Source organism: Falco rusticolus, chromosome 6 (genome assembly GCF_015220075.1).
Source record: "Falco rusticolus isolate bFalRus1 chromosome 6, bFalRus1.pri, whole genome shotgun sequence".
Lineage (NCBI taxonomy): Eukaryota > Metazoa > Chordata > Aves > Falconiformes > Falconidae > Falco > Falco rusticolus.
The window spans coordinates 10,942,022-11,002,969 of record NC_051192.1 but is presented as its reverse complement, the minus strand read 5'-3'; the positions used below and the strand labels follow the sequence as shown (position 1 = coordinate 11,002,969).

General features: G+C 43.9%; 2 protein-coding genes across 2 annotated transcripts; one reads left to right on the top strand and one right to left on the bottom strand.

Moving 5' to 3' along the window:
- Nucleotides 1-10,227: 10,227 nt before the first annotated feature.
- On the top strand, nucleotides 10,228-28,459 carry LOC119149810 (centriole, cilia and spindle associated protein). Its single transcript, XM_037391543.1, has 3 exons — nucleotides 10,228-10,646; nucleotides 19,114-19,397; nucleotides 21,260-28,459. Exons 1-3 carry the CDS (start codon nucleotides 10,346-10,348, stop codon nucleotides 21,431-21,433), a joined length of 759 nt encoding a protein of 252 aa, XP_037247440.1. The 5' UTR covers nucleotides 10,228-10,345; the 3' UTR covers nucleotides 21,434-28,459.
- A 447-nt stretch (nucleotides 28,460-28,906) lies between these two features.
- RAB4A (RAB4A, member RAS oncogene family) lies at nucleotides 28,907-46,697 on the bottom strand. Its single transcript, XM_037391544.1, has 8 exons — nucleotides 46,545-46,697; nucleotides 38,388-38,468; nucleotides 37,116-37,230; nucleotides 35,551-35,613; nucleotides 34,187-34,341; nucleotides 33,163-33,258; nucleotides 31,029-31,189; nucleotides 28,907-29,702 (listed from the first exon to the last, which is right to left on the bottom strand). The coding sequence occupies exons 1-7, from the start codon at nucleotides 46,573-46,575 to the stop codon at nucleotides 31,074-31,076; spliced, it is 657 nt and encodes a 218-aa protein (XP_037247441.1). The 5' UTR covers nucleotides 46,576-46,697; the 3' UTR covers nucleotides 28,907-29,702; nucleotides 31,029-31,073.
- Nucleotides 46,698-60,948: the final 14,251 nt, after the last annotated feature.

Genomic DNA, 60,948 nt, shown 5'->3' with positions numbered 1-60,948 from the left:
CAGGGCACCACGGTGGGCTGTGCAGGGAGAGGTCTGGTTCACTGGCGGCTCAGGCTGGATTCACACGAGCAAGCTGGGGAGATGAAAGTCACCTAACACCGCTCTCCAGAGCCAGCAGGTTTCCTGTGCCGAGTAGATAATTCATTATAAACAATATACACAGATGTCAGCACTCTCTAGGGAAGCTGTCACAAGTGGTGCACAGGTTTTTTTCAAGGGTATCCATTTGTCAAAACCATTCTCGTGATAAATTCTGGTGCCTGGGGGAGATGCAGTGTTTCAAGTTGGGGCTTCTTCTGCTGGGCATGGGTTGCGCTTTGCTCCCTGTCCTCTGAGAACCAAAATCCCAGGGCCAAGCCATGTGACGGCAGATTTGAGGTATCCTTTTTCTAAGGACAGCACAAGGTCTGTAGCTGCTGTTGGAGAGCGGCTGGCCATTTTGGTGACTGTCCTTGTGAGGAGGCTTGCTTTGCTGGGGTATTTTAGGATGGAGAGCACTAGAGCAGACAAAGAGGTGCCTGGAGACAAATGTATTAAAATTTTAATCCGGAGAGACCTGGGGAAATGGCCGCAGTGTTTGCTGTTCTGCACTGTAAATCAGTACTGTGTTTTGATGAACAGCTAGCTTTTCTCCCAGGAAGCAACGAGGAAGCCCTTAAGACATGATGGGAGATTCTACAAAGTGCTGGACAGCATGAGGGGCTGCGGAAACCCCCTACCCCACCACCAAGGTAGGCTGGTGGTTTAATTACAGAAACGGAGGAGGCCTGGGTTGGCAGGTGCATGTTGCCTGCCGCCCATGCAGAAGGGGCGGTGGGGCGCAGGGCAATGGCAGATCACAGTCCAGGATGGCTGGTGTCCAGCCCGCCAGCTTCGCAGTGGTGCTGGCAGATGGGCTGAGCCTCTGCCACAGTGCTGTCCTGCTGGTCACGGCTACCGGTGGGTCACTGGCACGTGTCTCACCCTCCCCAGGATGCCTGGCCTTGCAGCAGCACTGCTGCCACATCCCTCCCACCGGCAGAGCCTGGTGATGCCGAGGTTACAAACCCAGACCCCATGTGGCTTTTTCCAAAAAGAAAACTGCGAAGCTGGTTTCCACTTGGTTGTGCTCAGCATGTAGGCGTGTGCGCAGGCTGCTGGCTGGGGTTGCTACCGAGCCGAAGGGGCACGGTAAGACTTTAATCTTCCTCCTCACGGGGGGCTAAATGAACCCTGACTACACTGGCTTTCCCAGTCGGATAGCAGAACGGCTGAGCGCACGCCTCTCGCTAGCTGCAGAGACCCACACACATGGGCTTCGCACATCTGCAGACTTCCAAGGGGTTAAAAATAGACCTCTCTCTCCTCCCACCCCACCCCCCTGCCGCAGATGCTTTTAATGCATTTCCATCCTAGCTCTTCTGTGAGACCTGAGAGAATGCCTTCATGACAGTGACATTCTGTTCAAGGCCCTTTTCTGTGTTTGTCACAGCGGTGGCTGCCTGCGCTAGCCCCCCTCCCGGGCGCTGTTTCCACGGGGCTGCATTCAGCCCCCACCGCCCTGTTCTAAGCGGGCACCACAGCATGACTGCCCACACGTTTGTGGTGCTCTCTGAAGGAGTAGTGTTTTCCTTCTTTCTTTTTTCTTCCTTTTTTTTTTTTTTTTTTTTTTTTTTTTTTTTAATTAGCCGGGGCAGGGAAGACTTGTTAGAAGAGCACCATCCTTTCTGCCACTTGTTCATGTTGGCCATGTGGGGGGTACTGGTGCTACTTTTGGGATCGACATCCCAGCAGGTACCTAGCACATGCATTCCTCCAAGCGTCTGCCATGTGCACGCTATAGGGAAAAGCTGGGGCTGAACCTGGGTGCACCAGTCACCCCAGCTCACAGGTGATCCATCCTGGGCCTGGTGCCTTCCCCAGACTCATCAGAGCTGCCAGGGTTGGTTCCCCGGGGCTGCTACCTCCCTGCCACCGGTAAGGCAGGGGAGAAACGGTGTGTGCTGGGCACACTGCGGCACTGGCACGGGCAGGGTCCAGCCGTAGCTGGCACTGCAGGGTGGGGGTTTCCACATGCAGCTCTGGGAGCCAAGGAGGCTGTTTAGGATGCGGATGGCATGAGGTGATCGGTGTAGCAGACGAATGGGCACTTGGGCAGATATAGAAGAAGGAAAACCAAAGCAGAGCTGCTGCGGGTCCTGCCACGGAGGGGAGCAACAAGGTGGGGGCTGCTGTGGTGGCACTGGTCTGCACCCTTGGAGGTGTGTGCTGCCGCTGCAGTGGCCAGGAGCAGGGAGCAAGGCAGGGTGCCCATGGCAGGGAGGTACCCATGGCAGGGGAGTGCCAGCAGGTTTCTTCTGCAGAGTGATGCTGGCAGGAGCCACGTGCTACTTGAAAAGGGGCTTTCTCTGTTGGCATCCACCGGGTCACGCACAGCCCAGGCCACCACCTTGCACTGTGTGAAACCCAAGAAAGCTTGGATAATCTCCAAAAGGCAGACAGAATTCCCATATCAAGCAAGCCTCTCTCTAGCTCTCCTAAAGCCCGGGGAGGTTTGCCTTTGTGGGAGGACCTGGGTGCTTTTATAGGGGGCTCTATTCCTCCCCTGGGAGCCCCCAGCCAGTCAGCGCAGCTGAGACCATATTAGGGATGCTGTTCCCTGAGTCTGGACTGCATGCTCCCATCACATTCCCCATAGGAAGGCTCCCCACGAGGTCCCCCCTACCCTGACTTAAAGAGGCAGTGAAGGCTGTGGCTTCTGGGTGAGAGGCAGGGAGGATGGGGCCCGGCTGCTCATCCTCCAAGCCAGTGCTCTTCCTGGACCGGTAAAAGTGAGGACAAGCCAAGGTGCCAGCAGAGAGGGAAGCAACCGCAGCCTACTGCTGGTGGTTCCTAAGCCTGCCTTCCCCTTCCCAAACACCGTTTCCCAGTTTCTTTCTGCTGCCTGTGTGCAATTTTGGAAGCAATTTAGAAGCTCGGCTCAGCAGCTGAACCTGTCCCTGTTCAGAGCCAAGCTCCTGATGCAACTGGCTTTATTTGGGACTGAACCTTGGCAGGGCACGGCACTGCCCCGTCGAGAGGCCGGGACTCTTGCACACTGCTGGGTACCACTGAGGGCAAGGAAACCCCTCTTGGGGAGCTCCCTGCAGAGCCTTCCTCCTGCACCCCTCCCCCCCCCCATTGCATCCTCCTCCTCTACATCTCATCCTCAGCTGGAGCCGGGAAGTCCTTTGGGGATGCTTTTCTAGGTGTGCAGGGGAAGAGCTTTTAATACCCAGGCTTTTCTGAACTGGTGCTGGAGCTACTTTGGAGAAAAGGTAGATGGCTGTGGCAATCTTCAGCGGATGATCTCAAAGCACACAGCCATGCCACTGAGGTCTGTAAATGGAGCTTACATTGGGATGATGTTTATTCTGTGTTGAAGACCCCCTGTTTCTGGGGGAAGGAACAACGAGATGAGGCTACAAAGATTTCACAGACTAACAGTGAAATCAGCCAGGAGTCAACACTGAGCTGTCACTAATTTCTGGCATTTAAAATCAGCTTCAGGAATATGCATATGAGCTGCGCTTGTTCCTTAGCGCTCTCATTGCAAATTCTGTGAAGTTTTTTCAAGCATTAAATTAATTTCCCCAATGCATTTATTATTGCCCATCAGTTTACTGCTCAGGAAACTGAGACCTGCCACTGTATGGGCTGGTGTTAGATTCAGGACCAGCACTGGGCCACATGACAGGCAGGTGCCAGGTTTGTACGTGGGGGACAGTGAGGCGTGCTGAAAAAAAACAGCCCGAAGCTGTAGGAACAGATTCTGTCCCCATCATCTAGAGGTTGATGCTGCGATCGTCTGAAGCACTGATCTTTCGGAGCTCATCATTTCAGCAGCGCTCCCTTACTGCTGTGAGATGGGGAGCAGGTTACAGCACAGGCACCTCCATTTCTCAGAAAAAGAATTGTGTTCTCCCAGTGTCATACTGGCACTCGGCGGTGGCCAGCCCATGCAGGAGATTTATAACCCCGTGCCTGTGGCAAATGCTGTACCAGCCTCTTGTGGGTGCTGTGCTGTGGTCCAGGGGCAAGAAGAGAGGAAGATGTGCCTGGGATTGAAAAAGGAATATGAACAGGAACAACAGCAAAAGTAAACCTGACCAGTGGCTGGATTGCTGTCCCGGAGCTCCAGAGGGAAGGGAGTGTAAGGGGAGAACAGCTTTGTGCAGCATTATGAGCTTGAGGTAAGGTTGGAGGAAAGTATGTGGGCTCAGATGCTTCTCCACTGTCTGCCTCTCCCCAGATGGGTGCACACAGACTGCCTCCTGCCTTGGCTCATGGAGGTGGCATCCTACAGGTGGATGAGACCACAAACTTAATGTCTTGCACGTTGCAAGTGAACATGTTGGGATCTGCCACTTGGAGCATGATCCAGTTCTGCCTCGATGACTTTTTTTATCGAAGTGAGATCCCTCCGCATGCAGAACTGCCTTGATCCCTGCTTATCCTTTCTTTCAGGGGAACTTCAGAAATAACACAAGTTAGTTCTGACAGACATTCAGAGCCCAGACATTTCCAGACTGGGTTTCTTTGAACTATCCCCTTTGAGCATGGAGAAGGAGAGGTGGCTGCAGGCTCCTGCGGTGGCCCCAAGCCTTTAGAAGAGCCCTAGGTTGGAGATGGCAAGCAAATACATGTGGATTTTCAGGGAGCAGCTGAAATCTCGATTTACACCCCACTCACTGGCCACTTGGGAAGAAGGGTTGTGGTGGGGCAGTGCGGGGTGAGCACTGCTGCCAGCACACAGCCACCTCCACCAGTGCCCATGCTTTGCTGCTCATAAGGGGCCATGCTCACCTCCATCATGGAAAACGCTCAAGTGTGCAGCAGAGAGCGGAGTCCCCTGCACTGCCCATGGATTGCTGCACAGCTGAGAGCTGGTTCCTCACCTCAGCTATGGGATGGGTGGCAGCCAGGCAGCAACCCAGGCTTGTCAGCCGGCTGCTGGTCGCTAGAGCTGCTCAAGCCGGAGATAAAAAGAAAGCAGGCAGGGAATCTCTTCCAATTCTCCTGCCTCTGTCTTGGCTGGCATGTAAACTCGGATTTTTCTTAGACTGAGTAGACAGCTTGCAAATGTGCTGCAGTGAGCAATGCCTTGACAAGCACCCTGCTAGTGCTGGGTTTAAGATCTGTTCCCTTGCTTAGGACCCCCTTGACCTGTCAGCAATGCTGCGCAACCTTAAGGAGTGGAAGCCAGGAAGAAAAGAAAGGGGAGTAAAGGACAGACACCAGTAAGGACCTTGTTCTTTGCCTATGGTAACAGTTTTTAAGCTGGGAGCTGAGCTGTGTTTGCACCACGTGGTGAAGCACCAGCCTTGCTGGGTGCCCAGTGCAGGACTCAGAGCTGCAGCAGCCAGAAGGCACTCAGCAGCAGGTGTCTCTCCCTGCTCCTGGGCCCAAACCTGCAGCACACAGCCCGAGGAGCTACATCTCTCTTTCCATCTTTTAGAAAGGTGGATGGCAAGGGTGGACCTTCGATAAGGCTCAGAGGAGCTGCTGATGTTGCTGTAGACTATGCTGCGGTGGGTGCTTGGAGGCACAGCCACTCAGAGCTGTAATACTAAAAAGCTTCAAGTTGCTCCAAGAAAAATGTTTGGTTTGCACAAGTAACAGGATTTGTGCTCAGAGCTGCTCGCAGAGGGGTTACGGGGCTTCCTTGGCAGGTTACAGCCCGTGCTGGCCACAACCAAATTTCCCAGAGCTCTGGATAATAGTATCAGGCAGTTCTGGAGGACTTCTGCAGCCAAGCACACTACCGCTGGCTAACCTGCCCCACAGAGCATTTGAACTGGCTCTTCTGATCCTTCTTTCATGACAGTGTTACCCTGTGGGCAGCTGGTGCAGACCTAAAAGGGATAATAGCCCGTGAAACCAAAGAGCCCGCACCTATGGGATTAACCAGGCTTCTATTAACAGCGCGGTGGCTTGTTTTGTGAAGTGGTTGGGACAGGCACCCCTAGTATTTGGCAGAGTTTCACTGACCTAGGTGAAGGCAGAGTTCACAGATCTAGGAAGCCTGTGTTTTTTCCCTGCCTGGTAAAATATTTTTGCTGGTTTGTGTTTTATGCTGTTAAATACTTTAAAAATATGGTTCTCTATGAGAAACAGCTTATGTCTTTTCCCTCTTTTCTCTCTCCTCCAGACTTTACCCAAGCAATAGCCGAGCAGCCCAATTTCAGATCATGACAGCTCCTGCTTCAGCTGGAAGCCAGTCTGCTGATCTGAAAGATGTGTTGACATGTAATTTTTCCATGCCTGCTACTTACAAACTGTATGCTATCCCCCCTTATTGCCCAGAGCCACAGAGAAGTGCAATGGCAAAAAACTGTCAAAGCTGTGTGTAAACTATCCATGCAATTACCCTGGGTCTTTCTGTGACCACGCTCTGCAAAATAACATCTGTGCTCGTTTTTCATTACCTGCTACTTTTTGCATTAAAATCAGGTTCTCTCTCTCATGTTGACTTTGCTGTGGTTATTTCAGACAGAAATAAGACTGTTTCTCGGGCCAGGCTGCTCTCCTCCCTAGCGAGAAGCTCTGGTGCTCCCATCTGAACAGAGGTGGCAGAGGAAATCAGAACTCCTGGCATTTGGCATTGATCAGTCTTCTGGCATGGATCTGGTTTGAAACTCTCGACCTACGTGGCCACTTTGTTTGCTACCTGTAGGAAAGCAATAGTAAGGATTAAGAGGCATAAGTAAGTTCCTCAGGGGAAAAGTGCTTTAAAAGGAAAAAGCATGTTTAGAATGTCAGTGTTATGGTTTGAATGGCATCTTTGTTTTGTTTTTTTTAATAATGGAGGGAAAATCCCAGCAAAATATGCAAGGGAGGAAATTCTACTGCTAGTATCAGCCTTGTAAATATTGTAGTTCCTCATTCAGGATTTGTTTAATAACTGGCTACTCTCAGCCCGTGGAAGTCTCCACCATGAGGTATCAAAGCCAAAACTCATTAGGATTAAAAAAATAATAATATTTATACAGCTATGCTGAGAACATCCAGAGCTGCTGTGTTGAGGATAGGGAATGGTTCTTGTCTGGCACATACGGAGCTGCTTGGCTCTAGCTGGAGCGGTGCGGGAGGAGTTGTCCTTTGCCCAGAACAGTCTCAGCATCCTCCCCCAGAGCTGCCACATGTCTCTGGAGCTGGTCTGGGGTGGCAGCTGGCCCAGAGGGACACTGGGCCCTGTTGCCTGCTGGTTGCTGCACTGTAAGCCTGAAGACTGGTCGTGGCAGGCTGTGGGGAACATGCCCGACAGCCACTGCTGCTGCTTGCATCACCCTTAGGTAATGTGTGATTTTCAATATCAGCATTGCTGGGTGCCTTTGCATGCTTCTGTTACAGGTCTTTTAACATAAAGTATTATTTTACAGTTATTTTCCAAGCCTAGCTGCTGCCAGTCTGCCAGGCACTGCGGGATGTGTGTGCAAAGCGTTGGTCAGGAGGGTTGCGCTGCAAAGGACAAACTGGAGCGGGAGTGTGAAGGTGCAGCTTACTCATAGCGTGGTAAGGGCTGGATGCTCATTTTCATGCCAGCAAGGGATACATGCCCTAAAACCAGTACGGTGCAATGGAGAGGATGGGTAGAAGCAGCTACTAACAATACTATGTTATTCACAAAGCTCTGACATCTTGCAGGGACGTGAAGAGTAGATGCCTGCTCTGAGGAGTTCAGGGGAGAAAATGCAGAAAATGGGAACAGGCAGACTGTGTGCCAGGAACTGGCGTTTCTCATTCTGGCATTTCACGTGTAATGGATGAAACAGGGGTCAGTGACTGGGTGGTAGGTTTATGGGCACCCCAGGAGAAGTTTGGTCCTGCAAAAGGTGAACACCGCCTTCTCTATCAGGAAGGGAAGCCGTCAGAGAGTATCCATGTACCTCTGATATAGCTGTGTCTTGCTAAACTGAGGACAGAAGTTCTTTGGGAAGGAAAAGCCATAAACAATTGTTGCTCTAAAGATACCTGGGAACAACAGCAGCCTTTTCATAACCACAGCTGCCAAGCTAAAACTGTGCAAGTTTGCTCAAAATGAAATTTGTTCAAAATAACATTTTCTAGAAGGAAAACAAATGCTGCAAACCCTAGACCTTGACCATTTATATGAAATCCACTAATACCATCTGCTTGTATAGATTGAGCAGCGTATCAGAGTAAGAAGCCAGATTCCTGGTTAATCGGGGAGTAATCTGCTATTCTCTCTAGCTAGCACTACTACAGCCATCTTCCCTAGTGCCTGTCTTCAGTTACAGGTGGTTTTGTACCAATTGTCCCATTGTTTTCCAGGAAACACCCTCTGTTACAGCAGGTGGTGCTGAGGGCACAGCTGGACGGCACTGGGATCACAGAGGTACCGCTGAGGGCAATGGAAGAAGGCAGCAGGTACAACCCAGCTGTCACCTGAGCCCTCGGTGGGGATAATGAATGAGCAAGGCAGCTCCCCAATGTAATCTTCAGGATAGCACTGAGAGGGGGAAAACTGCTGCATCTACCTGGTTTTCCTCCAGCAAGGCACCATGCGTGGCACAGCATGGAGAGGAGGTGTGCTCAGAAGGGAGCTCCTCACTCATGTTTGAAGCTGTCGTGTGATGGTAGGCATGTCAGGCGTGCTATTTCTGTGCCTGTGTTCCCAGCAGACACACTGCTTAGGCTCCGCTCCCTTGTAGTTCCATCACCGCCTACCCCTGAGAGCAGCCAGCAGAGCTGAAGGAAGCTGGAGAAGCTCTAATTGGTTTTTAAATGGAGCTTAATAGGTTTATGAATGCAGCTGTACAATGTGCCTGCCTGCAGCACCAGGCCCTGGGTGCCAGTGCAATTGGCCTCTCCTGACTGCATTTTCCTGAATCACAGAGGGAGACCCTGGATTTGCCTGCTATCCTGCTGTCGTGGGGCTGTTTCTGTAACTCTAAGGACTGGGAGGGGTGGGGGGTGGGGGGAGGGGTGCTGTGAGGGCTGGAGGGGCATATCCCAGCACTTCTGCAAAGGTCAGGTCACACCTCTACCCCTCTCACTCACGCCGGGGCACCACAGGGTTGCAAAGCCTCAACCAGTCCACGTAAAAACTGAAAGCTACATTCTGCTCGGTCTGAGCATCGATTAAACTAAGTCAGTTTGGTTACGTTGGCCGTACCCGGCACTGCATCAATCTGCTGCACAGGCAGACACTGAACAGTCTGGGCCAGTGTTTTCCACCCTGGGTATCGATGTCAGCTTGCATGTTTTCATTTGTGCCGGTTAGGGGGGGGCACTGCGGAAAGCAAGGAAAAAGCGGGGTTTGCTTGCTTACTGGTGAAAAAAAAAAAAGTATTTCCCTAGAACTGCTTCTCAAAATCCATCAGTGCCCCCGTGCGTTGGAGCGGCAGCTGGAGAGCCGCTGTGCAGGGCCCTGTGCAGCCACCCAAAACGTGTGCACCGGGCCGGCCAGGGGCTGGGGCTGGACGGGGGGCCCTGGCCACCTCCTCACGGCGGGGCTGCCCCGTGTGCTGGGTGGCGACGGCAGTGCGGCAGCCCCCAGCCCCCCACAGCCCCAGGGCCGGGATGCGGGTGCGAGGCCTTAGGCAGCAAGTGCCAGAGGGAGGGCGATGCCCGGGCACCGCTCCCGGGCCGAGGGGCGCAGCCGTCCGGTGGGGGCCCGGGGGGTGGCCGGCTGGCGTGGCCGTGGCCCGGCGCGGGCAGGCGGGAGGCCGGGCGAGGCTGCGGAGGCCGCTGCTTTCCGCATTTACCTCCCAAGCGCTTGATTTCCCGAGTGACCGCCTAACGCGGGGCTGGATTAGGCGAATCCTGTTCCGGCGTTCACCGGAGACGGGTTTTCAAAGCAGATTAATGCAAAACAGAGAGATGTCCTTGTTGTCGCATTGTCGCAGGCACCTTTGCCTCCCTCCCGCAGGCCCCCCGCGGCTGCCCGTCCCTTGTGCCCTGCAGAAACAGCGTTTAGCTCAGGCCTGCCCGGCGCTGCGCAGCAAGGCCACAGCCGCCGCACACGCAGCCGCTCTGACGCGCCGCGGGCGGCCGCAGCCCCCAGCACCCGAGGCCGCCCCCGGGCGGGACCCCGCCTCAGGGGTTGCCGAGGTGCCCCCGCTCCGCTGCCGTCACCCCCCGCCGCTGGGCGGCGCTGTGGCCGCTGGGGGCGGCGGACCCCCCCCCCCGCTCCGGCACCCGCCGTGACGCCGGCCGGGGGGTGGCGGTTGGGGAGGGGGCGGGGCCGGGCGCCGCTGTTTGGATTTAAACGTTGCAGCGGGAGGGAGCGGGCTCGGCCGGCGGCTCCCGGCTCCCGGTTCCCGGCCGCGGCTTCACCCGGCTGCCGCCTCCCGGCCCCGCCATGGTGGTGCCGGCGCGGCGGGTGAAGACGGAGTACATGAAGCGCTTCAAGGAGCCCAAGTGGGAGTCGTGCGGCGCCTGCTACCTGGAGCTGCTCCGCTACCGCCTCAGCCGCCGCCTCCTGGAGCAGGCGCACCGGCCCTGGCTGTGGGACGGCTGGGAGCAGGACAGCGGCAGCGGCGGCGGCAGCACCGCCGGGTCCCCCTCGCCGCCGGGCGCCGGCAGCCCCGCGGCCGCGCAGGAGGAAGAGGAGGAGGCGGCGGCGACGCCAGCGCCGAGCGAGGCGGGCCGGGCGAGCCCCGGTAGGGAGCGGGGGTGGCGGCGGCGGTGTGCGGGGGGTGGCGGCGGCGGTGTGGGGGTGGATGAGCTCGGGGGCGCCGCTGCGGCGGGGGCCGTGCGGGCCCTGCCCCTCCGCTGCCGGGCTGTCAAAGATGGCTCCGCCCGGGCCCTGCGGGGTGGCGGTGCGGGGGCGCCCGGCTCGCCTGCTCTCGGGGCGCGGGGGCCCGACGCGGCCCAGCCCGGGCGGTACCTCAGGGAGCGGGTGGCGCTGAGGAAAGGGCCTCACCGAGGGCAGGGTGCCGGGCTCCCCCCGTCCCGCAGCCGCCCAGCGGGGTGTGCCGGCTCGGCGGTGACACCGCTCCCCGCTCGGCCGGCGGAGCCGCAGCTGCCGCATCGGAGGCGTCTCTTGAAGAGCCAAGTGGTGGGAACTCTCATCCTGAGTCACAGCCACTTATGTAAACTGTTGCCATGGGAGCGGAGCATCTCTGCGGTTATATAAGCAGGTTCTCCCGCAAAAGCAGTGGCAAGTTGGACGCTGTGCCAGCGACTGGCGCTTGGTGCGGTGGCTTTCCTGCATCTGCGCATGTAATCTGTCTCTGCCGAACGCTTGGTTCTTAACCCAGACCTGAGGTTTGGTCTTGGGGTTGCAGCTGAGTGCAGGCAGCTGTAGGCCTAAGGAGGTGCAGAGCTGATGGTATTTTGCTCTTTTCTAGCTTGTCTTGCCCTTTGATGTCTCAAAAATTGACTATGCAGAGCAAGTAGACCACTGTCCAGCTTCCCAAGTTAGTATCTTTTTATCCCATAGGATACAGTTTCTTACCTATAATGCAAGAAGACGTCATCTGGCAGCCATTGATAGGTGTTTTGCAAAGTATTTTGGATCAGCTGTAAATGTTGTACAGTAGCAGGGAAAATCCTCGGCAATTGTTCAGCTAAGCCTTGTGCTGCCTGTTGGGTTTTTTGTTGTGTGGTATTTTTTTCAGCTAGATGTGCCTGTTTGGAGTGGGGAGACTAATATGATTCTATGTCCCTTGGGGCCTGAGCTTACCAGAATGATCTGTATTCTGATATTCAAGGCTAAACTGCATTCACTGTCCTTAAGAATACCAGTTATACAAAAGCTTTAGCTACACTGTTATCTCAGAGCCCTGGTGTTTCAGAGCATGCTGGTGATGCAGGGCTTTGCGGTGAGCTGTAGCCCTCATGGCTGGGTGGGCCTGTGGTACCCAGCCCCCATATGGGGGGATACACAGCTGCTAGCTGCCAGGGTAATGTACTCCACTTCTCCAAAGCTGTGCAGTGATGGAAGCACTCCAGTTAGCCAGTATGTAACAAAGTATTAGTGGGTCTAATCTTGCTTTCCTCCCGCAGGCCTTGAGGAAGTTAAACTGCGGAGTATGTGTGGAAGAAGTAAGTATGTAGCATCTCAGAAGCCCTAAGGGTTTGCAAAAGAGCAGGGAATGATTGCGTGGGAAAAGGTGATTTGTTCTGATGGGCAAGTCTAAAGGCTTGGCTTCTAGTGAGGGGAGGGTGGAAGCTGTTGAAGCTGCTCTGGGGACTTTGCATTCCCACCTTTTCTGATGCAGTTTGAACACATGCCAGTCTTGGGCAGTTGCGGTAGGGACCAGAATTTCATTCTTCTGCTCATTGAGCCAGTGGATAGAGCAGGTATTCTCCTATGATCTAGATGGGACTGGCAGTTGCCAAGGCTAGAGACTGCTGGCCAGGGCACTCTGCTCGGTCCTTCACCTGCTCCCTGCTGCTCCTTCTGACTCCTTTCGGGGAAGAGATCTGGCTGGAGTTGCTTGGTAGCCTGATTCTGGTTGTGTTAGCTTTGGCAGTGGGTGAAAGCTGGGTAGCTGTGGATGTGCCGCTTATGTGGGCACTCTGTGGTCAGTGATGGTGTGTGTGACTCTGCGGTGCGTGCGTAGTTGTGTCCTCATTACTCTATCAGTGGCAAAGGGACTGTGGAGCAACAGCAGCCTGCCAAGCCATAGGGTTTTGGGCAATTGTGCCCCTGTAGCTGATGCAACTTTGCCATGGCTGCTGTAAGGGAATGCCTAATGTTCTGTTGGGTCCTTGCTATTTTACACTTAGAATGGGAAAAAAATGGTACCTAACTGTTTCTTTGCCAAGTGGCTTAGGATGAATGTTTGAAGTTCTGCAAGTGTTTAAGAGCTTTGCTAAGCCCTTAGCAAAAGGACTGAGAACAATTCTGCTTAGGCAGCTGGATTTAGTGGAGAAGTGTGTTGTATTAGTGTACATGCTAATACATAAGCAAGTGACTCATTCAGTACTGGACAATTTTGAAGATGTATTTTTCTTTTTTCTGGCTGATTAAAACATGTGGAGGAGATAACATAGAAACTGTTGCTCTGAATCTTCCATTATTTGGCTGCTTTTTTTTCCTCTGGAAGAACTTAATTACACTGAAGCGCTCTGTGGGTAGCTGTGTGTGTTCATGTTGATGATATCTTTTGTCTTCTGAATCTTGACATCCACCCACATGCTGCAGCATCCTGGTTGTTACCTGGCTACTGCTGCTTCCCTCTGTTCTGTGGGGAGCCTGTTTTCTGGCTGAGTGGTATTGACAGTGCTTGTGGCCAAGTGTGTTTGGCCAAGCACTAGTGTTGCCTAGTATCTGAGGTAAAGACCATTTGTGACTGTGTGTGTGGCCACAGTTGCTGCTTTCCCTCAGTAAGACGAGCCTCTGTGTGTTTGTAAAGCAGTTTGTAAATGCTTCTGGTGTGTGTACAGAAAGCTGATGTATGCAGCTTGACTTTAAGGCTTAGTGGTATTGATCTAAGGCACTACCGACATGAATACCTGAGAGAGCACATAGGACAAACGTGTTTTGTCACTGTATCTCATGCCCAGGCTATAGCTGAGCGATACCAAGGTGTGCTTGGTGCAACTTTGGGTTAATTCCTTCTGGCCCTTCACTTGCAGCAGCTGTTTGTGGGACTGTTCTGTAGACCATGCCCAGGCACAGATGTGCTTTAAGCATAATCCAACAACATCTTGACCTAAATCAACTGGTTGAGTTGACACATCCTCAAAACTGTCAACAGAACCCAGTGGGCTGGTAAGTGAAAGACAGGAGCTCTTGGCAGCAGCACTGCTGTCAGACCTGTTGCTTGTGAAATGATACTGCTGCACACACACGGGGAATAAAGCCATCTTTCAATCCTTACTGCCATTTTGCCTTCAGCATTTTTGTGCAGAGGTCTTAAGTGATGGCAGTGACAAGCTTCTATCAAAGCAGTTGCCACACAGTAGTTGGAAAGTGACTGATCTGGATTAGTGCAACTCAGCAGAAGATCCAATTTCAAACTTGTTCCCTGATCTTGTCAGCCATCCTGTTGCAGGCGTATTTGCTGGGAAGGAGTAGCTTGTGATGGGGGAAGGCAACAGTGTTGGTTTAGGGGGTGATGGTACTGTGATTCAAAGATAGGTCAATTACTTTTTTTTGGTTGGAAATGAGCTTTGCTATTAAGCCTGAATTTCTTTCATTCTTTCTGAACTCTGCTGCAGATGAAGCTTCTGTGAATCTAATCAACTGAGCTGCTGTGTTGCTGGTAGCTCTGATACTGCCTCATACAAGATCTGTCTCAAAGCAATGACGTTGCAGTCTATTGCAGCTATAGTAACTATTTTCTACCCAGCCGTAGCCTGTTCATACCCACAAGTGAGCATATGCTGCCTTCAAGAGGCCTTGGAGACCTGCCCTGTTTGCAGAGGTGTTTGTACTAAAGCAGGAAACTGAGTTCTGCCCGTGGCAGTTCAAGCACGAAGTGCTTCTCCTGACCCTGAGGCGATGCTGTAAGAAGCAAACATCTCTATAGAGAGAGAATGCTCGACCCCTGGTACCTGTGGGGCCTAATCAGAAGGTTTTTGGTACTTGGAGTAAGTCTTTGAAATGGGAGTCCTAGCTGCCCCATCGAGCATGAAGTCCCGTGGGAGGGTGAGAAGCTCCACTTGAGCTTTTCCTGCTTGAGCCCAGGAGGGGAGGTGTTACGCAAGCTGGGCAATGCAGCAGGGTTTAAGTGACTTGCTTCTGGGCAGGAGCTTTCAACAGCCATACTGGGTGGGCCTGGCAGCCTTGTTCTGCCTGCTAAGCACTTAATCCCCTCCTGTCCAGTGTGCTCTGCTTAGCATCCATGATGCAGTTTTAAATATTCCTAGCTTTTCCCCTCTCCTGTCTAATCCCTGTAATGCTGCGGCCAGTCAGTTCTGAGTTTCCTGTGTCCGCTGGAGCTGGAAGGTGTTGCGGGTGGTTGGGCTCCCTGAGCCCTTGGGTCTACCTCCTTCCCTGCTATCAACTGCTGCTTTTCTACCTTCCTGTGGAAAGGGATGCTTAACAAAAAGGCTTGGATATAAACTCTAGTTTTAAACAAAAGTCTTAAATAACTGCTAAAGATACCTGCTTTGTGCTTTCACCAACAGAGTTCTGTATAAATGCCTTGTAGGAGTGAATTCACTGAAATACCTGCTCTAATAGTAGGTGCTATAGTATGCTCTGGCATACAGCATTCACCGCAAGACTGTGCGCAGGACTCTGTGTGCCATTTACCCATATGCTTTTATTGCTATTTTGGGACAAGCTGGCTCAATCATTTCTACACCAGCTGGAACTAATCCTAGTGAACAGCATCCCCAGGCACGGCTGTTGCCTTGAAGTAGTATTATCTTGAAGCTAGAGTATCCATGCAATTGCAGAGTCCCTACTTTACTGTATTTTTAAGTCTCTAAATGTCTCCTCTGCTGCTCATGAACTCTGTGGTGCTCCGTTCTGTTGTAGAGAAGGAAGAGGACATTTTCCCTTGAATGGAGGATGGAACAGCTTCCTAAAATAAAAGCACTCCTGTTTCAGAACTGACAGCAGTATGTCCTACTTCAGTGTTTTATTTTCTCAAAACAGTGCATCCTTCTGATAATGGACCTAGCCCTGTCCCTTTTGAGGAGCGGGCTGTGTAGAGAGATGTGTGGATAATATTTCGTAAGAGAATAGCTCTGTGCTGCCTGTTGCAACTGTGATGAATGAGCTGCTTTGTTAGAGGTGAAGCTGTGTGTCCCAGAGCCCAGGACGCTATGCAAAGCAGGTCTTTTACCATGTTGACATCACTGCTGCTTGCTTTTTATCCAGCCTTGGCTGTAATGACTGAAACTATGTGCACCCAATATTTAGATATGTGAAATTCTTTGGGCCATTTTTTCTCACTCTGTCACTCCTTTGGCCTTGACTGCTTTTCTTGGTTGTTTTGTGGGGGCAGACACTCAGCTGAATTCTTAACAAATACAGCTTCAAATCCTTTTAACACTGCTGGCTAGTCTTAACCAAATACTCAGCTGTACTGCGTTTTCATCTGTAGATGAATGCTGCACCTGCACAGCTTGGAAGTGTGTATAGGTTAGCTTGAACCAGGGCCACTGTGCTGGTTGGCAGCAAGCAGAAGACGTGCTGGCAAGACTAATGGCTAGCAGGAGAGCGCATGAGGCTCGCCTTATGGGAATGCTGGGGCATGTGGCAAGCCTTCGTGTCTTTACAAGCACAAAGTGAGTGTAAGAGTAAATGGGTCCTTAACCAGTGTGCCAGGCAGGTAACTTCCATTTCATCAGAGCTGGATGGATGCAGAAGCGAAATTAAAGCAGTGTCAGATTGGGCATGTACTTGCTTGACTAGTTAAATCATAGCAATTAGCGAGAATGATTGCTATTTTGTCACAGGGTTTGCAAGCCCTTCTGCTTTTAATGAAGCCACTTAGGCAAAATTTGTGCTAGTTGTCTGTGGTCAACCTCTCAATATGTAAGCAAGCCTTAAACTAGGTGAACTGCACCGGCAGAGGAATTCCCTCTGTATGTGCCAGGTATGCTGGTGGTGGCTGGAAGTGCTGAGACTCGGAACAGAGGTAGCTTGCAGGTGGTCCCTACCACAATCAGAAATAGATGGTGTGGCAGAAAACTTGCAAGTTCAGTGTGTTTGTCGCAGAGTTTGAACTGTATCACTGTTTGTCTAGCAGAAAGCAGCACCTAATGTTCAAAGGTGGACACTTGAAGGGAATCGCTTATTAGTGGACTGTTACGCTGTTAGCTTAATGAAAGGCTTTAGTTGCCTTTACATAAAAGGCACGGCTGGCCTTAAAGAGGATTCGGATCATGATGTCTGCTTGTGCCCACAATGCTTGGGGGCCATGTTCAATGTCTAACCTCAACTTGTGCAGACTACTGTAGAAGATCTGAGGATGGAGAACTAAACCAGGGTTCTGAGTATTTACTTTTTCCCAAAGTAATATTTCACTAATGTACTGAAAGCAATGTATTTGATTACTGTCATAGAATCATTTAGGTTAGAAAGGACCTTTAAGATCATGAAGTCCAATCGTTAACCTAGCACTGCCAAGTCCACCACGAAACCATGACCGTAAGTACCATGTCTGTTTTTCAAATACTTTCAGGGCTGGGGACTCGACCACTTCCCTGTGCAGCCTGTTCCAATGCTTGATAACCTTCTTGGTGAAGAAATTTTTTCCAATATCCAATCTAAACCTCCCCTGGTGCAACTTGAGGCCATTTTCTCTTGTTCTATCACTTCTTGGGAGAAGAGACTGACTCCCACCTGCCTACAACCTCCTTTCACATAGTTGTAGAGAACCATAAGGTTCCCCCTGAGTCTTTTTCCTCTCCAGACTAAACACCTCCGGTTCCCTCAGTTGCTCCTCCTAGGACTTGTTCTCTAGACCCTTCCCCAGCTCTGTTGCCTGTCTCTGGACACACTCCAGTATCTCTATCCTCTTGTGGTGAGGGGTTCAAATCTGAACATGGGATTTGAGGTGCAGCCTCACCAGTGCCCAGCACAGGGGGACAATCACTGCCCTGGTCCTGCTGGCCACACTGTTTCTGATACAAGCCAGGATGCTGTTGGCCTTCTTGGCTAGCACGCTGGCTCATATTCATCTGGCTGTTGACAAACACCCCCAGGTCCTTTCCCACCGGGCAGCTTTCCAGCCACTCTTCCCCAAGCCTGTAGGGTTCTGTGGGGCTGTTGTGACCCAAGTGCAGGACCTGGCACTTCTTGTTGAACCTCATACAGTTGGCCTTGGCCCACTGCTCCAGCCTGGCCAGATCCCTCTGCAGAGCTTTCCTGCCTTCAAGCAGACCAGCTCCGCCCCCCCCCCAACTTGGTGTTGTCTGCAAACTTACTGAGGGTGCACTTGATCTCCCTGTCCAGATCATTGATAAATATATTAGTTTAGTATTAACAGTTCAAGACCTCTTGTTACCAGTTAGTAATACTTTACAGGTCTCAAGGGTGGAAAAAAAAAATCTTTGGCTGTTCTTTTCCAGTCAGTAATTGTTATCCATGGGCATTTACTTGACTATATTTAATCACAGAATCATATTTAATGATGTTATAAAACAGACTTGTTCAAAACCACTTATATCCTTATGGTAAGGCATGACTTTCTTACCAGCCTTTTAGATTAATGAAGTATTGCAGTGCTATACCAGATACTGGCTTTCCTCATCTCAAGTCTAACACCCAAATTTTTGTGTATAAGTAGCAGTATATGCTTCAGGGAACCTCAAGAACTGCTGACTGTGAGGCACCACAGAGGAAAACTAGTTTCTCCATACCTCTCTAATGCAAGAAGATTAGATCTTAAGAAACAGTTGTTTGTGTTTTTATTACTTAATGTCTCATACTGCTGATTCAGCCATCAGTGTTGATCTACATCTGCAAATTAACAATGATACAGGCTTTAAATTCTTCCTCCCAAACCTTATTTTACAAACCCAATGCCTAGGGGACAAATGCTGGACCCTTGTTATGGAAGGTTTAAAAAGCGCGTGTGGAGGAAATAAGGCTCAGAGAGCACTGCCTGTAGAGTGTGGTACTTTACAGAACAGACAGCAAGGGTGATGTCTGTCGCTTTGTATGTCTTTGCTTCATGCTCCCCGCTCCTCCATAAACAGAAAACCATAGTCGAGATGTATGTGTAATCAGGGAGCTTGAAAATGAATCACCTTTTTTTTTTTCAGTGGAAGCTTATAACATGAGTGATTTAATATTGCACATAGTCTTATCAGGCTTCATCTCTGACTGGCTGGCAGCATTTCCAAGGCATTCGGCAGTCCATCTGTTTGCTGTCTGAAAGATGGAAGGATGAAATAGTGAAGATGGAAGATCGCTGGGAACAGTCTTTAAAATGCTGCCTGAAGCCATTTGTTTTCTGTAGCCTCACTAGCAAAAGGCATGTTTAAGTATGTGAAAGCTGATGTACAGAGGGATGGGCTTGAAATATTGTAGTCACTAGAGAAAGAATGAAGGCATTTAAGCAGGGTATATATCTGTTGCTAAGGAATAATGACTTCTTCCATTTCTAAAAAAGGCACAGCTTCAGTGATGTATTAAGAGAAGCCGTGCAAATCAGATGTTAATATGTTATCATTGGGAGCTTAAAGCATAACTTGATTATTTCCTTTCTTTAGAGAAAGGAAGAGAAGATCAAGAAAAGCAGCAGAAGGAAGAGCAAGAAAAAACTGTAGAACACACTTCTGTAAAGGAAGCAGACAAAACCAGCCGTACAGGACGCCGTCCAAGCCAAAGTGCCTTGTCCAGTCGTAATGATCGAAGATCAGCCAAAAGTCCTCAAAAGACAGATGCACCAAAGCAGAATAAACATCCATTTGCCCTGTATGGGTGGGGTGAAAGACAGACAGATACTGGTAGCCAGAAAACTCACAATGTCTGTGCTTCTGCTTCAGCAAATGATGTAAGTAAAAGTTTCTGTTTTGTTAAAGGGTGGCGACTACTTAGTGCTTGGGTAAGACATATATCTCATACCTAGGTAAAACTTCTCAGAGATGCTTTTGAGTGCATGAAGATTCCAGCAATAAATTTTTTTTAAAAATAAAATATGTAGTAATAAACCTGAAGAGGTTTGATATGTCCAAATCAAATAGCTCTTAACTGTTAATTGGTTTTGAAACGTCCCATGTTTGACTAATCCTTGCAAGTTCTGATTAAAACTTGGCTATCTTGTTTCTGGCTGTTATAAATGTATTTTTGCATTCTGAACCTCACGAAAACAAGAGAAAAGCAGCAGGCAGTTAGCACCAGGCACCCCACAGCAGACATGTATATAAACACTGGGGTAGCACTTGTGCTGTGGAAGAGTGACTTTTGCTGGGGTGCTTCTGAGGAATAGGAGCCTTACTGAGAAGGTACAAATGCTCTACTGCTAGAATGTCTGTCGGGCAGCCTGTTCCAGTGGGCTGCCAGCAGGGAACTTTTTGCTGAGAGTGGAATGGGCTGTCAGATAGCTGATTGATTGCAGGGTTGATGTAAATACCAGCAAAATAGCACAAATAAAATTTATACGGTCATGGACAGCACTAGGATTCCGCTGTAGCGGGGTCTGTTTTCTGGCTTAGCAAGAAACACTAAGGTTGGAGTCTTATAGTAGATCAGTTTCTTTTTCTGTAATGCTCATGGCCTGGTAAAATGTAATCATTAATTCTATCCCTGCTAGTGTCTTGTCTTTATCTTGCTACGAATTTAGAGTCTGAATTTATGACCCAAGATACCGGAGGACTAAGGTGGGTGGTGGTCTTGATGTATAAGGTAGAGCTGACTTCCAGTGGGCTGCTTTGGAAGGAGTTTGAAGCACAGTCTTTTACTTCCTGACAGGTCAACCTTTGAGGGAAACGTGGAACTTGGGCCTTGCAGCTCTTGAAAGAAGCTGCCCTTCCTGATAGTGGACACTGTTAATGGGTTGATAAGCTTTGGTCAGCAGAGGAAATAGTTGACTGGTGCCTTATGTTGAAGCTTAACAGAGGCTGATGCCTGTCTTGAGCAGAGATATTTATGCTTTCTAAGACTTCTACGTTTCTTATTCTAGAAACAGTTACAGAACCCCTAAGATCAGGTCTTGAGCTGGAGTGAATGGCCAGGATGCTTCTGAAACCCTTCCAATTACGTGGTGGTTTGTCACCAAGGATGTCTCTTTAATTGGGAACTGACTACTTAATGCCCGGCTAGGTCACTTTTCTTAAATGTTTGAAAAGTGTTACTTTCCCCTAATTGAGATGGGAGACAGTTTTAAATCTGGAGACAGAAGCAAGCAAACATAGAAGCTGGCTCTTAAGACTAAGTTTGGGGAAAATATGATAATTTATTAACATAAAAATGCGGGTGTGCCTGCAGCATATTGTCAAGATGAAGTTCTTCAGTCTCTAGGGATTTGCCTTACTATTATGGCGCTGTTTTTTAAGGTATGCTTGGGCATACTGAGGATGTTTAAGAATTTAAAAATGGTAGAAATAAGAGAATTGAGACTTTTAGAATATGTCACAGTAGGATTGAGAAACATTCCAGATTTTTGCAGTTGTTTAATAGTGTGAAGTGGGAATGATAATGCAGAATAGAAATTGAGGCATTTTTATATATAAAAAAACCCCTGTGCTTTTCTTGTTAGTGGTACAAGTTAAAGAAGAAAATATAATCTTGCCAGCAAACCCCACTTCTTCAGGATGGGGACTGGGACAAATACAAAGTGATCCTTAGTTTTCCTGAAGGGGGGTGTGTGTGTCCCTAGGCTGTTTTGCTGCTGTAATACTAACTCTGGTCTTTTAGATTCATGAATCTGCTCTACGAGCAAAGAACAGGAGACAAGTGGAGAAAAGGAAGCTTTCTCAGAGGCGAGTACGATCAGCAGAAGCAGAGACAGCCTGGCGAATAAAGCCCTCCCCACCAGATAACCCGTGGATGACAGAATATATGAGATGCTACTCAGCGAGAGCTCTGTGAATTTGCATTCCCTTGGGCATCTTCAAAAGAAGTTACGCATATCAGGACACTGGTGCAAGGAACCAAACTACTTATGCAAGGTTTTTATAGGGAGTTTCCAGCTGTTAAAATATTTGTTACAATGTTTTTATCTTGGCTACCTACCTCACAGTGGGGTGTATCGTTGGAGCCATAACATTTGAAGAGGCTTTCAGATATAGCTACCCAAACTTTTAAAACAATTCCCCTTTTGGGAATTTTTCTAATACTTCAGTTGACTTGTTGTGGGGGTGGGAGGGGGGAGACCTTAGCATACGGGGAGTCAAAGCAAACACCTTTTAAAATCTTGGTTACAACTAATCTGTTGTCCCTTATTTTAAAAGTCCAAGTCACAGGGAGGTGGTCTTGGGGAAAGACTTTAAAGGTGTGATGGAGGTGCCTTTGCATTTATAGTACTATCTGACTTAATATACTTTTTTGGTAGAAGTATTAAGTCAGGCAGCAGGAAAGCCAGTGGCTCTGGTAAGCAGCACTAATAAATGTAGATGCTTTAGGCAGGCAAATACCAAGTATTGTCTGTATATAGAAATTTTCAAAAAACCCCCTTTGTTCAATTAGTGAATCTGCCAATGCTAACTTTTATTGTTATTTCTAAGGTCGTTAGAGTAAACTACTAATTTTCAGGGCAAGGAGCAGCTACAGGATTGTTTTGTTGTTGCTGTGCCTGTTGTACCAAATAACTGATGTAGACAATCATTAGCTGATAGCTGCTGCTCAATAAGCAGTTGCTTGTTCTACCAGTATCAAGTTGTACCACTGTATTAAGCTTGTGGTCACACTTACTCCACACTTAATCACGTAGACGCATTTATTGAAGGAGAGGGCTGGCTCCTATCTAGTGAAGCCTATTTTTAACACAAGAATTATCTGCTCTGCTCAGTGGGGGTCAGAGTGCAATAAGCATTCCATTTGGTGGTACTGTACAAGTATACTGTTAAAAGGTTTTAAACTTAAATCGCGTTGATGAAACTTGTAGAGAAGTTCTGAGAAGCTTTCTGCCTCTCAAAATTCATGCAGAACCCCTCACTATAGAGGGGTGAGGGCTAGGGGAAGGAGAGTTGTACCTTTTAGTAAATAAGAACATATAATGGAGTTTGAGCACTCTTGCTTTGTAGGTCCTACTTCTATATAGTAAGGCATTGTGATACCCTCAGTGTTTGGTTGTCTTTTTCCCTTAAGCTGCTGTAAATTTTTTTTTTTCAGTTTGATAACTAAGCTTTAGGCAGATTATTGCTGTAGTTGTGAGCTTCAAAGTTTTGTTCAGATGTTGTGTGTTAGTGACATATGTTGGTTATCTCATTTTAATTGTTTCGAAGCTTGTGTTTTACAGACTGGACACCTTCTCACAGGAAGCACACTTGCACTTCTGCAGCAGAAACCTGCACCAGTCTTAGCTTCATTCCACAATTCCAGTGTGTTAGCAGGACTCTAGAATTACTACAGCAACACAGCTATGTGCTTAGTGGAAAGTTTGGTTTGTGTTATTGAAGGAAAGTAATTGTGCATAGGGACCAAGCCCTGCTGCCTCCTAGTGTTCATTACATCGGTAAAGGTTTCATTACTCTCAGTTCTAGTCTTGCTAAGATCTCCTGGAATCTGTGAAATTATAATGTTTTTTACCTGTTGTCTTAAGCATAAGGCTATAAAAATACAGGCAACTCCTGCTGAGGCTACCTACTAGGGATCTTAGAGCTCTTAAGTCTGGGAATGCAAAATAGCATTTGTTTTATGCACAGCAAAATTAATGTAGTCCAACTTAAGACAACCCACAGGCTAGAACTTCCTAAAACTTCAGAACAGTGCCCAAAACTGAGGCAAACTATTCCAAAGGATGCCTTTAATTCCGTATGAGATTCTCTTAATTTCCTTTTGTGTTTTCCTCTTTAAATAGCTGCTGTAAATATGCTTAAGTTGCATCTGATGCTGTCTCGATTCAGAAATCTAAACTAGCTTTGAGCAACACTATCAAAGCACTAATTCAGTAGCGTTTAACAGCCTTATCCACCAAGAATTCTGCCTGTCCCTGTTGCCCACAAGCTTCGTAGGCTTCATGTAAATACAGCAGATGGACGGTGCTCTCAGTACATTTTTGTCAGTTTCCTTGATTGTATAGGGCAGGGCTCATCTTGCCATGCTTTCAAAGACAGCTCCTACAGTTCTCTTCCCACTGAGAAGGGAAAAGCCAAGATGACTATATGCCTGCCTTAAGCACCCATTTTTGGGTAAGATGGATCTCCTGTTAGATGTTGGACTTTCCAATAATTATAGAAGGCTTAAATGTCTCCTGCCTTGGATACAGGGTACCAAACTTAAAATGTCTCAAACAGGCTTGTTCAGGTGTTCTGCTGAGCAGGAGAATCTTTGACAGCATCAGGGCTGCTGTGTACTGAGGAAATGATCCAGTTCTTATCCGTGTCTGGTCAAGAGCTGTTCCCCACCAAGACAGCAGTGACACCAATCGGGTCATGTGAGTCACTGTCATGCTTTTTCAAAGAGTCTGTAGCTAAAAATAATGCTGGGTGCTATGTTGGTACCATCTTGCTTTAAGTAATATAATGCCTGAAGTGAGGGGTAAATTATTCTGTGAATCAGGTAGCCTTCCTGCATTTGGGCAATGACGAAAAATAAAAGGCTAGTAGGTTTGCTTAGACTGTGAAACAGTATAGTTCTGGTCACTGCAAGTTGTATATGCAAAATATTTGGCATCTGCAGGCTGAAGTCTGGAAAAATGTTATTTTAGTGTTTTGATGTTAACAAACAAAAAGCCAAATTACTTGGAAAGCAGAACTTTTCAAGTGTAAAAGCTTTAACTATATTTCATAGATTCTTACAGGAGGTGGCTGTTTTGCATCAAACTGGACTCACTAAAAACCAGAAAACGTAGTGAATGTCACCCTATCAATTAAGGAAGTTCTGAAATTTGTCTTGCATGGACTCTTGAATTCAGCTAAGTGATGAACACTTCTCACTCCTGTTTTAGAAGTAAAACTTTGTAAGAACACAGTAAATACTCAGTTGTCCAAAGTCTTCATTAAAATAGTTGTTTATTCCTTTTTGTTTCTCAAAGTACTTAGGTAAGTGAAACAAGACTTCTACAATGTGTAATGCTGCAATTTATAGTGTTGTGAAGACTAGTGTTTACAATGTAGAAATGCGTAAGAATGTTTCTGTAAAATACAGTAGCATGCCTGTTCAGTCACTGCTGTCAAATCTCTGCAACTATAAATTACAGAATTTTCCACTGGAAGCTGAGATAGTCAAAGCGATAGCTAAACTTAAAAGCCAAACTTAACAAAACTGAGGGGCAGACCTGAATTTTTGGTAAGAATTTTATCCAGGTAGCAAATGCACGTTTTAATAAATTTTTTTAACTTCTAGGGAAGTATATCTGATCTTTTTTTTTAATGGCTTAATGCAGTGCCACTGAACTATAAAGGCCTCTCTTATTATTGTTTTTTTTTTTTACTGTGATAGGGACCAAAAGCTAGCAACAAGGGCCTTGTGTGTGGTAACCTGGATGTTCCAGTTTATTTTCCAGCTCACTTAGTGCACTCAGCAGCAAAGCCATATGTGGAACCTGACTCAACACCTTGGCAGTAGCCCCTGTAAAATCAGGGGTACAGGTGAATGGAAAGCTGCCTCGGCTACTGTTAGCACTGAATTCACTTTAAAAACAATAGGGAAATATCATCTAAGCTTGAAGCAATATGTGTTTTTTAAAGTTTTTAAACAGCATTTGTTTTTAATGCTTCTATATTGTCTATATTTACTAGTGTAGTGTCAACTTGTATATGTGAATAAAATAAGTGACACAAAGTGCCTTGACTGCTTGTACTGGGTTTTTTCCATTACCAGATGCTTTAGTCTCTGCATGCCAACTGTGGCTTCTGCTTGTCCCATGTATTCTCTCCTGGAAAGTAAGTGACAGGCTTCTGTAATGATGGGTGTTGGCTAAAGGCTTAGATTACAGTTACAGGTCTATCTGAGAGCTGAGCTTGTCTATGTTCCTCCTGTAACTCTGCCACAGATTCTCAATACCCTTTCCTAGTCTGACTGGCTTTTTCTGTCACTGAGGGTGGGGAAAAAAACTGAATCTAAAATAGCTGCCTGAACTGCTATGCATGGTGAAGCCTTTGGGAATCTAAATTCAGAGCTTTGGAAAAAAAAAAGGTAACATGGGGAGGAGGGGAAAGGAAGCTGCATCACTTAGCAAAGGTTAAGCTATTTGTACCATTGTACTTGTTCTACTAAAGGATGGTTAAACTGAAGTGCTACAGTAAATGAGACCTGTGTTTTTACTCCTGTGGATTTACAATGTATTTCTTGAGAATTTTATAGCATTAATTGTTCAGCAAGTAATCAGTTTTTATAGTGTGTGTTTTTAAGGATTTATGGGAGCTATGTATTTTTGAGCCATAAGGTGCCTAACTGAATACAAAGACCAGATGAAATGGGTCAACTGTAAATTCAATCTGTATTGCCTAATAGTCAGGAAAATCACCTTTTTTGCTTTAGCTTTTTTAAAGCACAGACTTCTGAGGCCACATTCTCCAAGACACCTAGACGGATCCATCTCATCCCTAGTCAGCAGCACAGAAAGACACAAGGAAGCAGGTGCAGCTCTGCAGCCATAGGAGACACAGAGGGAAAGCTCCCTACCACTCCTCTTGAACAGGGGGTCACAGCAGGGCTGGGGCTGGCCCATGTCACGGGCAAAGCTGCCCCCACAGAGGGCAATGAGGGCCCTGGGCCCTGCTCCTGGGAAATACCCTGAAGCCCTCCACCTCCTTTAGCTGCTGCTTTCCCTGCCATGTACTGACTACACAATGAATTTAGAAAAAGTGTTGTTTTCAAGACCATCTAGGTTTCTTACGTTTTAGACTTCACTTTACAAGTTCTGCTTGCTGAAGTAAATAGAAAGTACCTAGAAAATCAAGAAAGATTTTTTTTTATTTGGTGCTGGATACAAGCATTAAATAGTGTAGGCCAACAGACTCATTAAAAGGCAAGACAGGCTTTAATAAGACATTTAAATCTTTCAACGGTCTGAACAGCTAAAGCTCCACATCCAATAAATCCTAGGATATAGGTACCCAGTACTGGTTCATGTAAAACTCCCAAGCCATCTTGCTTTGGTAAAGTAAGAATTTTACACTAAAATAATACATAATGTAACCTACCTATAACTTACCGATGAGGTGAGCTAGGTTTGGTTTGCTGTGTCAACTGTAATGCTAAAGGCTAAAATCTGTTCCAGGGCTATTATTGGCATGAGGTTTATTCCTAGAAATAAAAACCCTCAGAGAAGAAATAGTGAACTATAGCTTGTATGGGTAAGAGCTATTGCTTCCAACAGTATTTCCCTCCGGAGTTGCCAGTTTAGAAAGTGTTTTTTTTAAAATGTTAGCAAGATATGCAGCATAAAAGGTTGCAATACTACAAAACATGCACATTAACCTGGTTAATGTGTGTACAGAAAGAATATACATTAAAAGAATAATAAAACTGGCAAACCTCATTATAATGACACCATTCTTTCCTTCCAGGTAGGAAGGGGACAGCTTGAGACTGTTGGTTACAGAAAGGTTAAAACTGTGCTTACTGCTTATTAACTACAGACACTTGACCAAAATGATCATAAGAACTAAGTATACAAAAGAGCCCAGTCCTGTATGCAAAGGGAAAAGGACAGGAAGTAGTCTAAGAAAATCTGTGCCAACTCCCTAAAATTTCTACTGAAAAGCAGTAGAGTTAATTAACAGCACTCCCCTGCTCCTTTCAACTGCTACTGTAATGATGGAAAGGAACTTTGATCCACAGCCAAGACTACCCCTTCAACCACTGTAAGAGTGACAGGAGACCTTTAGCTTTACTGGTGCCATGTCCCAGCTGATAAGCAAGTACTCTGCTTTCACCTTTGTCAGTGTACCAAGAAACCTGATTAGATAGTGGTAAAGAGGGGAACAGACTCCCCAGTACTTTGTCTTTTTCCAGAACTGGTTTGGGGATTTGGAACCAACACCATCTCCTTCAAGAGACTTGCTTTGGGTAGTTACTTCCAGTTCTGTGTACTGGAAGCCAAAATAAACTCAGTGAGGATTAAGACAGGTAAGTTTCTTTGTAGTTCTTTGATGCTCTTGTAAATGCAGTTAAGCTGCTTCAAAAATACTTTACACTCTCACCAGGCAGAAGATACTCCTTGGAAATAACTGCTGTTAGTTAGGCAGCAAATCAAATCTTAAATATAACCTTGGAGAGATACAAACAACTTAGGCTGTTGGGTCCATAGGCTTTTCAAGTACAGACCAAACTCATCTCCTTTTAATTCAGAGATGACCTAAGGTATATAGTTTTCATATAAGCATTCATTTGAACCAAAAATACCAGGAGAAAGGGAATAGTTTTAAACACAACTCTAATTGCATAAATGATGGCATACCTCTGGGTAGCATTCTTGTTTTGCTCTCGTGCTTTAACTGCCCTCTGAATTACACTGTTAAGTTCAGTTTTCTGGTTTAGTTTTTAAACATGCACTTGACAAGTAACCCTTAAATAGAAAATACTCATATATAGAAAATAATAAAGCATGTTTGACCTTGTAATTTTAGTACTGAGTTCTGACCAAATGAATTATTTTGTGTTTTCCAAGGAGACATTCAATTAGGTGTATAACTAAGTAAAGATGTCACTAGTGATTCTCATCAGTACAAGTGAAATTGTCCCTCTGAACTGGGAGAATTCAGCTACCTCCAGAAACACGAGCTTAGTTCTGCAGCTGCTTGTCTGGCAAAGCAATAGCCCCGGGTTTCTTACCTGATCAGTTGTCACAGCACTGTGAAAACAATACACAATATTTAGACACGTTGCAAGTCTCTTCTGTCTCCAGCTGAGGAATGAAGACAAGATTCCTAGTCTCTTGCCCCATGCCTGTTCCCCACAATAAAGAGAGGGCAGGAAAGAAAGTCTGAATTGTGTTTTAGCATGGGGAGGGGCGGGGGGCAGGAATCAGTACCAAGGCTGAAATTCCCGTTGAGTTTCACAGGAAGAAAGAACTCCTTAAGTAGTATGCCTGGGTTTTCCCTTTCCCTTTCCACAAGTCTCCTGGGGGCAATATGTATAATGGACTCACATGAAGTTCAAAGGCAAAGCTCCAGCAAGACAGACTGCAAATTCCTAATTTTAAAGCCTAATTCTAAAATTAAAGTTTTTGAACTTAATGAATTTTTAAGAAATTAGTATTTTAGATTTCATACTCTCAGGCTATTTTAGAACCACCCACCGGGGTGCAGCACTACTTCACCAGGTGTGCTTCAACAGAGATCATATATATTCACAGCTGATCGTTCCGTGATGAAAGATTAGGAGAACTCCTGCTGTGGTAACTCTCCACAAGCCCATGGCCCTGCCCTAGAATTACAACACACACAGATGATGCACATTTTCTGTTCACATACACATTCCACCTTCATGATGCCAGTGCTATACAAAACATCAGGACCGAGAAAAAAAATCCAAGTCAGTCAACAGCCATTTGAGAGACTTCAAACGTATTTTTTCAAAACTTTTGAACTTTGATAAAAGAGCTTCAGAAATTATTTAAGAACTGTGATAAAACAGGATATGTGAATGTCAACAAAAATTACTTTTCCAAGTTGTCATATTAGTAAATGTAACTGTGGGTCCTAACCACATGTTGAAAATCAGTCATGCCAACATCTTGTTATAATGTGGCAAGCTAAATAAGAAAAAAATATAACCACCACCCCTCACCAACAGTGCCAGTGGTTTTATAATTCAGGTCATAAATATAAACTATTGTGCGGCAAACAAACATGGCAAAGCCTACCTCAGTTAAATTTGTTTATATGATAAAAAAATAAAATATTAAACTGCTTGTAGTGCAACACTATCAGCATACGTAAGTATACCATGCTTTGTAAATTTACTGTTACATTATTTACAGTATATAGCAATGCTTTAAACTAGAGGTGAAAGAACAAAAATAGGTAATGGAAAATGTTTACATACAGGTATGTCTTAATATTGTCCACCAAATTATCAAGTTCACTTTGCAGACTTTTGTGTCATGTGAACATTCCTGCCCCACACCACATGGAACACCTTTCTGTCAGCAGTGGTCTGTTCTGTTTGTAGATAGCGGAAAAGTGTTTTTAAGAACTGCATAGCCTTCAAGCTTTTCTGTTTCTTCAAACACCATTTGCAAGGACAGCTGTAAAACACACAAGACCACCATCAATTATCTACATCAGATCAATCTGGAAACTCAGCTCCTGAAGTAAGATCAGTAAATATTCACTCCTGTGGAGCCAGACCAAAGCTGAACTAAATTAATGTGCTTTTCCAGCAGTCTCTTAGTTGAAGGATGATATTTTATAAGAGGAAAATAAAGGAGGAAAGCAGTTTAAGGATTCCTATCCATTATTTAAAATTCTGAGCTTTAATTGGGAGCCAAGCTCCTGAAATACAGAACAAAATATGAGAATGTAGAATTGTATGCCGCCTTATTTAACATTCTGTAAAGCTTCTGCTGGTGTGCACTGCTCAAACTGATAAGAAAATTTAATACAGTAAAAATGATGCAATAACTGTGTCTGTGGTACTTGTTTAATTTGGTATCACAGTTCTTGTATTAGAGGAATAAGGATTAATTATATCAGAATAATTAACTACACAGGGAGAAAGGACTGCCCCAGGAGCCACTTACATACTGCAAGTAGTAAAATCCATGAACAGAGAAGTGTCTTAAGGACAACTGTTTATAAGAAAGACTAACCACCAAGCTGTATTTAGAAGTAGGTTACATGACTTACATCTCTTCCCCTACCACTGCTAAAGGGAAAAATCTGTTCCTCACTTTCTCTGAAGAATGTCTTTGGAAGACTTTTAGAAGACTGCACACCCTTTCCACAGGATGCAACAGCCCTAGAAGAGCTTTGTTAAGATGACAACACTGCCTAAGCAGCAAATACTACTATTCTCTTGTTCACAATTCTGCTCATAGCAGAAAGGAATCAAAACTACCTCAGACTTCTTTTAGGTAGGAAAAAAAAGTCAGTAGAGGTTTTAAATCCAGTATTATTTGTAGTTCTCAAGTCTTAGCTTTTAAACTTCGTATTTTCAGAAAAGACTATATAATAGCTTTGGACAAGACACTGCACCATACATTTTGTGAATTCTCATTTCTAGTAATATTTGTCCACGATACAACACAAATGATTCACCTTCCCTACAGTGCATTAGGGAACTATTAGGGCTATAACGCATTTCAGGAATGCAGAATTTTAAGATGTTTTCCACAGCATTACTCAGAGGAAGCAAAGATCTAGAAATACTTCATTAAGAGCAGTAGTCTTGCTTTAGTGGGCAGACGGTAGAAGAAAAAAAAGTATAAAAAACCCCATCCATTCTACTGTGCATTATTTCACTAGATTCTATGTTCCTTTACAGGCTAACTGTGAAAAAGCCAAGCTCTCAATACAGCACATTTATGAAATACAGTAATTTATCCAACACCCTGAGATTTTTGTAACCTTACCTTCCATATCTAAAGGAAGTATTTGGGCTTTTGTGTTTTGTTTCTTTAACACCCACATTCTTGAGCACTTTGTGCTTGTGCTCTACGTGGTGACCTCAGCTGTCTCAAGGCAGCATCTCCATACTGAATACCTGAGCCCATTCTTTCTGGATCCAGTTCTCCTGATGAGAAACAAAATGGTCACAAGAGGATGGATCATGTGCAAACAATACATTTTGATGTAACTGACAACATTAGATAAAAAATGCAGTTTTAAATGGAGTAAATATTCTGCTCTAGTTATGGAGAGATCTACCACAATTCTGTTTACTTTCAGGCAATTCCAAACCTGTACCATTTTATTCTGTAATTTCAACCGTGTGCCCTTAGTCATAATGACAAAGCAATTTGTCTCTGAGTTAGGCTGCAACAAGAAATGTATTTGCACTAACTACTTCTAACAAAGGAAATGTCCAAAATGTTTTCTGTGAATGCTGTTAAAATACACCTGCTTTCAGAGACTAATATGCAAAGATAGTAATATTGTAGATACTGAGCCAAACAAAAATGGATCAATCTGACAGCAGGATTCCATAAAGCACTCCCCCAGAGGAAATGATTCCCTGCTTCTGGTACCCATTTCTGCCATACCCCGTGTCTTCAGAAGTGTTCTTACGGCTGTAGGTTTTACTGGCCAAGATTAGAAACATTTAGGCTGGAAAAAAAGCCCCCACAAAAAAAACCCAAACAACCAAAACAAAGAATCCCTCTGAATAATTCAGATCACTTACTCAGGTTCACTGTGCACATGTGAGCCCTCTGTAAGTTAGCAAATGACACCATGTTAAGGGGACCAGCTGATAGGTCAAGGGTTGGGCTGCCATTAAGAAAAGGCCTTGGCTGAGCCAGAGGCCAGCAGGAATATCATGAAATTCAGCAGCTACAAATGCAGAGCTCTGCAACTGTGATGGAACAAGCCCAAGCACTGGTACAGGCTGGGGACTGACTAGGTAGATAGCAGCAACCGCTTAGTGCCGGAACATGTTGCTCAGATGGGCTGTGGAATCTCTGTTCCTCCAACATCTCAAAATGTGCCCTGATAAGACCCTGGCAACTTGCTCTCACTTTGAACCTGAACATGCTTTAAAGAGGAGGCTACACCAGAGACCTCCATAGGTTCTTTCCAGTCCCACTTTTTCCATGAGTCAATGTATGTGTGCTGGCACAAAGACAACAGGAGCAGCTCACAGAAAACAGGACTTACTTCTGTTGCGGTAATGCCTCTTTACATCAGTATCATGAAAAACGAGCTATACTTTGCTTTTTGGTTTGGTTTTTTTTGTTTGTTTGTTTAAAATGAAAGCTGCTGTTTGGCATTGATTTGGTGCATTGATCAGGAAATTCATACGAAAATACCATATTCTTATAATCGAAAAATTTGTGTTTGGCATTCAAAATAAACAATTACTCTGAGACAGACTTTCCAACATGGCCAATACTTAAAACTTTGAAGATATCAAACAGCTAGAAGCTAAGAGAGGAAAACTGGAATGCAAATTAGCTGTAATGACACCTAACGCTTAGGAGCCTGTCTCCAGTAGAAACCTGCCCACTTGTGCTGAGAAGGTTTCGTATATTTCTTGATCTGCAAAAGTCAAAATGGTTTCAACTCAGAGGTAGGAAGGTCACTTCAGAGAAACACAGTTGCTAGGAAACATCCCTGAAATTTTCAGTATTACTGTTGAAGTTCCCTTCAGTCTATTTCCTGCTATATATGAGAAGCAGAATTAAAAGTCTGCCCTGATAAGAGGTTTTTATTCCGCATTGCTAAAACTGTCTCACGTCAGGCTTGATATTTGTAGGGACATAGCAACCCACAAAATGCACAGCCTACACTCAGAACTGACTGTTAAGGTAAACACTGTAAAAATATCTGTAATTCACTCTCTCCCCTTTTTAGGTATACAGATCTGACTTAGACATCCATTCCTATTAAAACATACAGGAAGCAGCTATAAAGCAGATGGGTTATTTTACTGCAATGACATTTTGGTTCTTAGGGTTAATTCTATTCGAGAACTTTGAATGGCGATCTTTCCACATGTACTTTTAGTTTTCAGGGAAAAAAAAAAAAAGAATATAAATCTCAATTTACCTGATTCAATTTTATTGAGTATTTTTCTTGCACACTGTACAAAGGCCTCTTCAACATTTTCCCCTGTTAATGCACTTGTTTCCAAGAACATCAGCTCTGCATTTGACACCAGAAAAAACAATCTCAAAACAAGTCTGGAGTATCTGACATAGTAATTCAAAGCAAGAAAGCTAGGAACAGTCAAAATTTTCTTAAGGAGAACTATTGTCAAATAGTATGGTCCAGAAAAATCTGCTTTTGATAGCAAAACCACAAAAAACTTCCTCTGAAATTTATATATTAATCCTAGAAGGTTGGAATCCAAAGATAATAACCAGGGCTGCACTGCAAAATAGCACATGAAGACAAAGAACATCATAGTTTCCCACTAATAGAAAGTTATATGCAAAAGGACAGCCAGTAGCCACAGTTGGTAGAAAATTTTATCTGTAGTTGATTTATAAAAGTAAAAATCAGGTTTTACTGACGGCAGGACTGCAGCACAGAAGCTCAGACTGAGATTGGTTTTAGCTCCCACAGAAATGTGTCCTCAGACTGAAAATTCTGAATACTATTAATAAATAGAACAGGTAATGGTCCTCTGGACTCACGCCATGCACTGAACTCAGTTCCCCATAAGTAAAACTCATTGGTTCCAACTGCAGCACAGCCCATCCAACCTTGTCTATGATCCATAGAATCTGTAAGATGCTGAAAACTAGGAAATTGTGCTCAGCCCTTTGGAGGCAAGGCAACACCTGAAGTTGTATTAACATTTCCTAGGGAACAGATCTCCACACAGAAGGTATTCTTTCAGTAGCAGCTGCGACTGTAAGAATCACTAACAATGAGACTTAAAACAGTACATGTAGTTTTCACTGCAGGCACTATCCTCTCTCTGTGCCTCACATACTGACAGAATTCTCCTTTCTATAGATACTTGACAAAGTACTGTGGGCAAAGTACTCCCAAACTGCACAAAAATTTAAATTATTTTAAGTATTAAGCACCTTTGAATGCTACATGAGGATTTTGTACTACTTACCATTTTCTTGTGCAAACCGGGATGCTTCTAAAAAGGTAACTTCACGATCTGCATCAAGATCCTTTTTGTTTCCACACAGTATTATCACAATATTTTGACTTGCTAACATTCTTGCATCCGTCAACCAATTTGTAAGCGCATTGTAGGTTTCCCGGCTATGTAGAAAATTACATCCTTTATTAGAACACATTTGTTTCTTGTGAACAGATCACTGTACTAAAACTCAAAAGGCAAATTTGTATTTGTGGCAAACAACAAACTGCTGCTAGTCAGGCAAGTCACCTACGATCTCATTATGCCAGCTATGAACTGGGAAGAGTATCAAGTTCCTTCATGAAACTATTTAAAAACTTAAAGTTTTTAAAAAGCAAAATTAAATCAACAACGATAAATAAATACACACAATTATAACATAACCTGTTAATGTAAAAAACTAAAATTTTAAGCACTAATCTAGCTTCAGCCTTTTGTGCAGGAAATTTTGGGATAACAGAATGAGTTATTGTTTAATGTGAAATGCAACTGATACTTAAGTTTCAGGTGGGATTGTAAGAATTTACTATGCTTGTGTAGAATTGTATTTCTGAATGTTCACATTTGTGTCAAGACCAGTAATATCACAGGCAGATACCCAGCACACACCATTAGCCATTGCACTGGTGGTCACAGATAAAGCCTGCAAGCAGCAAGACTGCCAGGTGAGTCCAACTGACCTTAAGCACAAAACACAGATTTCAGAGACTGCTCAGAGGAGAACAGTCCGCTCATGAGACAAAAAGCAACAGAACTAGCAAATCACCATTGACCAACACAAAACTGATTGGCAAGTATCAGTCAATGGTGGCCAGGAAAAAAAGCAGAAATGTGTAATGGTAAGGTAGTCTATTGGCTGCCTATAATATTAAAATACTAAAAAGATGCAGAGATGAACAGAATTTTGGGCTACGGTTAAGGAATGCATAGGTAGGGCTAGCTTTTCCAGAGGATGACCTGTTATATCAGCATACTAATAAGCTGTTTCCACAAATAGGGGTGTACCACCTTCGTTAGAAGTGGCTAAAGTCTGCTCTTAGTTTCTGTTGCAAGTGGTTGTATGGAGTCCACCACGATTAGACCAGCTGCTGGTGGGCCAACTCCCATGCATTTGTCTAACCCTTTGAGACCATTTACGTTTACGACATTCACAATATCTCATATAAGCAAGTTCTACAATTTAAATATGCACTAAACCAGAAGTACTTTTTGTACTTATTTTCTTTTCTTCCTGCCCATTCTCCTTTAGAGAATTATGTACTTGGGGAGGAATCACTATGCATTAACTGTATCTGGTAGTCTATAAGCAAAAGAGTTGCTAGCTTTCTCACCTGGTTATATCGTAGACAAGCAAAGCACCTGCAGCTCCTCTATAGTAACTCCTTGTTACAGACCTGAAATGGAATTACAAATATACATTTCTATAACATTTTCATTGTTTCAAATCTGTATTAATATAATGCAATCTATATTATGAACCAGAATTATCATTTACATAATTAAAATAAAATGTGTTTTTAAGACAACATTATCAGCTGTGCAGCAGCAGATTATTTACAACTAGACTTCTGACAAAGCACTTTCACTAAATACAGCTGTACAGGGATTCTCAAAGTTCGTATCATACTGTATGGCCTGATACAGAACTGGGAGCTGATGGTGGTTTCTGTGGCATGAAACCCACATAAGTAATTTATGTTTGAAATCTCAACAGTGAGAAAAGAATGAGCAAATTAGCTGTAATGGAACAATTTAAGACTCCTTAAGTTGAAAAGGAGGCAAGCAAACCAAAGCAAAGCATCCTTCAAAAGGCAGAGGACGCAGAAAAAAAACCACCTGCTAAGTACATAGAGGTGTGATCAGCCTTGAAAAGAAAAGAATTAGGCAAATTATAAAAAGCAACAGAAAAAAAGACTTGCACATCTGTGAACAATTTGAACTTGAATGAGCAGAATTTGCACAAGCCTCTGAAAGTACACAGCCTCCAAGCTCCTCAGAACCTCAGGGTATCTGGCCAACACACTGAAGAGGTCTCATTAACGGAGACTACCGCCCAGCTTTACGTGGTCATGGATTCTCCAAAGCGCTTGCCTAATAGAAGATTTACTTGGCTTGCTGCCTATTACTCAGACTTCTACCACCATACTCACCTTTGTTAACCGCTGCCTCCCCACCCCAAACCAAAGAAACCTCCCCTCCACACCCCACCCCCTAAAAATATTTTAAAAATTATGTGCTATTTGATGGTGAATATACTCAGGAATACATTAGATATTTACTGAGTTTGATCTATGCCTCAGATGTATGACACAGTTAAAATACAGCACTAAAAATACATAGGTGGTTCTAAGCTGACAAATACATTGCTTTTTCTTTAAGAAAATCAAGAGATCTTGGTCTTTCTAGAAGTGTATTTAGCCAAGTGAACTTGACAACTGATTGTTTCCCCCCTTTAATAAAATAGTATTATACTACAAAATTGCTCTCATGCAGATTTTGAACAGTTTACATACAACCTCCTCGCATTTATTTATTCCAACCAACAGAAGGTCTTCTAAACAGCGTTAAGCACACACATTTAGTTAAAAAACTATTCTGAGTCTGGCTAGGGAACAAACTTTTAGCCATATATTCTACGCGTACACCTTAACTATCACAGAAAATACCCAATGAAAGAAAGAGCAGAATCTGCAATCCTGCAAGGCAGCGCTGCTTTACTGGAATCAGTGGATCTCTGTCACTATGTCCAAGTTGTAAGACCTGACCTAGTTAGTAATATGAAAGCAGACTAACAATTCCACTGACCAAGAAACTATGCCTACTTAAACGCAGGGATAATACCCAACACCCACAGGAACAATTTAACAACACTTAATACAAGGACTGAAAAGTGTACCTGAATCTCTCTTGTCCGGCTGTATCCCATATCTGCAATTTTACATACTTGCCACCAACATTTATGATCTTTGAACCAAATTCCACTCCTATAGTATGATTTGAGTCATCTTTGACTACAAAAAAGAAATAAAAACAAGACTTATTTGGAGACTATATAGAGTGAATAACTAGTTTTCACATAGTCCAATTTAAGTGCAATTGAAACTCCCCAGTGTTCAACTTACAAACTGTTTCCTGAATCATCATATTCAGTGCCACTCATGTCTGCTGCCACCATGCAGAAATAAATTTTTGAATTATTTATTTTGAAAACTTACAGTTTTTGAACAGCTTATTCAATTCAAAATTACTACTAGAAACACTTGCCTTAATCAACTCATTCCCCGTTCACATTAATAAATAGCAAGACAACATTTGTACACTTTTTTACCAATTGTGTGCAATTTAAAATTTAAATTCATGGAAAAGCAGAGCACAAAAAGACACGAATAAGCAAGAGCTACTTCTTTAAAGCGCAAAGTTAAGATACTTGCTCTATGTACACTGTTGATATCACAGATTATCAGCAACAGACAACTGCCCTTACTAGAAGCAAGGACACAGTTCAAGCTCAATCCTAGAAACATGCCATGTTCCTTAGTGTTTACACATAAAATTATTCCTTGAGAGATAAGGTGAATTAACATTTGGTTGAGCAAGGTAAGAAGGCTTCTAAACGCGTATTATTTTTGTTTAATCATGATGCTAAGTGCACTACCCAGCATGAAATTTTCTTTTATATCATCTGTTTATCTCTAAATTTACAATTGAGTCTCTGCCAGTACTTATCATAGAGCACAGTCCTTATCAAAGAACACTGAATGTCTATTTAGAAAGAGACTACAGGTTCTAAACAGAACCAAACAATTCAACTTCTCTTTCATCTGTTCGGTATTTTTTCTAAAAGATTCAAGTCTCTATACCTAGGAAAGCTTACAGTTGCAAGACACAACTCTCACTAAAAGTAAGTCTGTATTTTCATCAACATCCTGTTATATTTATTTAAGAATAATAAAGAATAGTGCTCAATATCAGGCTTTTGATTGGAGGGCAAACAGTGAGCAACAAAGATTTACAGTATGGTTCTGGACACATTTCTCAGTCAAAATCCCCATCTAAACAAGTAAGAGAATTAGGGGAACTTCCATACAAAGAATAAACACCCATGAAGGAGAGCCTTCATCTGTGGTACAAAGCAATGGAGACTCCTACTGTGCTCACATATACTTACATTTCTTTTCAATAAATTGGTGCAGTAAACAGGATTTTCCAGTGCCAGCATTTCCTATGACCAAGAACTTAAACAGGAAATCTGAAGATTGAAAGACAAAAAAAAGAAACTGCTGAATTTTAGTATGCACTCACATTTTTTTTCCACAAGACCAAGTACACAAGCTAGCTATTCTCTAGTAGCTGTTATTTCAAAGAGAAGGGAACAGATGACAAAATCAACAAAATAACAATAAAACTGAAGAATAAACCAGTGCATTCAATAGCGATGTTACAAAGTAAGAGCTAAGAATGCTATCTCTTTATGGAGATACAAGAATGACAAGAAGAGATGGAAATGGCTGAATCTGAATTAAGTTAAAATACGCTGAATTACAGGTAATAGCTGACTTGTATTCCAGTAACCTGTTTTAAAGGTATGTAAGGCATTAACTACAGTCAGTACAAACATCCTATATAACGATGTTGTTTCTTTAAATCTGTATGTTTTGGTACTTCTAAATATTTTTAAAAATTTTTATTCACATTGATTTGAACTTCTCTATATTAACTGCTTAAAACTCTGGTTTAATACTTGTAAAGCTAGAACACCTACAATATTTTTCTACAGAATTTACAGGCAAGAAGTAATTTTTATTCTGGAATGCCTGCTTTCACATTTCCTCCGCAGGGTAAATGAAGATACAGATACTTCTGGTACTTTACCCATTTATGAGCCATTTACATCAGCGTGCATTAGTAATACATGTATTCAAGATTTATGGTCCATTTGTATTATTTCAACCGCTACATATAATGCTTTAATACTACCTTCTCAGATCTGCTTTCAGTTTGGCTAAAGACTGAAGAAAGCTTCCTTGTCTTACCCCTCTCAAACATATACACTGATAAACTGTGATTAGAAGGTTTACAATTCCTTCCCCTAACATATAGCAAACTAGGCAACCTTTACAGTTCACCCAGGATCCACTATGTATTTTTCTACCACCAGCAGTTTTCTTTACAGTCACCTTTACAACTTTATTGCACAGTTTTTCTTATAAACATAGCAGGTCTCCAGAAGACATCAGGTAAGCATGCGATGAAAAGGATTAGGTTTGCAATATCAACAAAAATAAAAACTTAACATGAATTTCATTACCAGTGTTCAGAGCTGTCAGATGGGTTACATAGATATTGTCCCAGGGATGGCAGAAAAAAAATATAAAATAGACTATGCTAAGCAAGTCAAAGCACTGATACATCGCTATTGGAAGCTTGTTTGAGTCTAGTTTTGCAAATTGAATTAACATGCACACAAATCTACCTGCTCATATCATTTCATGCAGGAATTGTTATTTGTTACGGTACTTCATAAACACCCTCTAGCAATGGTAAAATCAATAAGCAAGTTTCTCATATGGTAACAAAACTCCCACTGACGAAATCAACGAGGAAAACAGAGGCCTATGAGCCCTGGGAATGTCCACCATCCTTTTTTGTCTTCACCTGTCTTCCAAATTTCATTCATATTTAAAGTGAGGTAGTTTTTACTAAGGATTTTTGCTTTTTTACATTTTACCTTTGCATGATTTTTCTTGTCTCAAGTGTTTTAACAGGTTTGGTATAGATTCTGTATTCTACCCTTCTCAGAAAGAGACTGCTGTTTCGTGCTCACTAATATGACCATTTAGATGCTCAAGACATTCTGTTCCAAACACATTCTTCACACCCCCACTCAGCTGCTCATGCTTTCTGGACGGAAAAAATAAGTTACAAAAAGGATTTTGCTTCAGGTTGTGAAAATTTTGTATGTTATCTTCTGTGAAGAAGGGCCCTTCATGTCATCTCAACTGCAAAAGGTGCTGAAGCTGAGAATGCTTCGTTTACCAAACCTTCACTGTTAGTATGAAATGCAGATATCACCAATAGCCCCAAAATGTTAGGTTAAGAAAGAATTCATCTCTGAAAGCAAGCCAAGTTTCTCTTTTAATGGACCCAGTATCACTAGTTAGCTGTCTTGTGTACCTTTTTGCATATTTAAACTTCTGTGGGTGGGTGTAATCTCACTGTTTTTACCACTTTCAGAGAGTTCCTCAAAAAGCAAGATGTTCTGAGACATAGTCACAATGGAAATAATCTGGTTTTGGTCTCTGCAGTTTTTCAAAAAGTAAATCTAAAATCCAGTTAAAACTGGTTCTCCTCTGTAGCCAGTGAATGCTGTTTGTTAGACTTTCTTGTTAAAAACAACTACAAAAATGACATCTACCTTCCTTTTTTCAAAGGAAGGTTATTGACCGTAGTGTAACAGCTACTTCCAAACTAAACCAGGAAAAGAAGAAAACCAAAACTGTATTCCTGTGCTAATGTGCTCTGTAACTGTGAGTGCTGGTTGTTAAACACAGTTCATGACGCTGTACTTGTGCAACCCCAAACCCATGATGAACAGCAAATCTAACACACTGCTCTGTTCTGTGCAGACAGGCTGGAGGCCAGCGAGAAACTGAGACAACGGTGTCACTGTCAGGGACAGATCCAGAACAGCTTCACAACAGCAACGTAGTTTTCCTGAGGTGTTTTAAGTGGAGTTGCTTTATATTTCGCTCTGAAAGCAAGAGTGCTATTTAGGGATTTTATATTCGTGTCTTTAAACTGAGAGCACATTCTAGCAGCACTTTATAATAGACTCTCAATTCCTATCAAGATTCTATTTGCCAGACAACTTTAAAAGGGAATCTTTCTTACAAATAAATCACTTAAATGCCCATTCAATACACTTAGTAGACAAAACCCCATTATTTCCCTCTGGCAAAATAGCAAACGGGTGTTCTAAGGTGAAACCTGAAGCTGCAGTTACAATTCACTTGTTTACTGTATGGTAGACTAAAACACATTTCTCTTACTTTCATATCAAAATCTTATCATTCAAAAATAAAAATCTTTCTGCACCAAAGGCGGCAGCAATGTTTCCAAACACAGGTAGACTAAATGACACTTTAAAAGTCACATTCACAAATGTAACAGTGCTTCCATCAGTTTACACTCCAATTTTATATTAATAGTTCAAAACAGCAAAAGGCTTCTGGACTTAAGTTAACGGTTTATCCACAAGGACTGGATAACACATTTCAGGAAATATGGAATACCTTGCACATTTAATCAACTGCAAGGAAGGACAAAAAACCAAAGGGATTTGCCAATACCAAAAGTCACAAATATCCATATTTAACAAATTTTGAAGTTCACAGCCTAGCATATTAATAAGTAAGGTAATACCAGGTAAGAACAGGGAGAACATTCTTCATTTTGTTATTCTGAAATTTCTTTCTTATAATGTCATACTGTATGATAAAGGGAAGCACATCAATTACATTTTTATAACTTTTTATTTAGGACATGAAATATCTTCTCTTTGAACTCTGCAGATGTATCTAAAAGTTTAGCACAGTTAGGTAATGCAGAAACCTGCTGAGATTGGGCAGCTTCTTTTAGCCCAGCTGTAACATCACTGTGCACTCACACTTGGGAAAAACTTTTATATATTCATTCTTTGCAATTTCACCAAATGCAACTCATATTCTAGTGCTTCACTACTGCTTAATTGCTGTAGTTTTTCTTTTTGGTGTCCTCTTCTCCTCTTCCCATAGAAGTCAAGTCACTTAATTTCATAGTTTTTTTTTTTTTTCTTTGGCCTTTTTTTGTGTGATTGACAAAGCAGCTCTGAGCTCCAACATTCCAGTTAGCTGCCAAGGCTGTCACCCTAGAGAAGTTTTTCTTTTGAATCCTGTTGATCCTTCTTCACGGAAAAGCTGAAAAGCAACATCATTCAGATGTTACAAATGCTTGCTACCACACTGGCTACTGAAAAGGTCTAGAAAAGCTCAAGTACTTTGCCTGTAAAGATGATCGTCATTATACAGGAAAGACCTGGGATGAAAACTGAACTCTGTGCCAAAAGGAAAAAGGGTTACAAGACATGTCCTAGAGAAAGCATAGAGAGATGAAAAATAGGATAGCATGGCTGTTTAAGCAAATAAGACAATGTAAATAATCAACTTACTCCCCTCTGTGAGCTACATGCATCACCTGATCCCAAACTGGGTAGGGGGTACAGGGAACAAAACTCGTTTTCTAGCATAGGTGAAAAGGAGTAAAACTGTGGCTCCATCCCAAAGATGCATCAGCTGCTAAACCACACGTGGGTGGGATGGGGTGGGGAGCCGAGGGGAAAGGAGGAGACAATCGTGGGCTTTGACTCAAGTACCAGCAAAAACAGATGGCTGATGTGGAAACCACCCCCGGACATGCAACCTCCTCCTTTGACCGAAGTTTATTCCAGCAGAAGGAATAACAGAACAGCTTCTGAGCTACTACAGCTTAGTCTTTAAAATGTACTCTGTACTGTATTTTTTCTTATATGCTTGCTAATACAGAAGGGGAAAAACCCCCGAATTATATCCTCAATCTCAGTTTGTTTTGTCTTCTAACTCCTTGATGAGTAGAACTTACATTCATTAATGCTGACCCTTTGGAAACTAATTCACGCCATGAAGAAGTCTTCTAATAGTTTCACATTTTCTATTTTGCACAAGTCTGCAAAAGGGAAAAGTGCTCTGAAACATTCCTACTGGCATACGCTGCCTCTAAATAAGAGACAAGAGGACCTGTTCCCCCAGCTTACTCCTTTCTCTAGCAATAAGAGTTAGCAAGATAAACAGGTAGAACAGATAAGCCTGGCTCTATTCCAATTTGCATAATGAATGCTTGAAAGAGGGAACATCTGACAAGCAAAAGAGCTATGCCCTCTAAGCAATAAAATCAGATTTGAAATAAACCAAAGGCCAGGGTGATAAATGCAGAGACCATCAGTTAAGGGGGGTGAGACGGGGAGAAAAGGATGAATCAAGTTGTCCAGACCAAAAAGGAGTACTTTTAAATGGACAGAAAGACTACACATTCTCTGACAACAACAGAGATTAATAAACCAATGTGACCAGACTGTGAGTAGTAGATACTGGTGGAAAAAATAGAGGGAAGTAAGGACTGAAGAGATTTGACTGGAATCTTACTTATCATGTTTACCTAAAGGTACTACCACCTTTCTTCTATCCTTCTACCATTTAAAATCCAAAGGTTGCTTTGCATTTACCTATAAGGGTAAGCTACTTTTATGTCAGTCTGTATTTCCCATAACATAAAACTGATAGCATTTTGCAACTGGAAGCAGAAAGCATCCATGTGTTGTTATACAGCACCTGTCCATAGAGAGGCCACTGCATATCAGAAAATTTGAGTTAAAATGATTTTCCTATGAATAAGAGATTTGTTTCCAATGTTACCAGGTAACTTTTTAAAGAATGACCTTCCTCTCCCAAAAGCAGCAGTAAAACAGTCTTTCTAAACTCAGTCTCTAATTCACGGATTTTTTTTTTAATTCATGATCGGTTTGTTTTGGCACTTTATAAGTGAAATGAATTGATCACATAGGAAAGCGATAAACAGATCGGAAAGTTAAGAGCAGAAGATATACAACTGATGAAACAGATCCACAGGAGAGAAAATATGGATTGCGAACAAAGAATTTAGTGAGAGGCTACAGAAGCTGATTTGAAGCAGGAAGAGACAAGAATCACAGTAAGGGACAAAAAGACTTGGGAAAAACAGACAATCAAAGCAGACAATCTGACACAGAGAAAAGAACTCAGGCAGGAAAAAAAGACCCAACAGGAAGAGACATGTAAATTAACTGAGGTGGATAATTAAGTGGATAGGCAGAAAGGGCAGACCAGAGGAAAGGTTCTCTTGGATTGAGAAAAATATCAGAAAAAAATCCCCTCCTTTCAAAGGGAAAAGAAGGTGAAACATCACAGCAAAATTAAAGTCATATAAAAGTCAGACAAACCACCAACCGCTTTCCTGAGCCTATCCATACAGGATGAAAAGCTTGAGGTTACGTAATCAGAACGGCTCATAATCCAGGTGATAAGATGAAAAATCCAACTCATGAATAAGCATCTACAAGGGCAGAAGATACAGGGATTCCAGCACTGAGGCGATACAGCAACAACTGACCTCAGCCACCAGTGGGAAACTCCCCTAATACTTCTACCGTCCTTGATGATCCCTGTAACAGCTGGTCAGAAACACCGTTAGGACAGCGAGCACTCTAAATCCCAGAGAGTTCATCAAGCACGGAAGATCCATGATTTTATCACATCATACTGTTTACTTTGAATGTCAATTGGGCTGCTACATATATGGACAGGACACTGCAAAATTAGATATTGATTACTGTTAGTCAGTGATGGTATAGCCATTGTTAAACATTATAACTTAGTTTTTATTCTTCTATCTACTCTAAAACTTGGAACTCTCAAGTATTCTAGCTCAGAATTTTTGTAGCTTGTGTAAGAACAGAAGAAACATTGAAACTCGAAAGAGAAATACACCAAACCAGAATGAAACAAACAAAAGGAACAACCCACAACTGCAAACTCTCCAATTTTAATTATCTTAGGATACCAAAACAATCAGAAAGTATCAACAGCTACAGTGGGCTTACAATCACTATTTTGCATCACTGGAATGATGCAAAAATTGTTGAAGTGTACTTGTTCAAGATATAATAATCTATTTAGCTTGCTTACTGTTACAGCATCAAAAGAGGAACACCACTGAAAATTCTATCATCTCTGGTTGTCTACCAACCCCTCTGCTTAAGAGAGACCACCAATCCTACTATAAACACAGCCAAACCGATCCCCGTTCTTGTTCACAAGAGTTCAGAGCATGAAGAATTACTTTAAACTCAAATCTAGATCTACAAAGTGCACCTCTGGTTTCTACATATAAATGTTATATGTTTCAAGAAAGTACGGAAAAAAGAAGCTGGATCTTAATACCCTAACGTTTGCACTTCCAGGGCTGCACCACACTCTTGCCTCATTTTGCCTCTTAGTTCAGTGCTTTAAGCACGGATGACAAGAGCATTGAAAATAAACTGACTTACACAGCAGAAACAATCAGGTCAGTTAGCCTACTAGTAAGAGCTTCTGATGGGCGCCCCAGCCTCCCTCACCATTAGCTGAGTTGTTGTGTCCTATTTTGCTTTAATTATCCAAACTATTCCTCATTTTCAAGACTAACTAAAAGCAACAGGATGCAAGTCCAGCTCTAAAGTCTGAATAGCTACTGAAGATGCTGCAACAGACAAAGCTAGAAAATGACAGCGGGGGTTTGTCACAGTATTCAGCTCTGATCTTACTCTCCAACAACCTATCACATGGACTATGACTACATTTACACGTATGATGACATCTTTATACTGCAAAATATTACAGAACTGTAAGTTCGGGAAAGGGGAGAAAAACCAAACTGAATCAAGCAGAGCTGTTTCAAGCAAAGTTACCAACAGGAGAAATTAATACTATTCAGTCACTTCCCATCTCCTCCACCTAGCCGGCAATACCTTTTCCAGACTGCTCACTGCTCTTTGATGCTCCAGTGTAATCACTGCCAGGGTGTGCCTGCACCCACTTACTCCTTCGGGTGTTTTACTACCAGTAGTTAAACATCCAGGCCAGCACAGGGACGTACGAACATACTCACTGATCTTTCTGCCTAACTCACAACCAGTTTTTTTTGATGACCTAAGGCAAGAGGCCCGAAATCCTAACTTGACCGTCAAAGGAATGCCACCTCCAACGAAAGAAACGTGCGGCTTCTCCCGGAGGACACGCACTGCGCCTTCCCTTCGGGATCCACCCGACTGTAACAAGTACCGCCCAAGTTCCCTCGGCCAGATTTCACTTAAATTTCGAGCCAGCACCTCCGCACCGCGGAAGATAATCCTGAACGCTCACTAAGCGTTCGCTCCGGGCACGGGGGAGGGCACTGCAGTACAGGCAACTCACAGGCAAAAGAATAATAACAATAAATATATATATATATAAGAAAAGGACAAGCACACCCCCCGGGGCAGAGAAACCCCCGGCAGCCGCCGCCTGCCAGCACGCTCCTCTCGCCACACCGGCCCCGCCGCACCCCCCTCCCGCCACACCGGCCCCCCCGCACCCCCCTCCCCCCCCCGCTCCTCAGGGGGTGACTGCCCAGACCCGCTCCCCCGGCGGGGAGGAGGAAGAGGAGGATTCCCCCAGCCCGCCCCGCCCGCGGTTCCTACCGTAGGTCTCGGACATGGCAGTCTGCGACATACCGGAGCGGTAAGCCCGCCCCCCTGCCCCGCCCCGCCCCGCCCGGGGACGGCGCTGACCGGCAGAGCCGAGCGGGCGGGCCGGCAGGGAAGCGGACGAGCAACCGGCCCGCCGGGCCCGGCCCGCCTCAGCCCCGCCAGAGCGGCCCCCGCTGCGCACGCGCGCCCAGCCCGCCGCGCCCCCCGCCGCCGCGCCCCCCGCCGCCGCGGGGAGGGGGATGTCACGGGGGGGGGAGGGGTGTCGCGGGGGGAGCCCCGCCTCTCCGCGCAGGCGCGGCGGGCGCGCGGCCGGCCCCTGCCTCCCGCTGGCGCCCGTCGGCACAGCACGGCGCACGTGCGGGCGGGCAGAGCCGTTGGGGCGCGGGCACGGCCCACGTGACCGCCCGCCCCTCACCCCGGGCCGTGAGGTGAGGCGGCAGCGCCCGCCGTGTCGGTGTTGGCAAAGCCCTCCCTCACCGAACACCCCGCGCCGTTCGGCAGCTGATGGTGTGTGTGCGGTTAAGAAGTTCCCCTCAGCTCTGCCTGAGGAGCGTAGCCGCTGGGGGGCCGCTGCGGGGAGCAGGGCCCTCCTGCCCGACTGCCCTCGGGAGGAGTGGGCCCTCGGGTCTGGCACGTTATAATTGTCTTGGATCTGAGCTCATTCCAGTTGACTTTACTGCTAGTGAGCACATTCTTTCCTTGGTGTAGAACGTCCCTGGGGCAGTTCCTCCTGAAATCTGCATCCCACTGTCCAGCTTTAGTTCTAAAATGTCTACCCCAGGTTCTTTGAAATAGCACCTGTCCCCCTGCCCCACCGATGGGCCAGCATTTCAGCCAAAGGCTGCAATCTCTAAGGGACATGGTGTACATAACCTGACAGGGATCTGGGTCTGTTTGCAGTGCTCCTGACTTCACCGTTGCTTTTCTTACCTCCAAGATAGTCAGATTGTTGAATGAACTTTTTGAATGTAACACCACCTCATTTATATTACCCTTCATCTGATGTCTTATTAACTCCCCTGGGATCCTGGTTAGTCTGGCAGCAAGCGGCACTAAGGCTCCCTCACAACAGCCTGTCTTACGTTTTCCCTCCCCAGACAATACCTCCTGCGTGTCCCCCACATTCTCCTTTCTGCCAGTTCTTTCAACAATTCCTCTTCTGTTATTCCCAGCTTTTTAACTCGCAACTTCCCATTCTTTCTGCTTTTCCGTCATCTCCCAAGCTGTTGGAAAAACTGCTTCTGTCAGTCCCAGCCACCTCCTTGCCCAGCCATTTACGGTCAGCTTTTAAGTTCCTATCTCTGATCGGTGAGACACTGAGCCAGCACCAAGAACCCCTCACAGAACCTACCAATTATTCTTGATGTTGTGGATACATATAGACAAAGAAACTTGTTACAGTTTTCAAAGAACCAACTACTTAACGAGTTCCTGCTCTTAACAGTAATTAGAGGTTATATACATAGGTTCCCAAAGTTATCATAGCCCTGATGCACAGGGGATATTGAGGTCTAAAATTTAACGTGAGCATTTCTCTGGGGTATCTGCTCTCCAGAACGCTGGAGGAAGCTGAGGGGTCTTCACGTGAGCCGCATGGATCCCAGTTTGTCACAGACGAGAGCTTTGTGGCTGAAAGCTCTCCCCCAGAACAGTACGTTTTGAGGCTTAGGCTGGGCCTTGAAGAAGTTTGGTCTAACCTCACTGAATACATCACCCTGATAGATGTTGATTATTTTTGCTCAAAAAAACCCACCCCAAAACCAAACTAAAACTGTTAAGAAAAAAGTCCCCTAAGACTGGTTAACACGGAAGTAGACAGATTTTACTAGATTACTAAAAATATGTCATGTTATATCAGTAAGAGAACATGGACATTTAGACATCTTACACTGTATAAACGATACTTTAAGAGACAAATCAGTCTTATCAGGTCTTGTTTTTTATTGCGTGTATCTTGCAAGATGAGCTTCCCTATGTGGAGGTTATATTTGATAGGTATGTCACTGCACCAATGCCACACTCCTCTGCCTCCAACCACTCTCAGTTAGTTTAAAAGCACACGCCAATAAAATACATTAAAACTGTAAAGCTTTCTGTAAGAGTTATTAGTAATACTGAAGAGGAAGATGGAGGTTGGAAGAATGGTAAAGCAAAGACAGGAGAGCATATAGGAGTTGTGTTTCAGTATTTGTGCTTTGAAGAGGAAATTAGAACAAAAAGTAAAATTCAGACATAATTAAGAAAGATTGAACTATGTTAGAAAATATATGTTGATGCCTCGGTAATTTGAGAATATAGGGTCCTTTAATGATTAATAAAATAATTCTTTCTGAGTAATCAAAAAATAAATAGCTAGAATTGACCTCATCGGTGTCCATCTTGAATATGAGGGTGAAAAAACCCAAAAGCCAAATGTTTACTTCTTCTTCTGATTTATAGTTTCTGTTGTTTACATCTGCTGGAAGCCTCTGGCTCATGTAAAAACAGATATATTATGGCAAATTGTGTCTGCAGATCAGGCATTTAAATGCCTTCATTTGTTTCTCAAATTAGTTTCACCACAATTATTGTGCCTGTAATTGGTTGTGGTTGTAAAATTGCCGCTCAGTAGGTTAAGGTTTCTCTAAAACTGCTAATCTCATTTTTCACTAGTTTTTACTAACCAGTGTACCATAATAGGAATGGCAGAGGACCCACAAGAGCTCATCAGAGCCAGACTCAGGATGGGGTACTCTGTGAAAGCTCTTCTTCCAAAACAGAAGACTTAGGACTTGCAGATTCGGACACGGCTTTTAATGACCTAGTGTTGCAAAAGATCCTTCCGCTTTCCTTTGCCGTATTGCAGGGAAACAAAGTTCAGCCTGGATCTGAGGTTGGGCCGTCTTTTGGATTCACCTTCGCTGTGGGCTGAGTGCTTCTGGCTGGAGCGGGAGCGCAGCTACAGGTGGGATGGGCTGTTCCTTGGGAGAGTGACAGGGTACATCTTCTTGTGGTCTGAAGGTGGCACTACGAGGCCGTACAGGAAAGGCACTGCTGTAGCCTGACACTGCTGTGTGTTTTCTCGATGAGTTCTGGCTGGGTGGCAAATGTGAGAGACTCAGGTGAAATGGAGAATAATGTATCCAGCCGCACTTCCCTGTTCTGTGCGCGCTGACTACGGAAAGCAACCGTGTATATGGAAGCTGCAGGCTTCAGCTTGATTTGAAGCAGCAATTAATTTGGCTTCAACAACCCAAATGAAATATGATGATAGGTGATTGATGCTCTGAGAAACCTCTGAGATTTCCACGACCTCCCTGTATGCAGGGTCATTGACCACGTGACTTCATCTGAAAACAACTGACATAATTTGAACACTGTCATCTCCATCTTCCACAGAAGCTGCCCTCAACCTATGAACAGAGTTGTCAAACTAATGTAACTGCAGTTATGCATGAAAATTTATGGGTTGGATACTTCTAAAATCGTGGGCTCATCCCTCAGCTGTTAGCCCAGACTGACGGGAGCTGGTGAAGAAGGTGACTGCAAAGGTACATTTGTGCTGTAATTGAACTCCTTTATCTCGCCCCATGATGGACTTTTTCCAAGAATAAATATGAAGCCCTCAAGTTACACTACTGTACTGACAGCTAGTGATGGCTAGAGTCCGGCATGCTGTATTCTAGCTATCTGCTTTTTTCTTTTATCATGCTCTCTTCACCAGTAGTAGGGAGAAGGCGCCACACTGTGCAACTTAGTATTCGTGAAGAATCACCAGAAGCTGGGATAAGCTCATTTTAGGATAGCTTCATGCTATAATGCAGAAGTACAAATTTGCCCTGATGTGGTACTGAGTACCATCTCTTTTTGTCTTGTGGAACCCCATGTAACGTTTTTAGGTGTTTTGTCCAGGGGAACATGTTAGTGCATTTTCACTAGCATAAAGGTATATAGAACCCCTGTATTTAACAAAGAAATGCACAGAACAGGAAAAAAAATATTTTAAAGCAAATCAGATTAGGCCATAGCTTTCAAAAACAGTGATTTAATTTTGCAAGAACCATGTAGAATGAAGGGGCCTAAAAACTTATTTCAGCATGTCAAGAGAGGCACAGGAAAATGAAGACAGCAGAAATTTGGGACATGTTATGAAAGTGCATTACTCGTTGATGGTGTCTAGAACAGAGAGGTTTGTGTGACGCCTGTGTTTTATGAAGTTAGCCTCATGGTGTCACTGATTAACTGCTCTATTGGTGAAATAGTGCTAATGGGATGTAATTAGCTGCATTTTTTCACTTTTAACAATAGGGAATGGCTGAGGGGTTTGATATTTTTAATGCCACATACTTGAACTAGATTTTTTAATAGATTACTCAGGGACACTCGAGGCCACATGAATGTTCCCCATTTCAAGCTCAAAACGGTTCTCCCTGCTCAGGAGAACTCGCATATAATTAAAAGCTTGCTCATCTGGGTCCTGTTCCTCAAGTTAATATCCTCCAAGACGCAATGTAGCAGTCTTGATTAAATTCTGCCTCTTCAGTTGCTTTGAATGCAGAACCGGGAAGCAATCAAGGCTGGCCTTGGACACCGGTGTGAGCCTGCATGGTTCACCTGGATGGCTCAGCAAGTCGTGCCTCTGTCTGGGTCCATGCATGAGCTGCATGCTTGAGGAGAAATTTGTCTTGTCACATCCCATGTTACAGATAGCCAAGTGGTGGATGCATGATCTCATGCTTCCAAGGTCCTTGTCTCTCAGCTAGCTCAACCAGGGACCTGTCCAAAATACCTTGCTGTGGTAGGGGCTGCAAGTAGCAGTGCAGCTGGACCCTGGCCCAAGGAAATAGTCAGTCCTATGTGCCTTGTTCAGGTGTAGCCCAAACACAAACTGGTTGACACTGTCTGTATCAGTGCAGAATGAGAGGCATCTCCAGAGAGGTCTTCAGCCCAGGGATTGTCATCATCTGAGGACAGAATGGATTACCTTCTCTTCATTGGCTGTGTTACAGAGGGAGCCCAACGCAGGCCTTAAAAAACTGACTTATAGATACCTAAAAGCAGGAATTGTCAAACCCCACCCCAGAGGGTTTGGCTTCATCTTCCTTTCTTGTGCAAGTGGAGGAGGGCCAGTGATGAGGCATCAGGCTGGTGGGGAAACCACTGAATCCCCTGGCCCCATGTCCCTTGGATGTCCCCTGCCTTCCTGCCTCCCCAGGAATCCATTGCTGCCAGCATACTCACAGCAGGCTCTGCTTGCAGCTGCTTTTGGCAGCGGCCAGGAGGTATGTGCAACTGGCTGATGGTATACTATTTTGCAGCTTCTAGACCTGCCACTGGCAGTTCATCATGCCATTGGAATTATAATGGGCAACCTTTTTTCAGGTTTGGTGAGGAAAGCCAGATTTTAATATGCTTATCTTCCTCTCTGAACTGCTGCATACCTTTAAACATACAGTCTGTAGTGGCATCCTTGCCTCTGAAAGTTGCTTTCGTTAAATGGTTTAAACAGACTGTGAAGCTCCTGGAATATGCTTGTTTTGTTGTGTGTACAGATGTGATTAGACGGCGACCTGGTGGGACACTGGCAGTGCCAAGCTATGCTCAGAGCTCCCTGACCAGCAAAAGAATCCTCTGATCATGAGGTGCTGTGGTTTTCAGCCTCAGTGTTGTTAAAATAATCTGCAACTGCATGTTGTGCTTTCCTGATATTGCTCTCTCTCCCAAACGTGGTGATACTATGCAGCCATGAAAGCTGGGACAGGTCAGCTCTCACATAAAGAGGCCAAAGAAGGGCAGATTGCACATCTGTTGTGGCTCAGCAGCTGGAAGAGGCCTGGGAAGAGAAGGCTGCCATGTGTGAGGCAATGTCTCTAGGCCTAAAATCTTGCTGTGGCTTTGCATGAGCCTGGAGATGTGATCTGTGCCAAGATGGTCTGAAAAGACCAGTCTGCAATGCAGTGTTAAGCCTTTCACTGCTAAATATGTGCTAAGTTTCTCTGAAACCACAGAATATTTCTGTCTGTAAAGCTGCAAGATTAGCATTTTTCAACTTGCTATCATATACTCTTGAAGCATTCCACACAAAAAAAATCTTAATAAATGGTCACCTATTGAGGGATCAGACTTTGAATTATTTTTTTTGCAGACACACATAAAATTCAGAACATCTAAGGTCTAAAGTCGCTTTTTTATATAAAATATTTTTGGTATAAAAGCCAAGGAATGTACCTTGTGTCTGCTGGGACAGAGATGGCTGAGCTGCCCCGTGTGGATGAGGTGTGCAAGCTCCCCTGGGCTACAAAGAGGAGCACTAGGCATGTTCAACAGTGTCTGAAGGAAGAATCTGTGCTTAAATATAACAATATCTGTGCAGCAAGTGAGTCTCAGTTCCCAAAATGCAATTCTGCCTCTAGCCATGCACATAACTTTTCATGGCTGTGTTCCTGCCTGGTTCACCTTCACTTGTAGATAACCTTGTATCTAGTTTTGCCTCTGTAGCTGTTCTTTCCATAGTATTTTTTGAAAAAGAAAAGTTTGGAAATACTTTTGGTCTGTGAAGAAGCTTCCTTCCTTTCTCCTTTTTTTTTCTTTTTTTTCTTTTTATTAAATTACATCATTAAACTGACACGTTGATTGAAATGAATGGGCATAGATTTCCATCCAGCCTACAGTGCTAGTGACTGAATATTGTTATTGATGGCTTATATAAAATGTGTTTGATGATCTTATCTAGCTTCCTAGCTGTTGCTGTCACATAAAACCCACACAGATCTGTTATCACCAGTTAGAGGAGAGTTGAAGACAAATGAGGCAGATGTTACAGAATTTTTAAGTCTGTCAGAAGACTCGACCTTCACTGTGTTTCTCTTTCAAAGCCAGCTGAATGTTTTTGTTTCTTTTGGTCTTTCAAGTGCGTTGAACCTACAGCAGTGCCTACAGCCGGGTACATCAGAGGAACCAGCTCGTCCCAATGTCTCTTTCTGCCCGTTACAAGCGCCCCAGAAGGGCAAATTCCCTTTCTCAGCGTTGAGGGCAGATGCACTTAGCAGCACCTCCTTCTGGTTAAAAGCACGTGTCTAAACCTGTCTCTCACATATTAAGGTCCCTTTGGATCACTCTGTCAATGTAAATGTCCTTGAAGCAAGTATAGATGTGGGACTAAGAGTCCAGAATTCAGCTTGTAGCTTTTCTGCAGCTGTGTATCGACTGGGATCAGGGATGGTGCCTCCCTTCAGTCAGAAGGGCACAGAAATTCAGAGAAGATGCCTATTTAGGCATCCCAAACCAGGTATCCTGCCTACATCTACTTGGATGCTTGCACACATGTCCATCTGTTAGGATGGCACTGGGCCTAGGCTGGTTGGGTCCTCTCCACAGGCACTGGTGCTGTGCCAGGCATAATATTTGGTACCTGACCTCCGTAACCTGGCAAGTGACCTCCTAACAGCATGGTGGCCTCCTCAGACAGCTAGCACATATGTATCTGAACAATGTTTTTTTACTCTTGACCACAGGTGTTTACCTCTCCTTCAGCAAAGGAGGAACGAGAGCGCAGGGGCCGTTTGCCAGATACATGAGCTGTCTTGCAATAGGCAGCTTGGAAGCTCTCACATGCTTCTCCTTTTAAGGGACAGGGAGTGTATGCCAGCAAAGCTCTTGGGGTCTTCCATGGAAGGTCATGCCAGTGTCAGTCCATGGCAATAGAAAAAAAAGACCTTAAAAAAAAAAGGAGAAAATCCTGCTGAGCTCAAAGCATAAATTGAGCACTTACCTTGCTGAGTGGATGAAGTGTTGCCTGAGAATGTAGGATGCTCTTCCGTATAAACAGAAGAACAGCAGAGGTTTTCTGTGCTGGAGAGTGAAAAAGAAATGGAACTGAACAAAATCCTAGCTGCAGCTGAAAGAAGCAATTGATTCTCTACAGGAACAACTCATCATCCTTTAAAGCTATACAAATATGTATTTGCAGGCTTCTGTCAATTAAGCCATGAAAGCTCTGCTTATGTGTTGATTTCAACATTGTCTAGATGGACAAAGTCAATTAAAGTAATTAAATATAACAGGAGCAGTGTAGGTCAGCTTCTTCTGGAAGGATAATTTTCTGACACCACTTAGCTGATGGGGTGATGCTCATACTCTGCAGATCACTGACTGTGCTCAAAGTTTTGGCTCAGGATTACATTTTACTACAGCTGAGACACACAATCCCTCCCTAAGTTCCAGAAATCAGATTTAGGTCTACATAAGGTCCTTAATATAAAGCCAATGTAAACAGCACAGGACTTAATGGAAATCCTATAAAAGTATAAATCCAGTGGATTTACTTCCTGAAGCAGCAGTGAGAGTTAGTTCTGCAGGAGGTACAATTGATCCAGCATGCCTAACTCTATATTTTGTAACATATCTTTTACAGAAGTGTTTAAACACCTTGTACATCGAGGAGATTCGCATTGATTAAGACAGAAAAAGACTGATTTCACTCCCTCCTTTGGGGACTCCATGCATGGTTACTTTGAATGATCTTCTCGGTGGTTTCTGCTGCATACATTCAAAAAGACAGTCTGCATCATGTTCTGAGGGTACATAGTGCAAGCCCGTTGTTTCTCGTGGGAGAAAGCTCCACAGCCCAGGATGCTCTACACTGTGTTCTTTCAGCTTCTGCACCTTGTGCATGTTTGGGTACATTTTCCCTGCACAAGTGCTCAGAATATTTTTGTTAGTAATAAAAAAAATGTCACTCCATCTGATATTGTAAAAGGAGATTTTGGGAGCTTCGCCTACAGCCTGTCAACACTACAGTTACACTAAAAGACTTGTAACAAGATTTAAGCTCTTGGGCCTGGGCTTCCAGTTGTGATCTGCTAAGAGGATAACTCAAATGATGCTCATGGTCTATACTGTTGGGAGAAGGCCCTGGGCCTGAATAAACAATTTTTAGATACTTAAAAAATTCTGGGCACAAATCACTCAGCAGTCCAGAGGCAGATCGAAGCTTTCTCTGTTGGAGACATTAACAAAGATAGCACTGGATTATCCTCAGATTAAAACCCAGCCAATTAACCTTTTGCCTTTGCCAGCTTAATTTCTGGCCCATCATTTAAAAATTATTAGAGAAACCTCAGGGATATGTTAAAACTGAAATATAGAGGTAATTTTCTTTACTGCTCTCAGCGAAGCAGTTGTTTACCTAGGCTACTCCAGTACAGCCAGGCAGCAGCGTTGTGACGGGCAGTCTAGAAATGTCACTTTTAGGAGGGTTTAGAAGACCCCTCCTCCTAAATACGCTGTTCAGGCCCTGCTTTCTCTATTTCTATTTCTCCCTTTCTAGTTAACTTTTAGTCAAGGCAATTAATATCTTGTTGCTCCACAAATGGTTTCTACAAAATATAAATCATCACTATATTTTCATATTATCTTGTCTTCATGACTAACCAAAAGGAATTCTAGTAAACTTATAAAACCAGCATATTTTCATTTTCCTTCTTAACCAGGAAAAAGGTTTCCTGTAACCTTTCTGAGTAACATACTTGCATGCCTACAATGAAATTCACTGACATTAGGTGAACATCTCACCTCTAAATATTCCCAACCTGTATTTCTGCAAAATTAGGATATTCCCTCAGGGTCGGGGGAGACTCTCCTGTCTGAGCTGATAACAAGATTACACACTGATAGGCAGCCTTTCTTTGGAAGGAGATTTTAATACATCTTCAGTTTTTAATCTTGTTGGTAACAATTTTGGTCCTGTACTAGTAATCAGATTTGCTAGTGGCATGTGACTATTAATTTCTGTTACCAAAAATAATACTGTTTAATAAATTGTTAATATTGCAAGTTAAATCATAACTTATGCAGCCACAATACTCTTAGGACTTAATAAAATTTTAAATGAAAGCTTATTGTAGCTGCTGATTTTTTCTGTTGGGCTTTGAGGTATTTTAAAAAAATACCCATATGCTAATTATACCTTTACTTGGATGCTTTTCTTTGCCCATTTTTTTGGGGTACATCACGCACCATTGACCAAAATTCTTCTAATTAATTTTTCTGATCATTGTCTTTCTCTTAGTTCGCACCGCTTGCTTTTTAGTTGTCACTCTAAACCCACCACACCTATGGACAAAGTGAAGCTGGATAGTAATGTTTGTATCTTCCTGCTATATACTTAAAAGGGAGGCATGGAATTAATCCTCAGTCTTATAGATCCTCGTTTCAAAATGACCAGAAATGCATGATTGTGCATAAATATCAGCATCTTGTGAATCACACATGTACAGGTAAAAACTCTAGAATGACACAGACAGGGTCTTCCCGTCCCAACAAGAAGAACCCTATTTGGATATAGTGTGAGGGTTGCCAAAATGAAAATAGTTCTTAAATTATGTGCTGAAACACCATGGCAGGTAATAAAACTCTGTGAGTATAATTATTTTAAAATTATTTAAATAAGTAATAAAATGAGAAAGGGATATTTCATGCTTGGGTCGTAAAACTTCAGCATGTTATCTTAGTTATTATCAACTAAGTAAATGATTTATTTCCCTATCCATTTATATTTGGCTGAATAATTCTTCTAATCCCTTTTCATTAGTCAGATGACGTATTCTAAACTGAATTACAAGTTTGGTTTTTTGTGGCTGATGCATTTTGCACACAAAACTGTAACTAATAGTTTTCATCTGCATTTTCAGGAAAGGTTCTTCTTAACCGTAAACGTATACAACAGGTTCTGCTATCTAAAAATCTTTAAAAATAAGCAAATCCTGTATCTCAAAACTGAGCTAAAATGAGAATTTTATTCAGGGAGCACCCACTGGATGTCTTGGTGGTTTTGCCTCAAACCTTTTGTAAGGTTAAAAGTAAACCTGCCTCTCACCACACCATCCTATAATGAGCATCTTTTCCTGTTTCAGGCTTTTTCAGGTATCTCCCAATTTATAGAGTCTTAAAACATGTTCTTCATATTTGCAGTACACAGGAATTGACACCCCTGCCCCAGCTCATGCTGAAAAATTACATTTGAGATTTGTGAACAGTTTTGTTTTTTTCTTTGGTGGCTTTTTTCTTCACAGTAGCCATTGAACCAGGGGGTTGTACTAAATGACCTTTAGAAGTCCTTTCCAGCTCAAACTATTCTACGATTCTATAAAATTAATAAACTTAGAGAGGCTACCCACTACTCGCTTCAAGTAATCATCACAGAAATCCTTTGGGCTTCAACTTGCAAATCCTTACAATATTCTAAAATAACATCAGTATTAAAAGAAAAATATTTCTTTATTTCATTCCTAACAAATTGTATAGAGTTATAGCCTAATTTCACTGCTAAAGAGTAAGCTTGCAGCAGCAATTCAGTCTTTAAGATTTCCACACTGCCAAGCCAAGTGGCTATAAATCATAGCTGGTAGGGGCTGGTTGAGGCAGCTTCTGAGGAGCTGATACTATTTCAATTAATTAACATTGGACACATTATCCACAACATTCTTGCTTTTAATAGCCCTAATTGGATATGTGTAAGTCTCATGTATTAACAGCTCAGTGAAATTCAATCATTTGTGGACAATTCAGACTTAAAACTACACAAACTAATAAGGTTACAATATCCTTAGCTTTCCAATCATTCTCCCACAAAAATGTGTCAAAATAAATATTGCTTTGGCTTCCTCAGTTTAGCAGGTGTGCCCAAGTCAGTTTATAGCAACTGCAATTAATTATCTCATTCTCCCTGGACCAATGCCCTGTGCTTGCAGTCAATGGTTTCCTTGCCGTTGTTTTAATAGTAAGATTAATTTGATCCATCCTTCCAAAAAATAAGGCTCATAGAAAACAGGTAATTTAAACTGGGCTTCCAGTAGTTTCAGACATTTGGCCACTATGGTTAGAATTGGGAATCACTAGCATCACCCCTAAAGGAAATTTCCTCAAATACTCCTAAAAATGCTCCCAGACTTTGGTTCCAATGATGCCCTGGATGGGGCCAGAAGCTGATTTTAAAGGCAGGGCTTGCCTCGTCTGTGTGTAAAACATACAGAACTCCCCATGTGGATGTGCATAATTATACATCTCTTCTAACCAACACTTCATTTTCAAAGCTGGTTGTCAAATACAGAAATCATAAATATGTCATCATTCAAATAAACCCTCACTAGTATCCTAGTAAACTGAAAAACCTCTAATAACATCTATTAAGAGTGAAAATGCTGCTACATTGATCTCTTATTAAACATAAATGCCTTAAACAGAATGTCCTTCACAAATTTGTTAGGTCTTGCTTTCTGAATGTTTTATAGAAACTTAGCAAATGTAAAGATTCTTTTTAATTGTACCTAATAAATAATTTCTTCCTGTGCAAATAGAGAAGCAGCTTGAAATGAAATCTACCTCTTATTTCATGCCATTTTACTAAATAAGAGAAAGCTGTAAAATTCCTGGGACCCAACTTTTCTAGCCTTTGTGATAGCACAAACAGCAAATATATCTGTCAAATCCAGAAAGTGTTTGTATTTAGTCAATATTAGTAGTTCCTCAGAAGTAAGGCTGTGGGAAAGCGCATGTAACCTGCTGCTCCAGCACGCCCCTGCTCCCTGGCTGGCCAGCTGCTGAACGGTGGCCAGAAAGCAGTCTTGGAAAAAGCAAAGAAGTAGCAGCTGCCACAGTGGAAAAAAAACCCCATAAACAACTCGGCAATTGTCTTGGTGCAGCTAAATTGGGAAGTGTAATTGGTAAAACAAAAGGCTGTGATTTTCTAGTGGGTTATTTTCTGCTTTGCTGTGTGACAGCCCAGTGGGCATGGCCTGTTGCTTTGGGGACTGAGTGATGCTGTCACCTGGGCCTGCAAGGGGTATCACTGGGGGACAACAAGGCCAACTTTGGGATGCTGGTCACTCTTGAGCACTGTAAGTGGTTTGAAAAATCCAAGCCGGTGGTAACTGGTGCAAAGGGTGGATCATTTACACCAAAGCTGAGGAAGAAGTGCTGTGGCTTTTGACAGATGACTGTTTCAAAGTCTGGGTTTGGGCCAGATAGGCAGCAAAGGCAAGCTTCCCGTTTTGCTGTGGAAGTAGCACTTTCTTAACCGTGGCACATGCTACTTGCTTGAAGAACCCAGCACCTTAAAGCATCCACCAGACAGGTATCACCCGACATCTGCAGATCTTGCTGGCATGAGGCCACCAGCACCCCTCTGAAATGTGCATATTTCTACAGCAGGACCTTTTACAAAGGAAAGTAGCAAGTGGTGTCTCGTCTTTTGTCTTAGGGAAGAAGTACATAGGTCCTTAGAGGATGTTTATTTAACAGTTCTGGTGTGTCTTGCAAATGTTGGTTCTTTGAACAACCACATCTGTTCAGCTGGCACCATGTAACTGCTTTATTATTTTTCACCCTAACTGAAGTTACTGGTCTGTAATAACTTGCTGCTGTGGATACATAATAATTTTTAATAAAGTTTTTTCTGGCCTCTACTCCGTCCCATCTGACTTTTCTGTTGTGTGTATTCTTATTTCTCATGCAAAGAAACAGGAATCATCACAGTGGTTTGCAGGAAAAGTAATTTGTCTGAGTAAAATCCACAGCTATTGTAAATGGCAGCTATGTGCTGGGGGAGGAGATGGATACATTAGGAATGACATAAATTGTCTATTTCTTCTATCTTGACCCAGGATCTCCTGGGAGGTTTCAGTTATATCCGAGCATAAATTCTTGAAGGGCTTGAGCCACAAGTTTCAGCTTTCTCCCTTTCATGGTAATGAGTCAAGATCCTTTCCTGCATTGTTTTTGATTCATGGCACCAACCTTGTGCCTGAATTATCTGCCTGAGTATCTGGTTTTCCAAGCCTTGCAGTTCCTGAAGATGAGTGGAGGAGGCTTGGAAAACATTACTGTCCCCAGTGTCTTGAAATCGTGAAGACAGACCCAGCCTTGTATTATCCCACCTTCTAGTGATGTAATACAGGGCACAGAGCCAGCTGCAGGAGGAAATTCACTGCATGAAGTCACAGAGGCATGAAGCAGCTACTCTTCCTTTTTGTTGAGGGAGTGGAAGGTCAGAGATGCTCAACAGAGGTGAGACAAAGCCACAACATGGGCTTGTGGACACATCTTCTGGAGCAGAGCTTGTGCTGGAGTCCTGAGCCCACTTGAAGGCTCTCACCTCGAGCATGGGGAGTGTGGGGCTGCAGACTATCCCCTGGGAGTGACTTTTCCTCGGGGGCAGAGAGTGATGTCGAAAGCCAGGAAAGATGTTTGTTCCACGTGGCGTGATGCCTTGCACAGTGGAGTTCCAGCCACAGCTGGGGCCTCAGGGCACTATGGCAGTTGTCAAATAAAAAGTAAGAATAGTTTTTTCCATATCCTGTTCAGTGCAGTGATTCCCCAAGAATGCTTTGCTGTGATGTGAGGAAGAAAAAACAACGTA

Coding starts and splice junctions, on each gene's coding strand:
- LOC119149810 (XM_037391543.1), top strand. CDS start 10,346: ATGGTGGTGCCGGCGCGGCGGGTGAAGACGGAGTACATGAAGCGCTTC. Junction 10,647..19,113: donor GGCGGGCCGGGCGAGCCCCG/GTAGGGAGCGGG, acceptor TCCTTTCTTTAG/AGAAAGGAAGAGAAGATCAA. Junction 19,398..21,259: donor CTTCTGCTTCAGCAAATGAT/GTAAGTAAAAGT, acceptor CTGGTCTTTTAG/ATTCATGAATCTGCTCTACG.
- RAB4A (XM_037391544.1), bottom strand. CDS start 46,575: ATGTCGCAGACTGCCATGTCCGAGACCTACG. Junction 38,469..46,544: donor TGCCATGTCCGAGACCTACG/GTAGGAACCGCG, acceptor TTCAATCTTCAG/ATTTCCTGTTTAAGTTCTTG. Junction 34,342..35,550: donor CTTGTCTACGATATAACCAG/GTGAGAAAGCTA, acceptor TTTTCTACATAG/CCGGGAAACCTACAATGCGC.